At 46.3% G+C, this 53394-nt stretch overlaps 1 protein-coding gene and 1 long non-coding RNA gene across 3 annotated transcripts; one reads left to right on the forward strand and one right to left on the reverse strand.

Annotated features, from left to right (window-relative positions):
* Nucleotides 1-1060: 1060 nt before the first annotated feature.
* On the reverse strand, nt 1061-18377 carry LOC111091342. Of its 2 annotated transcripts, XR_005374975.1 has the most exons (4): nt 14281-18377; nt 11560-11684; nt 7307-7425; nt 1061-5853 (listed from the first exon to the last, which is right to left on the reverse strand). It is a non-coding gene; the product is annotated as an uncharacterized LOC111091342 (long non-coding RNA). The 2 variants fall into 2 exon arrangements; XR_005374974.1 differs by lacking the exon at nt 14281-18377 and having other exon boundaries at nt 11560-11969.
* A 24-nt stretch (nt 18378-18401) lies between these two features.
* Nucleotides 18402-33104, forward strand: LZTFL1 (leucine zipper transcription factor like 1). The gene is made up of 10 exons (XM_038566675.1): nt 18402-18560; nt 20906-21030; nt 23416-23610; nt 24923-24983; nt 26157-26228; nt 27458-27523; nt 27610-27687; nt 30375-30551; nt 31342-31445; nt 32638-33104. Exons 1-10 carry the CDS (start codon nt 18558-18560, stop codon nt 32654-32656), a joined length of 900 nt encoding a protein of 299 aa, XP_038422603.1. The 5' UTR covers nt 18402-18557; the 3' UTR covers nt 32657-33104.
* The last annotated feature ends 20290 nt before the right edge of the window (nt 33105-53394 follow it).

Raw genomic sequence — 53394 nt, forward strand, 5'->3', positions numbered from 1 at the left:
AGTCTGCTTCTCCCTCTGCCTGTGTCTCTGCGTCTCTCATGAATAAATAAATAAAATCTTTTTTTAAAAAGGTTCTAAGGAGATCATATGCAATAGAGTAGGCTATTTGCCTGCTTATTTATTTATTCAAAATATTTGTCAAACACTTGTTTTTCCAGCACGGTGCTGGGATTACAGCTGGTGAATCGGGAGGGCTTGTCCTCGTGGGGCTTACAGTCTGGTCGGTATGGAAAAGCCCCACCTGTCAGCCACTGTCTTCCCAGTGGAGTAAAGGTGCTATTTTTTTCCCTCCTTCATTCGTAGGTTATTTCCAAATTTCCTATATTAAATATGTACATTTTTTTTTACAGATTCATTGAGCTATAGTAGGCAATCAACTGCACCTATTTAAAGTGTGCAGTTGGATAAATGTTGGTGAAGCCTACACCACAGAGACCATCAGCCCAGCGCAGGGTGCGAGCCTCCCCAGCACTCCCAAAAGTTTCACTGTGCTCTTTTGTAATGAATTCCTTCCTCTCACCCCGCACCACCCCCACTCCCCATTCAACCACCCATCTGCTTTGTGTCACCAGAGTCTGGTTTGCATTTCTAGAATTTTCTATAAATGGAAATCCATGACATGGACTCTTTCTCGCCTGGCTTCTTACAGCATCATTATTTTGAGATCCATCCAAGTTGCAATGTGTGTCCATGGTTGTTCCATATCATTGTTGGATTCAGTTGACACCATAACCAGTGTGCTATCCCTTCGGCAGTTGGTGGACGTTTGGGTTGCCTCCAGTTTCTCGCTGTGACAAACATGCTTCAATCCACATGCATGTCTCTCTGCCTACATAGATTTCTTTTTCTCTCGGGTAAACACCTCAGGGTAGAATGGCTGGGTCACATGGTAGCTCTATGTTTCATTTTTGAGGAACTGCCAAACCGTTTTCAAGCGGCTGTACCATTTTTACATTTCTGCCAGGGGCATGCGAACTCGTCTCTGCTTCTTTGGAAAAAGTATAAAAGAAAGAAGTAAATACTGGCTGCTATAAAAAAAAAAAGAAAAGAAAAGAAAAGAAAAGGAGAAAAAGAATTTTAATCCAGAAATATAGAGAGTAAGAAAGGGTGAAGGTCCCTTTTGTTCCACTCCGGTCCTAGTTCCTCATACATACGTGCGTGTGGGTGTGTAGGTGAGATTCTGTGAGATCTGTTGCTCTGGCTCTGGCTCTGGCTCTGGCTCTGGCTCCCCTGGATGCACACCGAAGCCTAGAGGTCTTCTGTCGTCAGCGCCCGTGGCCCTACCTCCACCTCGTGAGTTGTTGGGGAGAATCCTACTTCAATCATTGGGACTGGTGGGGTTTGCTTCCCATTGTCAGACTTTTATTTCCCCATCCCATGGAAGGGCAGGTCTCCTCAAAATCGTAAAGGCATGTAACACTTTTTCTTCTCCCGAGCAGAGGGCAGGAAGGCTGCCCATGACAAAGGAGTCCATTTCTCGCGGTTGACCCGATCTCCTGGCAGCACCACAGGCTTGGCCGCCCTCCTGGAGAGTGAGAGAATGTTCGGGAACAATGTAATGGTTGACCGTACATTTAAACACCTCTGCCTTGTGTCGTGTGCATGCTTCTCCTGTGTTTGCCTGGGCAACACTGGCTTTTCCTAGTCCGCCATCTGGGCCTGTGCCTGGCAGCAACGAGGCTCTCTTGAGTTTAATTGTACTGAAGGGCAAAAGGGCTTCAACTCTTCAACTTTCAGTTTTGGAGATGAGTAAAATTAGGGGGTTCTTTTTCTCATGACAGAAAATTCACCACATCTGCCCCATGTGGTGAGACACCTCACTTTTGCTTAAAACAGACAACAATGCTCACAGACAATCCATGCCGTGTGAGCGCAACAGGTTTTTTTTTGTTTTTTTTTTTTGTTTTTTTTACGGTCTCCTCTGTGGGTGTTTTTTTCCTCTTATTTTCTTGTGACAATCACGGTGTTACTACAACTACACGAGATGCCACCTCTTTACCCCCTTTCAGCAATTACAGAAATTGGGGGCTGAATCATTACCCCTGCATAAAATTGTGACCGTTTTGGAATATAGTGGTATCTCCTGCACTTCCCATTGTACTGTAAGCGTGTGTTCATGTTATTAAATATCATTCCAAGCGTTAAATTGAATCTGAATCTTAATTGTTAAGGACTTCACAATATTTCCAATACGGGCATGCTATAATTTATCCAAACATTCCCTTACCACTGATCAACTCTCACTAGTAGATGAAGATTTTGAGTAGCACTAAGTGAATACAAGTTATAAAAATCATTAATTGCACCCAGTGGAAATTAGGTTCTGGAGAAGTACTAATAATTTAGTTATCAGTTCTTAAATGTTTTTTCTTACTTATCTGCTTATGATAATGCCTTCCTCATTTTTTTTTAAAGATTTTATTTATTTGTTTATGAGAGACACACAGAGAGAGGCTTCCTCATTATTTTGAACAAATAATCATGGTAGTCTTTTTTTGTGTTACCCACTTTAAAGACTTCGATCTTTAGAAAATGTGACATTTTTTACTCACTTTTTGATAGCAACTTACACATTACTTGCCAGACTTTGACAAGTATGGTTGGTTCAGAGTCTGTGTATGTGTAGGACAGTGTGTGTGTAAAGAATAAATTAGGGACATCATGACATGACCTCCTAAATATTTCAAAATGCATTTCTAATCAATTAGTAACGCTTGCTTATGTAAAAAAAAAAAACACTATCACCCCTAAAATTAATAATCATACTCTAATAGTCTATAAATTCAAATTCCCCCAAATATCCCCCTAAATGTCTTTCATAGCCTTTTTGTTCATGCCAGGAACCAGTCTCAAACCACGCATTCCACCTGCTTGCTACATGTCCTCAGCGTCCTTTAATCTAGACACTAGTATCTTTGTGGAATCTTCTTACTGTAGCCAGTGGGCCGGCCTAGAAGTCCCCCACCCCCACTTGCTTAACCCATGGTGTCATTTAGCTTCTTCCTCTCTCCTTTGTATCTCCCAGAAATTACATTTACAGGATGATTAGACCCCAAGTGAATATCGTTGGCTAGATTGCATCCCAAGGGTTCTGTGACCTCAGAATGCACGATACCAGGAGAACATGTACTATCGGGTTGTCCCACCATTTCTGATGCTAGATCTACCATTAGTTAGGGTGATGGCAATCTGAGCCATCCGTTGTATGATTACTTTTTCTCCTGATGACCAGAACCTCATCACTGTGGTGTTGCTTTGGATCAACGTAAATGGTGCAGGTCCCATCCACTATCTACCAAATGTCCCTCCACAAGCTGATAGTCCTTTCTTGGATCTACATTCTCATTGGAATGGCAAGATTATGATTTTTCTACGCCTATCCTTCTACATCTAGCTGGCATTCTTCTGTAAAATAGTTGTATCTTGTCAACTGGAGCTGTTTGGTTACCCTGACATAGAGTTCCTATTGGAAAGACATTAAACCTATTTCCCCTTCAATTACATAGCTTCCAAATAAGGAGTCAGTACTAGCTACCTCAAATGAGTTTCTTCTGGCTCTCTCCTGAGTATCATTACGGACTCATGAATTTTCATGTATTTACTGAGGGTTTTTTATGGAACTATTCTTGGCTCTTGTGATAAGACTATTCTCATCAGAACCCAACCCAGCCCAAACTAAGCTTAATTTAAAACAAAGTTTCAAAACAAGGGTGGTTCCAAATATAACCTTCACATATTCTGGAAAGAGGAAGCGCTACTTTCTAAGAGAAGAGTGGCAAGATAATCTAATAAATTATTGTTATCATTTTAATTCACATTTATGTTCTCTCCTCCTCCTCAAGATCTGGGAAAATCCCAAATGTGTACCTGAAGGAGGGCTGCAAGCCTGTACCTATTATGTTCACTTAGACATATGTTGTTAATAATTCAGCTCAGAGATATATTCAAGAACTAGTTGACTGACCATACTTTAAGATATGTCCAAGCCACAATAGTCACTAAATTTTTTCTTAGCTGCACCCACTCTAGGCTGTTTCTTTCTCACCTAACAGATGGTAGAAACAAGAGGATGAGAGCCCATCCTCACCAAGTTATGGTTTCCCCACCACAGTTTGCACAAGAAACAGGGCACCAAGTGTTGTTGTTGTTATTGTTGTTAAAATAACTGTTGGGAGGGTGTATTGTGGAACCCTCTCTTCTCGATGGCCAGCATGGTCTGCCTTTTCATTTTGTCCTGGGTCCCTCCTGGGGAGCAGAGCCACCTGAAAAGAAGTCAAGCATCCCAGAGCCTCACCGTGTGCATGGCCATGCTTTATTACCCTTCAGCAGCGACTGAGACGATCTCCCGGGCTGTTGCTCATGTCCTAGCCTCTCCGAATGGAGGCCGCAGAGCTTGCAATTAACCTGCAAGTTTCTCCAGCAGAGGAGCAAAATTTTCGCACCAAGTCACACAGTGCTAAGACCCACTTTACTGCCCAAGAGCAGAGACCGTATCTATTTTCCTTATGTGACCTCAGAGCCTAAGGTTTGCCTGATGTATATATTGAGTCTCAAAATACATATGATGAACAGATAAATGAAGTTGGCGTCCAAAAGCCCCTAGCTAGCTGGCCATATATAATTTTTATATTTTCCCTGGATATGAGCTTCACAAAACAACGATGATCATAATAACCACCAGCTGGGAGATGAAATGCTTTGGCAGTGGCAGGTCGTGTCGCTGTTTTAGCCAGCAGCTGTCCCTGAGACAGGCTCATAATAAATGACGTGAATGTCCCTTACTCCTTTCAGCTTCTGCAAAATGTCTTTCCTAGATAAGGGGTGGGTAAATCCTTCCGGTTAGAGAGAGATAATCGGGGAAGCCTCAGAAAGTGGTGGGCCTAAAATCGGCTGTAGGCTTTAGCTTATAATAAAATGCCACTAGTGCTCACCACCCAAGGTCCTACGCATCTATGATTCTGTTCCTTGTATCTACAAAGAACCAGGCATCACATGCACACATGCACATGCACGCTTCTGAGGCTGCAGTATATGGCTTTTACCTGAGACTAGCAGCCAGTTAGAAAAACCTTTGAGGAATCGGGCAGATCTGCCTGACTAGCTTCTGGCTCGGGCGAAACAAACACTTAGCAAACCAAACGGCACTTCTGGGCTTTCTGAGCTTTCACGTTTTTATCAGTGCTCTCGATTTCACTCACCATCCATCTTCCCTTTGAACATTAAAATAAATCCTCCCTTGAACTTTTGCCCTCTGAGGGTCTGATCTCTGAAGGGTGTTTTTTTCTTTTTTCTTTTTTCTTTTTTCTTTTTTTTCCCCTTTTTTTGCTTCTTTGCATTCTTTCAAAATAACTGTAATACCCACAAGCGGTATCTGTACTGAGATTAAGTGGTTTGGAATAAATGCTCCCCTCGGGTCCTCTCTAGTTTCCCAGAAGTGGCGTCTGCCTCTCCAGCCTTGGCACACTCCTGCCAGGCCAGCGTGCTTGGGCCCTGTGCTAAATAGAGTTCCTTTTCTTTCTAATAACAGTGCCCAGTAAAAAGACCCAGAAGAAATCCGCCTAAAGGAGAGACAAACAGAGCTGTGAATCTGTCTCAGCAGCAGAATAAAAGGTGATTTTTAACATTAAGGTGGGAAAAGAATGAAACCGGTTTGCATGTGGTTAACTAGCTCCGCTACTTCAGATTTAGTAGGTAAACCCCTTGAGCCGAGTCTCTAGGTCTCCATGCTGTGCTGGCATTTATGAGACCAGATGAGAACCTGGCCTTCCCTGCGCCACACAGACCCCTCATCCCCGGAGAACTCCATCTGGCTCTGTGGTCCATTTCCAAAATCGCTCATGTGTTCCACTTGCACTGCAAAAAAACAGAGTGGTTTTTGTTTTTGTTTTTGTTTTTGTTTTTTTTTACAGACTAGGAGCCTGGCCTGAGCATGTTGCCAAAATCTAAACTAATAAAAGACTAATTTCAGGTAAAGAAAACCTTTGCCTGCCAGAGAGACCTCCACAACTCTCTTACCAGAAAAGTAGATTATTTACATTTGCAGATGCTACTGTGTTCATTGCCCACAAAAAGCATGTATGAGGATAAGCTTGTGACAAATGCTCATCCACCATCTGATTTATTTTAGGGTTCCAAAGTCCTTTACTTTTCCCTTCTGCTCTTCTCCATTAACACACACACACACACACACACACACACACACACACACAGTATATATATATATATATATATATATATATATATATATAATATGCCTTTCCATGTGAAGTTTCTCAAATTCTTTTTTTTTTTTTTCAAGTTTTTACTTAGATTCCAGTTAGTCAACATACAGTATGATACTAGTTTCAGGTGCAAAATCTAGTGACTCATCACTTTCTCACATAACACCCAGTGCTCATCACAATTGCCCTCCTTACACTGGGTATTATACTAACTGTTGGCAAATTGAATTTAAATAAAATTATTTTTAATTAAATTAAGTTAAAAAAAAAACAAGTACCCTCATTAATACCCGTCACCCATTTAAGCCATCCTCCCACCTCCTCACCTCCATCAATCCTCAGTTTGTTCTCTATGGTAAAGACTATGTTTTACGGTTTGCATCTCTTCACCACCGACCCCATCCCCCCAGCCATATTCATCTGTTTCGTTTCTTAAATTCCACATATGAAAAAAATTCCACATATGAGTGAAATCATATGGCATGTCTTTCTCTGGCTGACTTATTTCACTTAGCCTATTACTCTCTAGCACCATCCACATTGTTGCAAATGGCAAGATGTCATTATTTCCCAAATTCTTATGTATCAAAAAGGAAGTGAATTTATTTCAGTCCTGTACATTACTGAATAAGTATTCCATGTAATGTTCTGCAAAAGATCCACATTCATTCATTTATTACCTTTTGCCATTTGGGAATGAGAACTTAGTCCCATCAGTGTCTTTGATCAGTGCTAGATAAAAGCATCTGCATCAACTGGGGGCCCTTGGTCACACGTCCTTCTGATAGGTGTGAGCAGAGTAAAAAAAAAACGTAGACCCAAGTTACAAGTTAGTTACAAAATGAGAAATTCTTTCTGCACAGCAATTGCTTCTGAAATACAGGAAGGAAGACACCTGAAGCTACTATTACACTGTATGTTAACTAACTGGAATTTAAATTAAAACTTTAGAAAAATAACATACAGGAAGAGATCGGCTCCCACTTCTGTCCTGCACGTTGAATCATCAACTTTGCACTGTCCAAAGAAGCATGACTCTGCATTTTATCTTTTGGTTCAACTATTAGAATGCTGTTTATGCTTACCTGGAAATTGTCTTTACAAGGAACAATATTTCCACCTGCATCCCTACTTCTCAGAGAGCTTCCTGGAGGCTCATAGTCAGTGGGTTCATCTCAATGATGACAAAGTAAATCAACCTCCTCTGAAAACCACAATTTACAAGTTTAGGTGAACAAGTGTCGATTTCTATAGTAAACATCCCATAAAAAACATATTCAACCTCAAGGTTCAAATCAACAATTCTTAGAATTATTTTTTTAATGATAGCATTACAAGAAAACTCTTTGCCTTTTAGCAAAGACTGACTCAACCTTTTGAGAATGAGAATAAATAGGAGTCCAGATTTAACAAAGTTCCCTATCCTTTTCCCTTGGATCTAAACAAAAGCTCTATCAAAGAAGTAGTGTCTGTACCTCTTCAAGATTTCGATTTCTTTTTAATTGAGGTGGTGGTTTTTTTTTTTTTTAAGTTTTTGTTTCTATGGTATCTATCACATACAGGTAGAGCCTACAAAATGTGGCATGTGATGGTAGCTTTAACACAGGATAGAAAAGATATTAGGGATATTGGAAAGTTATCTCCGTGATGTGAGGTGAAAATGTAAGCAAGGATATCATCATGTTGTTCACCTGTCACTTCGAAGGCTGGCAGCTCCTCGAACTATGAGTTGAGCATACAGGGGAGAAGTGTGGCCTGAAGGTAGAGATTTGATGGTCCTCTGCACATAGATGATGGATGAAACCTGGGAGTTAGTGCAGTGGCCCAGACAAGGAAGGAATGGTGGGCAGAGAGAGCCCCTGAGGACAGATTTCCAAGGGTCACCACTAGGCAGAGGTGAGCCGAGGAGGAGTCAACCCTGAGAGTGAGGAGGAACAGAAGGGAGAAAGCAGAGGAAGCCAAGGGAAGTGTAAGGGAAGAGGGGGTGGTTTCACTCTGAAGTGCTGCGAAGCTGCCAGACAAGGCATCAGTTTTAGTAAGGAGGAGATCCTTTGAGGGTTTGGAGGAAATCGTGTCAGGAAGGAGAAGAGGGGGAAAGCCAGACTCAGGGGTGACTGAGTGACAGGTGAGGTGAAAACAGTCAACAGGGAGGCCCCTCTCCAGGAGCTCAGCCAACGGAAGGAATATGCTAGGGCAGCCAATGATAGGAAGAGTTTGAACAATGGAAGGGTCGGTTTGGAGTAATGTTTATCATTATTTGGGGTTGTTTTTAATTTGGAGGAGACAGGAGCCTGATTTTAAACTGAGGAAAGGTCAAAGAGACAGGGGGAAGAGAATGAAAGTATAGGAGCTTCCACAAAAAACATATTAAGGGATAATGGATGGACCTGGGTCCCCGCGGAAGTAGAAGGGGTGGCGTGGGCCACAAGAAGTGGATCATAGTTAGCCTTGGACAGGAGGCCCTCTGAAAATCAGGGAGGCCAGGGGAAGAAGTACATGAGTGTTCTAGAAGACATGATGAAAGCTTAGATTCTCTGTGTGGTCCCTGCAGTACTTGCCATACATCTAAGTTTATCTTCTATTTCTGGAAAAAGACTGACAATAATAAACCATAACTGATAATCGTTCTCAAGGTAAGCCACGCAAAACTGAAATACACCTTTCCTATAAAGGATATTCCCTGTAAGGCAGTAAAAAAAAAAAAAAAGACCCTAATGCTTACAATATTCCCATAGGGTAAATCTTTGTATCCAGAGACATATGCCAGCTCCCTGTTTAGTTTTGCTATAAAATATCTGAATGGGACCTGCCCGGTGAACCTAATTCAAATAAAAAATTTGATATTCCCCCTCAGAGAGGTCATGAACAAGGTCATGCAACAATCAATCCTGAGCAAGTAGAGTCCTCCCGTTGGCTCCACTCATCCCACCTCCAGTGTGAGAGGCCAAGGGCCTGCTAGGCCATCAGCCAACATCAGAGAAAAAGGAAGAAAGCTCACTCATAGGGCCCCAACCAAAGTGAAAACACCTACACATGAGGAATAGCGTTTGGTGCAAAGAATAAAAATGAAAGGGCGTGCATGTTCCTTTGGATGGTCTCTATCCAGGTCTCTCCGTGACCTGAAATTTCTGATCTGAAATTGCTTACTTAAAGGGAACAGAAACGAGGCCTGGCCCTTTGAAGGAAGGTGCCTTGGTTGTGGTGAGCACTAAGACGTTGGCGAATGTGGCAAAGGCTGTGTCTGTGCGGGCTGTGATTTTTATTTTCTCTTTATATCAGTGAATGATAAAAGTAATGCCCACATAGTAACAAAATTCAAATTACAGGCGTGAATAAAGCAGAGGTTGACCACCTCTTGACACCGATCACCCTGCCCAAACTGGAGCATAAAGAGTTTATCACTTTACCTTTCTAAATTGGTCTGTATGTGCATTTCCAAGCAAGCATCCCCTCGCCCCCCAACTAATTACCATTCTGCAACTTGATTTCTTCACTTTATTGTGTATCGTGGGTATCTTTCCATGTCAGCGTGCTTGGTTTTTTCCTCCTACTTTGTGACAGCTATAGAAAATTGCCCTTCACTACAGCACAATTTATTTGGTCATTTTGCCAAAAGAGAAACATTCACATCAAAACCACAGTAAACATCTCTGTACACACGTCTTGGCGCTCTTGTTTTTTCTTAAATACTTAGAAGTGAAGGCAAATCATTGGGTCAGAGGGCGTGTGCATTTTCAGTTTTGATACTAATTTCCAGTACGCCTTTAAAAAAAAAAAAAAGTCATACTACTTTATCCTCCTACCAAAGTTTTTTAAGATGTTCTTTTCCCTTATGCCGTAGGCAATATCGAGTGTTAATAGTCCTGAAGTAGGTCCTCACTTATCGATGAAGGAACTCACTTGGAACAGAAATGCAGAGACATCAAGGGAGCTTACCGTTCTAGAAAAACAGGAGGGAAATCATCCTTTGGGACTAAACAGGGAGAGAGGAAGAATGTTTGGGGACCAGGAAAACTTTAAGGGATGGCCCCTTGGGTGAAGAGGGACGGGAGCGGACCCTAAATGTCTCAGCAGGTGTATTGCCCAGGGGATATTGTGTATGGAGGGAGGGGAGTGAAAAGGTTTTTATGAAGCCAATACAGTTAGTTATGTGACTCGATGAATTTAAAGTTGGAATCACTTGGGTTGGTGTTAATGGTGAGTCACTGGTGAGAAACAGAAACTTCTCATGCTCGAGTGACGACATGGAGCTTCTGAGCTGGGACTGATGCAAAGGGGTCAAGGACAAGGGATGACAGGACAAAAGAAAACCGACGGTTGGAAAGATCACAGGTCACACTCGGGTCTGAGGCGAGGTTGGAGGACAGTGACGGAACAGGAGCAGCGCTCGGTTGGCTGGTGATGGTCACAGAAGGATGTCTGTGAGCTCAGGGCTCCTGGGCGGCTGCCGGCTCTCAGAGGGTGTGGGAGCAGAGCAGGTGCTAAGGCGACACAGAGCTGAAGGCTGCCGGCCCGCAGCTCGCAGAGCCGGGGACGGCAAGACAGGCTGGAGCCAGACGTCACAGGTCTCAAGGAGTGTGTGTGAGTGAATGAATGACCCAGAGGTTGGAGGAAGGTGGCTGATAGAAGACAGGTGGCTGTGGGGTCCTTGGAGACAAAAGCTGGTTGGGGGAAGCTTAGCTCAAGGGTCAGTCAGTAGGTGACCATGAAGGAGGCACAGACTGCCTGTCCTACCATGGGTGTGAGTAGAGGGGAAGGGCGGTGGGAAGGAGGAAGCTCCCTCTTGGATGAGGAGTGCTCAAGGAAAACTCTGAGGCTCTAGGGCATCAAGTAACAGCACGGGTATTCTACAAGGCACAGAGGAAGGCGGGGGGAGATAGCTAATGAGCTCTTTAGGGCCCCTGGAATGGTTGATTCAATGTGGGCCAACAGGTTTAGGAATCAGGGCATCAGAATATAAGATGGAAGGAAGGAACCATCCATGTGGAGCTTCCAGGGGAAGGCCCCGCTGTAGCCCTGCTGCCAGGAGGTGAGACAGTGAGGCTGTTCTGGAGGGGCTGGGAGACCATGCTCCCGGCTGCTGGACTCCACATAGTCATTCATGCCCCAGCCCCACCATCAACTACCCCACGACCTTCCAAAAGTTACCCACACTCACCAAGCCTTTATTTTGTCCCTTCAAGAATGAGAGTAATCATTGTATTTATCTCATGGGGTTATTTTGAGGAGTAAATTAAATATTGCATTTTAAACAGGAAGCATTTGTTACTGAAACACAGCAAGTATGCAACAAACGACGGCTATAATGACTCATACCACAGATGGCTTAAATACATACATCCATTTTAAAGAAGCAGATCTTCACAATATTGTAAATTCTAAGTCTTTGCAAGACATGTTGAGCATATGGACAGTCTCTCAACACACAGACAGAGCCTTCTTATGTAGATACAAGCAGAGATCCTAGTTTAAAAAAAAAACACACAACTAACTCCATGCTATTCATGGTTTCTCTCACACAAAATCAAATACAGAAATTCATACCTTGAATTTCTTAAAAGGCAAACTTGTTTCTGACCTCTACAGGGAGATAAAGTTGGTATTGTCTTTGGGTTTATGCTTATGTCTTTTTTTTTTTAAGATTTTATTTATTTATTTATTTATTTATTTATTTATTTATTTATTTATTTATTCATGAGAGAGACAGAGAGAGAGAGAGCTGCAGAGACATAGGCAGAGGGAGAGGTAGGCTTCCCACAGGGAGCCCGATGTGGGACTCGATCCCGGAACTCAGGGATCACACCTTGAGCCGAAGGCAGATGTTCAACCACTGAGCCACGCAGGTGTTCCACGTCTTACTTTTAAAACAAGATTCAACTTTATCAGATAAGAACAATTAAGGACCATTTATCTCCAGTCTAATCATAAAGGTATTGAGCCTACGTCTATTAGATATTCAAAGTTACCCTCTACCCCCCCCCCACAGGTTTGTTTGTGGACTATTTCATAAAGCTGCCCCTACCTCCACATTTCTTCCCCACTTGTACTTAAAAGGTACAAACCCCACCTTGCTCACTGTTCCCTTCTCCACAGTATATCCTCCCATTTTGCAGGAAGAATCACTGGAGACGAGGCCTGCGCGTGTAGATCTAATGCAAACAGATCTATGTACATGTGAGGATGTGGGGTAAGGATTCGGGGCATATCCCCATATTCATTTTTCTCATGCTTCATAAGAAGGCCTTCCCTACCATTGATTTCCCAACATTTTTCTTATATAGACTTCACTTTTTGATGGTTCAGGTGTTTGTTTCCTTTGGGGGGTTTTAATATATGGAGATAATCACGGAAACAAAGCTATCATTTGGGCTAAGAAATTGCTGTCATCTACATAATCTTAAAGGGAGTTGTAGTATTTTATGGTGAACCACTTCCTTGCCTGACCTCTTTTACTGCCTGTGATAGTAATTTCACTGAGCGAATTTGTGATAGTCTGCTGGTCACTGGAGCATTTTGAAACCAAGCGACTGAGGCAGTAAACAACAGAGGAACTGAAAGTAATCTCTTGCCCACTAGAGACCCACTCGGCTGCCATAGCTCCTGTAGAGACTCTTTCAATCCTGGCTTCTTCCCATCTTTAAAGTCTTGGCTACTGGGGCACCTGGGTGGCTCAGTGGTTGAGCATCTGCCTTCGGCTCAGGTCGTGATCCCGGGGTCCTGGGATCGAGTCCCGCATCAGGCTCTCTGCATGGAGCCTGCTTCTCTCTCTGCCTATGTCTCTGCCTCTCTGTGTCTTTCATGAATAAATAAATACAATCTTAAAAAAAAAGTCTTGGCTACCTTCTCAGTTGTAACTGGGTAGGGCTTGGGGAATTGGAGAGAACCCTGGTGGTACTACCTGCAAGAAGCTATACTCCAAAGACTCAGGAGAATCCCCTGATTTTCCCCTAACCATTTCCCACCAGTTCAGTATTTCTCCAACTTTCCTCTTCCCCACATCACCTTCAAGATTTGTACCTTTTCTGTGTACCAGCTATACCATTTTTTACGAAATCTCTTTCTCTGTTATTTGTGCCCCCCTCCCGGCCCAACCTTAACCAAAGATCTGCAGGGTAGGGAAAGCTGGGATCTCCTGAGTCCCCCATATCTCTCCTCAGATTCTATCACAGCCACAGAAACTCGCACACACAAGGGGAGGGCTCTGTAAATAGTGGCAGATTGAGACACGCATAATGACCTTCCCCTTCCTCCTTTTACCTGGTGTTAGTTGCAAATGCCCTGACATGGCGGGGGGGGGGGGGGGGGGGGTTGCTGGTGTTAGGACTGGTAATCTATGAACTCACAGGAGTCTCATTTCTTGATAATCTGAAAAGATAGTTGATCTTCGATTTATTTATGTTGAACTATGCTAAGAAGTGTATAATGGCCTCGTTTGGGTGCCTCCCATCTACTCCTTCCAAATTTACACATACATACGACACACACACACACACACACACACACAACTTTTTAAATGGTCACAGCAATTTTTCTTTTTAAGATGTGAGACTGGGACACCTGGGTGGCTCAGTGGTTGAGCATCTGCCTTTGGCTCAGGTCATGATCGGGGGTCCTAGGATTGAGATCTGCATCAGGCTCCCTGCATGGAGCCTGCTTCTCCATCTGCTATGTCTCTGCTCTCTCTCTCTCTCTCTCTCTCTCTCTCTCTCTGTGTGTGTGTCTCTTGCGAATAAATAAATAAAAACTTGGGGAAAAAAAAGTGTGAGATTAAGAAGCTTGCTATTAAGACAGGGTGGAGCTGTTCTCCCCCACAGCTCAAACTGTTTGCCTTGGTAATCAACCCAACCTAGTAAACAACCCGAAGCACAAGTTCAGCCTCTTTGTGAGCCAAATTCATCAATTTCAGGCCAAAAATACATGTTCATATTTGCTGACACTATTTAGATAGCTTATGTAACAATCATTGACTCAGCTGGGTAGATGGGCTAACCGTAATTATTATAGCACCTTGGTAGAAAAGATTTTACAATAAGATGGAATTTTAAATTAATACAACTACCTGATGCAGCTTTGCAGAACAACTCGAAAAATCCCCAAGCCACAAACATACTCATGAATGACAGATTTGCATTCTCTACCCACACTCTTTGTCCCCCGGCATTAATAACACTTAGCAAGCCCAGACAGGAGTTTGCCTGTGGGGAAAAGAGACTTAAGTTTCCTTAGCTATGCACACTGATGAACAACTTTACCTAAATGTCATAGAAGTGGTTATGAAACTTATTCTTTATCTCGCAAACACGGCACCCAGTAAAGTGACCTCCCCTCTGCGTGAACTCATGAATGTCCACTGTACTAAGAGCCCAAGACTGTGAAGATTAACTACTGCACTGGAGTATGACTAGCCCAGAGTAGGCACCAAGCAATGGCAACCGTTATCAAACTCAACACACCCAATAGAAAGATGACAATGATAAAGTGGACATTTGCCTGAGCTTGGAGGGGGTCAGGTTGCGGGGAGTGGGCATTGAGAACCTGACCTATGGGCCTTGCAGGGAGACAGAAATTCTGCCCAGGTGCCACTGGGAGACAATGGTGAAAACAGCAGCCAAGCCAGTGCCTCCAGAACATTCTTCTATGCCTTGGGGGTGCTCAAGGAGCACCCTGCCTACTGTTCTTCTTGTCCCTCAGGCTCAAGGTCCTTCCATGGGCAACTGCATGCATAATATCATCCCTTGATCATTTAAGTGAAGGATTCCTCACTGTGTCCCCAAGACTTTGCCAAGCCTCAGGTAAACGGGAAATCTACACCTTTTCCCCACACTTTTCAACAGCCATGGGACATTCATAAACTCCCCTAAGCAGAAGGCAAGGGGCCTTACATTCACAGAAGTGGGGATAAAATTGAAAGAGAAAGCCCTGGCACCTATATTTGGGTAGGATTAAATGGTTGAGAAACTCTTACCAGCGATCATGAGCTTTGGATTCCAGACCTGGCTCTGCTGCCTCTGTTACTAGGCAAGACCCTTTACTTTTCTGAACTGTCTTTCCTCATCTGAAAATACTGTTTCCTCCTAGCTCTTATTTTGTCTGAATTAAAACTTACTTAGATTATTTTCATTTTACCATATTGGCCATTTAACTTAACAAACGTGTGTTCATCGCTGTGCCTCTTTTTCTAAAGCCATCATCCCTTCATAAATTGTACAGGATGTATCTGCTACCACCTTGTTCTAGCAATGGAAGTTTCACGTTTACTTTTTAAAGCACTGAGCTCACTTCTTGGGACAACTCCTAAGCCAGGAACATAATGTGGTATATGCTTTATGTTGAATTAAAATGAATGTGACAAGAAATGAAAAGAAAAATGAAATTCTCAAAACCAGAATAGGATTTACCGCCCCCTGTACCAGAAGAGTTCACACCTGCTTTCTGGTTTTTCTCCTGAAAACATATTTGTGCTAGTTTCATCATGGACTCCAACTTCAGATGCCTCCACCCAGTCCTCTGAGGATCCGGACACCTGACCTTGGCTCCCAATCTCCCCATCCATAAATGAAGCAGGTAGAACCTGGACCATAAAACCCTTTCTAGAAATTTAGGTCCCAATTGGGACCCATTTTAAGTTGCACTGTGTAGTGACCAAAATCAACACAATCCCCAAAAGCATGATCTAAGTTGGCTTATGTATTCATGAGTCAGGACTAAGTAATGCCAAATAGTCTCTCCCGAGTTTTCAGTCTCCCAGAACCTCAGGAAGCTCCCCCACTCTGTGGTCCTTCTTATCGTGCCAAACTCACTTTTTAGCTTATTCATTCCCTTGTCAGTGTGTCTGGCTTATGCTTCTGTGTTCTGAGCCTGCTGAAACGCCCCCTCTACGGCTTTCCCCCACCCAGCCCCAAGTCCCTGGTACTTGCAATAATCTGTTTCATCCTCTTCTAGGACAGTCTCTTTCTTTCCTTTCTCTTTCTTTCCTTCTTCCTTCCTTTCTTTCTGCTTTTTTTGGACAGAAGATTGACAAAGAAAATTCTAATATATTTAGTATGCAACATGATAATTGGATATATATGTGTTGTAAAAGGATTCTCCTCAGGGTGCCTGAGTGGCTCAGTTGGTTAAGCCTCTGCCTTCAGCTCAGGTCATGACTTCTGCTGCTCCCCCTGCTTGTCCTCCCTCTCTCTCTGTTGTGCTCTCTCAAATAAATAAAATCTTTTTTTTTTTTTTTCAAAAAAGCCCTTGTCTTAAAAAAAAAAAAAAAACTCCCTCTTTGTGTTCATTAACACAGCCATCCCCATCATCACCTCACATATTTACTTTTCCTTTTTAAATTTCCTTTTTTTAATGATGAGAACACATAAGCTCTACTCCTAAATTTTAATTATCCAATACAGTGTTATCAACTACAGTCACATGTTATACACGAGATCATCGGAACTTATTCATTTTGTAAATCAAAGTTTGTACCTTTTTGCCAGCGTCTTATTTCCCCCACCTCAAAGCCCCTGGCAATCACTTTTCTATTCTGTTTCTATGAGTTTGACTTTTTTTTTTTCCTAATTCCACACATGAGCGATACCATGCCATATTTGTCTTTCTCTTGTGGCTTATTTTGCTTAGCATACATGATACCCTCTGGCTCCATCCATGTTGTCCCAAATGGCAAGAATCTTATTTTTATGGTTGCATGATATTCCACAGTGTGTATGTGTGTGTATACACACACTCTACCTTCTTTATGACTTAGTGACAGATAAGGCTAGGCAGGGAAAGATAAGGGAAAGGCCCCAGGGTTGGGCTCCCATAAATCCCAAGGACACTGAGATGCAACACAGATAAGGCAATAAAAACAGATAAGGAAGTACATCTGGCCCCTGCCTCCAAAATACTAGGAAGTATCTTCCCATCACGTAATCACCAAGACTCAAACCAAAATCTCAAGGCCATCAACTCCTTACTCAGGTTTTCTATAAAAGGCCAGCCAAAAAAGCCCTCAGCAGCAACCCTGTCCGGACCCCTCTCACTTCTGACAGCCTTCTCTATATCTTTACTTAATAAACTCCTGCAGCTTTACACACTCTCCTTTGTCCACGAGATTCATTCTTCGACTGGACGAGGCAAGGACCAAGCTCTCCGGCTCCATTTGTCCATTCATCTGTTGGTGGACACTTGAGTTGCTTCTAGATCTTGGCTGTTATGAATAATGCTGCAGTGAGCATAGGAGTGCATATGTCTTTTCGAATTAGTGTTTTCATTTCCTTTGGTTAAAATACCCAGTAGTGGAATTACTGGCTCCTAGAGTTCCGTTTTTAGCTTTTTGAGTAACCTCCATACTGTTTTCCACTGTACCAGTTTACGTCCCCACCGACAGTGAAGGAGGGCTCTTTTTCTCCACATCTTCTCCACGTTTGTTGTTTCTGAGTTTAGCCACTCCGATAGGTGTAGGTGGTGGTGCGGTTTTGATTTGCATTTCCACCATGATTCAGGACAATGTTTCTTCAAGAGGGGTCCCCGACTGGTGTGTGATAAAAACTGTAGATTCCAAGCACCCAAGGTACACTCCCTGATTCAGAATTCAGAATGGGGGGGGGGGGGTTGAGGCCCCCCCAAGCTTCCCTGATGATTCTAAGCATAATAGTTTGAAATTCACTGCTCCTTCACCAATTCCTTTTGGGTTTAATTTTTAAGGCTACAGGTAGCCTTAAAGACTTTTGCCAGGAGTATAAGAGGAAAAAAGGAAAAAAACGGGGCAGAGGGAGGACACTCAAAACTCTACCGCGGCACGTGGCAGCGCGGGAGATGCGGCCCATCACGCGGGTCCCTATCTCCAGGCACCGCTGGAGAGAGGAGCAGTCCCCGCCGCCCACGCCCAGGTCCCCCGAAACCACTGGAAAGTCGGGGAGCCAGTCGTCCAGGCCACAACCGTGGGGGTCACCAAACCCGGGAAGGGACGGACACCCCTTCCGAGCAACGCAGACACCGAAGCTCCAGAGCGCGCCCCAACGCGGGGGGTCCAGGCGGCCTCCCGTTACCATTGGCAACGGCGGCCGGCTCCCTAGTCGGCGTGGCGCGGGTAGGCGGGACTTCCGGCCTCTGGAAGCCAGTGCGCATGCGGCGGTCGGCAGGTCACACGGAGCTTCCTGTCGCGTGATCTTGAGGACCAATAAAAATGCATCATTTCGGATCACGTGCCTCCGTTCCCATTAGCAACCGGAGGCTTCTAAACAAGCTGCCCTCCCGCCGCATCTTCTGCGGCCCAACCGCCCTCGGCGACCCCGGGCTCGGTGGATCTCCGCCTGGCCTCTCCCGCTCCCCTGGGCTGCGACTCCCGCCGCCGCCATGGTAAGTAGCGGGCCGGGCGCCGCCGCGCGCGGAGGAGGCTCCGACCTGGGGCCGTGGGAGGGCGTGGCTGCAGCCGGGCGGAGCCCGTCCTGGGCCGTCCTGGCCGGCCGCAGCCCCTCCGGCTCCTAGCAGCCTCTCCCCGCCGCGTCGTGTCGTTCCTCGCTCCTGCCTGGGCCGGCCGGCCCGAGTCTCACCTCGAAGATGGCTGGTGGAGGGAGCTGGAGGGAACGGCCACCGGCAGAAGGCGCAGGGCGGAATTCTCATTCCGTTCCGAAAACTCCCAAGTTTTTACACACACACACACACACACACACACACACACACACACCCTTTGGCAGCATGAACAGTTACGTATCATAACGGATTGAGGAGGGAGAACGTGATGGAATCCGGCTGTCAGATGCGAGGGCGACTATAAAAATCCACGCCAGCCGCTTTACAGCCCAAGAAACTTGGGCGATCCTTCTTTTGTTTTGACCTGTTCCGAAAAGGCCAGTTGTCCCATATGCTAAAACGTCTCCGTTCATCTTTCCAGCAGATGTAGAATGGCAGCTTAAATAGCAGCCCCACTTAACCAGTGCATAGTGTTCAGAAGAAGGACTGAAGCCAGAGTTGGGGGCACCACTGACATGGGCCACTGAAATACATCGGCAATGAAACGAATGGAACATTGTGGGTCACCTGTATTAAAAAATGTATATATTTTTTAAATAAATAAAAGCTCTCAGGTGATCATTTTTTTAAAAAGGAAAGAAAGAAAAGGCGCAGTTGGTTGAGCATCTGCCTTCAGCTCGGGTCATGATCTTGGGGTCCTGGGATTGAACCCCACATTAGGCTCCCTGCTCAGTGGGGAGCCTTCTTCTCTTCTCCCTCTGCTGCTCTCCCCCCTCCCCCTGCTTGTGCTTTCTTTCTCTGTCAAATGAATCAATAAAATATTTTTTAAAAAAGAAAAAAGTTACTGGGGAGCTTTGCAAAAGCAATTTGAGTTGCATATGGGTTTAAGGAGTAGGAGATAGCATGAGGATAGGAAAGGTGGAAGGGGCCTGGAGAAACACTGGGGTAGCTAGAGGGATTCTCAGGTTTGAGGTGGTTTTTGTTTTGTTTTGTTTTGTTTTGTTTTGTTTGCAAGAATGAGGTTTATATATATGGTCTTCCCTATAGTCTGAAGGAAGAAGAAACTTGTAGAATGTTGAGAGGGGAGAATAATTGGTTAGTCAAGTCCTCCCGGAGTTTGGAAGAGAACCCATTAAGGCCCAATGAAGAAGAAGTGACCTTCGAAAGGAGGTCTTTAAGTTCATTTGTTGGCAGGTGTCTGTTGCTTGTGAGGCACTGTGCTTAGTACTGGGAACAGGGTACCTCAGGGAACCAGGTGGGCAAGGTCCTGGCCTTTAGAGACATATGTCCTAAGGAAATTGAGACTGCAGGGAGGAAGTGTGTGGATGCAGAAAAGCCCCCAAGAACATTTTGGGAGCTGAAGGAGATCAGGCCCGGTGGCCTTACTGTTGGTAGTTGTGTTAGTGTTGGTGTTGAGACAACCCAACCCCGTGCACCCATAGTGACAAGCCTGAAAAAAAGAGGCTCGGAAGCTAGACCTAGTCTCCCATTGGAAGCCCATAAGATATGATAGATCATTATTCTTAAAATAAAGATCATTCCTGACTCATTTAGTCCCTGCATTACGTGTTCAGTTGTATAACATCCTTTTCAGCATAGCTATAAGATGAAAACTTCATTAATCTCTAGCTCGTAGTTGTCAAGCTCTCATCTGGTTTAAAATAAAGACCCAATTAATAACTATTTCAAAACCAAATATATTTTTTAAAGCTGTATCAGCTAGGATAAGGTTAAGTTGGTGTAGTAGATATCCAAAAAACAGTGGCTTAAAGAATACAGAAGGGTATTTCTCTCAGTTAACGGCCATCTCTCTACTCATCTGAAGTCTGTAGGTCAATGCTGCTCCACAGAATCAGTCAGGGATATAGATCCCTTTCATCCTGCTGTCGAACCCTTAGGGAATTATCCTCTTCAAGGTTCAGCAAAGTTACCACCCCTCCAGGTAACAGAGAAATAGGTGTGACAAAGACATGGCCACATCCTAAGGCTCAGGCTTTGGAGATGGCCCACATCTCTTCTGCTCACATCCATTACTGATCAGTAGTCATGTGGCCACACCTAGCTGCAGGAAGGGCTGGGAAGTATGGTTGGGCAGCCATATAACTGGGAAGAAGGGAAGAACAGAATCTGGTGAACATCTAGCAGTCACTACCACTGGACATCTTGTATATTTTCATTGTTAGTTGCTTCATCACATCTTAAAGACTAACGATTATTTCTCTCTCTTTTAGGCAGAGTTGGGCCTAAATGAGCACCATCAAAATGAAGTTATCAATTACATGCGATTTGCTCGTTCAAAAAGAGGCCTGAGACTCAAAACTGTAGATTCCTGCTTCCAAGACCTCAAGGAGAGCAGGTATCAGAGGAGTCTAAGGACACCCAAGGGGAAACATGCATCCTTTCTGGGAGCTGTAATGGGGATGCTGTAGCAGAGCCCATACAAACTGTTGCTGGGATTATCCTGATCAGTTACTCACTGAGAGTAGCCACATCACACCTCATGAATAGGTGAAATTCAAGAAATTGGATTATTGTGGTGGGAGCAATCTATTACCAAACATACACATATGAGAATTATGAGATTGCAGAGTTTCAGAAGAGCTGTCCAGAAGTAGTGAAGTACATGTACGTTAATGATTGGCTTGATGTATTAAAGATCCTAGAACTTTAATTACCTGAGTTATTAGTTAAAGGATTAGAGCCATAAGGCATGGCTTTTAGTGAGAGAATCCCTACAGTTCATATTGAAGAAATCATAGCGGTGGGGGGGGGGGGACAGTAGAAAACCATGAAAATCCATAACTAACAAATTGTTAGTAGATAACTAGTTTGGTTGAACCAGTCATAGAGTATAATTAAAGTCTGTAGAAAACGCAAAATACATGTTTAATCTAGAGAAAAATAGGGGAAACAAGAAAAGAAAATGACTAATCAAGAGACATCAGATTATTTGGGGATCAGACTTTGGCACAGTTAAATGCACAAGGCCTCCAGGTGAGCTACAAGTGTCATAAAGCCATCCATGGCACTCAGTAGCAGACACTGTCAGCTGTCCACTGTTATCTGTTCAACCCACTAATGTAATTTGGTCAGCTGGTTTCACCAGATGAAAGCAGCAGGTTCACTGGCCCAACTGTAAATCAGAGAAGGTACTTCAGTGCTTACTTTATACACTGAGTACCTTAAATGTTCATAAACTTGTGTTGCAAAAAAAAAAAGTTCTAAGGAGATTTGGTATGTTCTATTAAAGAATATAGGAAGATTGGGCAGCCTGGGTGGCTCAGCAGTTTAGCGCCGCCTTTAGCCCAGGGCGTGATCCTGGAGACCCAGGATCGAGTTCCACGTCGGGCTCCCTGCATGGAGCCTGCTTCTCCCTCTGCCTGTGTCTCTCCCCCCGCCCCCCTCTATCTGTGTGTGTGTGTGTCTCTAATGAATAAATAAAATCTTAAAAAACATACAAGAAGATTGTTAATATATCGAATAAGGATTTTCATAAAAAATAGTTAAGTTTTGATTTTTTTTTTAGACTGGTTAAAATCTAGTTAAATGAAACTCTGAAGAGTAGTAAATCAAATACTATCTACTTGAGACTAACTCTGATAAGACTTTGTTGCCCTTCTCTTCATCATCGTCCTTTTGGAAGAAGAGAAGCCAGGGCTGGGGCCCATTGGTCCTCACCCCCTGAGCAGCTGGGGGCAGGTGGGGCGAGGAGAGGCTTTCTCCCTGTCAAACTGCCCTTGAAAGTAGATGCCGTGCACAGACGCTTTCCCAGGATTCAGCAGTTGGGCCTGTTGCTGAGATTGCTGGAAATGATTGTGGGGCTGAGTCACGCCCTGCGGGATGAGAGATGTGTCACCTCCCCACTCTGAGCCTACATTCCCAATTGTCACATGAGAGGGTGGAAGAAGATGACTCTGAAGTTCCCACCCGACTCAAATGTTCTGTGGGAGACTGGGTTTTAATGCTATTGTTGATGATGATGAGTTGACAGTGCTCAGAGGAACTTGAACTAAGTCCATTTCTTTTTCATTTGGGCCTTAGTGCTAACATCTAATTACCACTGATTTTCTTATAGCCACTTGACTCTCACATGAATAGTTCATACAATTATTGAAATGCTAAACAAATAAAAGAAAGAAAGGAGAAATAATACCTTCCAGGTAACTTTTGAAACTACTAAATATGGTAAGAGTAATTGTAGTAGAAATTCAAGTAAAAAAAAAAATTAAACTGAAAAACTTAAGAAAAAAGTCAAAAGTTTGGAAGTTTGGGAGGACTATTTCTGAGCATGTACCTGTTTTTAGAGAATGTGCACTCCCACCATTTGCTCATTTCACTAGACATCAAAAATCACCTGAGCTTCAACAAATATTAGCTGAGCTTAAATTATTTTTGGTATATTTTATTAATAAAGAAGATAATTCCCCGAGATATTTTTTTTAATATTTTATTTATTTATTCATGAGAGACACAGAGAGAGAGGCAGAGACACAGGCCGAAGGAGAAGCAGGCTCCATGCAGCGAGCCCGACATGGGACTCAATCCTGGGTCTCCAGGATCAGGCTCTGGGCTGAAGGCAGCGCTAAACCGCTGAGCCACCCAGGCTGCCCCCAGAGAGATTTTTCACTCTAAACCCTTAAGCCCTCAGATGACGTGAATGTGGGTTTTCTTAGTTTTGTTTTTATTTTGTCAATGGTCGGGGTTGTTTATCCAGAAGTCTGGGACTGTGGTTGTTTTTCAGGCTAGTGGAGGAGACCTTCACCGTAGATGAGGTCTCCGAGGTCCTGAGTGGGCTGCAGGCTGTGGTCTACAGTGAGGTGGAGTCTGAACTCATCAACACGGCCCACACCAACGTGCTACTTCTGCGGCAGCTTTTCTCACAGGCCGAGAAGTGGTACCTCAAGCTACAGACAGATATCTCTGAACTCGAAAACAGGTACTCACATTCGTACCTGCAGTTAGGACGAGAGAGGCCCAGGCATGATCTCAAAAGTTAGTGAGTGTCTCTGCCGCTTCTTTTCCTACAACTGGGGTATGAGAAGGTTTGGGGAGGTCGGTAGCAAAGCATCTGATCACTGAATGAGCTCTTAGGTGCTACTCAGCGACCTCTTCAAAATTCTGTTTTCTCCCGTTGTCAGGTGTTATAGATGCATTTGAGATCCATGAAATTCCTCATAGGCTCTTATTATTCCTGCCCATTTCTTGGTCAGCCTGATTATATTATAATGAATCTTTAGAGATACAGGTCAACAAAGAATGAAGAGTAGGAAGCAAATGAAAATTTAATTCAAATGCCATCGATTCAGACCAGGAGGATAGGAATTTTATTTCTCAATAATTACATTTTAAATTATACACTTACCTTTAAAATAAGAAATGTAAAAAACGATTATAATCTAGACAGTATCAAAGAGCTCATTAATTTAAAAAAAAAAGTAAAATGAAATTAAAACTTAGTCTAAGAGAAACCGGGCCAGAAACCAGGGAAGCTTGACATAGCCTTGAAATAGAGCGCAGCATGCTGGCCCAGGCAGAGGGAGCTGAACAGCACAAGGTGGCAGGAAAACCAGTTTACTCCACCCGCTGCCCAGAAAACTTTGAGAAACAGACCCAGGAAGCTTAGGAGAGTGGTTACTGCCACTCCCTCTACGGGCTTTTGTGTAGTCAGTTCCCATGGACCTTTGCAGGGAAAAGGGACTATAATCGGGTGGTTGGGTCCCCGCATTTCTTCCTTCAAAGTAGATCATATTCTTTTTCAGCAGCCATGATACTCTTTTTCATAGATAACCTGAACAAATTCAATTTTCTGAGGCTACTCTATTAAAACCAGTTTGCCTCTCTTGAACATCCACTAGCTAATGATGGATGTATATTATGTCATAGAGCAATCTGTCTCTTACACTTCAAAAATACAGAGTTGATGACAAATTTCAGACATATTTCTATGGACACCGTAGTTTAGCTCTAACAATTATATTGCATTCAGTAGGTGCAAGGTACTAGGTGCTGTAGAATATTTAAATTTGGTCCCTGTGGTCAGGATTCCAGGCCATCAGTAACTAAGTACCATTTCTGAGATGGTGAGGTTTCCTTCCTTGTGCTCTGTCCTCCCTGCCATGTTGTAGTAGATCACTACCAGTGACCTTATTCTTGAGAGAGAGAGTGTGTGTGTGTGTGTGTGTGTGTGTGTGTGTGTGTGGTGTGTGGTACAGATCTGTTCTAATGAATTTTTTTTCATATTTTTCAAGAGAATTATTAGAACAAGTTGCAGAATTTGAAAAAGCAGAATTTACATCTTCAAATAAAAAGGTAAATTTTGGTCATTCTAAGTCCATATCTTAATAGCCAGTATTTAAAATCCTCAAGTTGCCAAGAGGATTCAGAGGTAAAATGAAAAGAGGTAAAGTCAAGGAAAGACATTCAATTCAAGAGCAGAATTCAGTAATTACCTCATATTTTCAGGCAAAAAAGAAAAACTGTGGAAGGAACTGAAAAAATGCTTCTGTCTCCTCACTTGCTCATGCACACGTGCTCTCTCACTCTTCTCTCTTTCTCTCTCTCTCTCTCTCTTTCTCTCTCTCTCTCTCTCTCTCTCACACACACACACACACACACACACACACACAGAATCCCCATAGTTCATCCCACTCCCTGCCATATAAACTCTTTACTCAGATGATGCACAGCATGGGCATCCATCCTGGCCTGGTCTCTCCCACTCTGTGACCTTGAGCGGGTTGCCAGAGACAGCCAAGCCTTGTTTGCCTCATCTGTCAAATGGAGACAATCCTAGTGGTGACTAGTGACCTGCTTCTCTTTTTAATCATTCTCCTTATTTGTGGTCACCACTTAACATGGCATCATGTAGACGCACCACAAACGCTCCCTGGTGTCAGAGAGAAAAATGATGCTGAGTCCACATACACATACAAAACATTTTTCCAGTTATTCCTTTGGAATGTATTTCTAGCTAAGAAGTGTCTGGGTCAGAGGGCATGGATTCACCTGTTTTAACACATATCACTGAACTGCTAGAGTATTTTGCCTAGCCAAGCTCCTCTTCACCTGCAGTGTAGCCTCACTGGCAGCTTTCCCTGGCTCAGGTTCATGAGGAAGTCTGTTTCACACCCCATACATTAAAATTCCTGTCCCTAGAGGCTGGGATCTAGATCTGCTCTGGCTTCGAGCACCTTGCCTCCTGCCTCTGTTCCCTCCTTTCCCTTCCATCTGAATTTATTTAAAAAGACATGGGAGGATGGATTCACTTGCATCTCTAATTTGTTTGGAGGTACTATGGGCCAGGCACTGTCCTAGTCCCTGGGGCATTGCAGAGAACCCAACGCCAGAAGTGCCCCCATGGAGCTGGCATCCCAGTGGATATGCTTTCACACAGTGTTTTCTACTTAGAAAGTACAAGTGTTGAGTGATAATGTGTGTTTTCTTCTGTGGTGAATTTGGTTTGGTTTCTTTATTTTGTGTCAGCCCATCATAGATACCATGAAGCCAAAACTTGTTCCACTTAACGACGGTGGAACCACGGAACTCCTGAACAAGGTAAACGTTGTGCTTGTTGTGAGAAAGGCAGACCCTCTAACTTAGCCCTCTCATGGCCTGCACAGCCGGAGGGTGGAGAAATTGAGGTAGGAGGTGGCCGATTCAGGCTTTGGCCCGCCAAGGCTAATCAGTCCACGGTAGTCCTTTTACTCTGTGGTTCCCATGGACCAAAAAGAGGGCACCCACCTTCCAGAAAGTCTGAAGCCAGTCTTAATTGCATTGTTTCATGGTGACAGGAAGGGCATGGTGTTTTGGACAGTGTTTATTGCTGGCTATTTGAAGTTTATGATCTAAGATAGCAGTGATAGAGTTTTTTATTAGATTTATAAAGATTAACTACCCATATGCACATATTTTTCATGACTCCTGTATTCTCAACATTGTGCTAGATGTTACTAGATTAAAAAAAAAAAAAGCAGTGTAATGCTTAGCTTTTTGTCTCAAAAGCCTTATAGTCTCGTTGAGAAGGGAGAATTAATATTCTGGAAACAGGGGAATTCCAACCCGTGTGCCCCAGGGGGGCAGAGAAGACACCCTTCCGCATGGATATGAGTGACTGAGGACAGACTTTGAGGGAAGGTGGTCCCTGAGCTGGGCTGAAGGCTAAAGACATTTAATTGTCAGAGGAAAGAAGAGGGGCATGGCAGACAGGGGAATGGCATGGGCAGCAGTGAGAGGCAGAAGGCTGGTGTGATTTGGCATGGAGTGCAGTGCTGTCTGACTGGGCTGATATGTGTGTTGGAGCCATAGAGAGGAAGAGGACTGGGCTCAAAGCTGACTCTTATTAAGGAGCTGCTTGGAGCAAAGGCCTTTGGCCTCAGCTCAGACAGAAGCATCTAGGGGCTCGGGCATAGAGTGTGGCACTGATAAAGACCCATGTTGGGGATAAGTACAGGTGGTATGTTGTGTCAGCCCAGAAAAGACCCAAGAGTTGCAAGACCAGCTAGATGAGAGGTGGCAGGGGAGGGAGACTGAGAAGAAGGCTGAGGAAAGAGGCCTGAAGGGAGCCTGAGAGACCAGAGAAGAGGCTTAGAGTCACAGGTGACTCATAGGTGTGGGGGCAGTGGGCTGGACGGGACCAGGACAGCACCGGCCACTAGGGAATGCAGGTGTCTGAGCTGTTGTTATGTCATTTAAATTTAATTTTACAATTAAATTTTTGAGTGAAACACTTCCAAGTATTAAAAACACTGTAGTTAAAATAATAAACCTCGAATTTACTCACAAAGGAAATTTCAAGACTTCAGGAAGAGAACGAGAAATTGAAGTCAAGGCTGAAGACCATTGAAATACAGGTAACTGAGAAATACTTTAACAAAATTATTGAAAGAGTTGCTTACAGACTGAATACTGAATGTATTTTGTTTAAATCTGTTTATAGGCAACGCAAGCATTAGATGAGAAGTCAAAGCTAGAAAGAGCACTACAGGATTTACAGCTTGACCAAGGAAATACAAAGGTGAAAGAAGTTTTGAATGTAGTCGATAATACTGTAAGAATTTTGTGATGGTGGGTAACTGCACTCATCACAGGGATCCCTTTGTATGGCACAGAAATACAGTCACTATGATGGACACCTGAAAATGATAGGGTGTGGCATGTCAATTATATTTCAAGTTTTTTTAAAAAGTGGAATAAGTTTTAGCTATCTTTTTCATGTTTTTCAAGTAAAATAAAGGTATAAACTTGAAGTGTTGGGGCACCTGGGTGTCTCAGACGGTTGGGTGTCCAACTCTTGATCTCGCTCAGGTCTTGATCTCAGGGTCATGAGTTCAAGGCCTGCATTGGGCTCTGCGTTGGAGAGCCCTCGTGGAGCTACTTTAAAAAAAAAGAAAAAGGAGAAGAAGTCTTAATTACTGTTCATTATGCCCCTCGTCTTTGCCCCTCCCTGAGAGGGATGCCACTGTTGGCCATCTAATCCCCCTCCAGGAAAGGCCAGGGAGGGGGGCGGCTACAGGGGCAGGTAGACAGCTCACATGCTTCACCTGTCCCAAGAGACCACTAGCACATAAGATGTTCTGAAGTTTAACTGTTTTCAAGTTCTTACCCCTTTGGTTTTGACATTCCAATTACAATGGGGGAAAGGAAACGAAGAAAGAAAGAGTTTTTAGCTAATTGGATTTGTGTTCAGTTTTATTATACAGAATTTATTATTAAGTTGGCTTTCAGTGAGTATGACAAAATAGAATGAACTTACCGGCTATGCATCTTCAAATCCACGTACGTCTGGTGGTATTCGTGTAATGCGCTGAAATCCAGGGCTGGGTCGCCAGGCCTGTCTGAGCAGTTGACTGAGTAGCCCTCCACCTGTGGGAAGTTATCATGTCTACAATTCTGTTCCTTGTGGCCTTTCCACTGATGCTAGATACTATGACAGATTTCACATCAGCCAGACTGGAAGAGTGAATTTTCAATGCAGCATTGGCTTTTCTAGTGGTTGTACTGTCATTGCAAATGTCTGTTAAACAGTCCCCAGACTTACTTCATTAGACTTTTATTGTTACATGTTTTTATGGAAAAATTGTATGGAAAATTTTAATATACAAGAGGAGAGGGAATAGTGTAACGCCGCACCCCTGGTACTCATCACTCAGCTTTGCTGATCAGCAAGGCTTAGCCAATCTGGTTTCCTGTTTACCTCTACTTCTCCCTTTCTATCATGTTGGGTTGTTTTTTTTTTTTTTTTTTTTTTTTTTTTTTTAGGTTTTATTTATTTATTCATGAGAGAGAGAGAGAGGGAGAGGCAGAGACATAGGCAGAGGGAGAAGCAGGCTCCATGCAGGGAGCCTGATGTGGAACTTGATCCCAGGACCCCAGGATCACACATTAAGTCAAAGGCAGATGCTCAACCCCTGAGCTACCCAGGCATCCCCCATCTTGTTTTTTGAAGTAAATCGCAGACATTACATCATTTCATCTATAGGTATTTTTTAAATAGGAGGATAATTCTTAGATGGCTAAAAAAAAAAAAGGAAAATAAATATGATTTTCATTCATACATAAAGGACCATAGATTTATAAAACACAGAGTTACACACTCCAGAAAACAGCTTTATAATTTCTCAAAAGTTAAACAGTTGCAAACATTTTTGGATGACGAATTTGATTTAAAAGCCATTTTGGTCTTTGTTCCAATTTTACTTTTCAGATTTTGGCAAAAGTAAAATGTATACATGCTTTCACTAGCTGCAATGAAGTAAAATCTTTTTAAAAGACCAGATTTTAAAAATAAGTGACGGGCAGCCCTGGTGGCTCAGCGGTTTAGCGCCGCCTTCAGCCCAAGGCCTGATCCTGGGGCCCTGGGATCGACTCCTGCGTCGGGCTCCCTCCATGGAGCCTGCTCCTCCCTCTGCCTGTTTCTTTGCCTCAATCTCTCTTTCTCTCTCTCTCTCTCTCATGAAAAAATAAATCTTTAAAAATAAAAAATAAGGAATTTTGTCAGTAGAACTGCTTCATCTTCGTATTTAGCAATTTGACCATTTTCCTATTTAGTATGTATTACTTTTTTCTATTACATATTATCTAGTTAAAAATATGATCTGGCTGTTTTTATTATGCTGACAGTGTGTGCAAACATGCATACCACATTAATACAAAAAAAAAAAACTTAAAGTCTTAAAAAATTACCAAACCATATAATCAGTAAGCAATGATTTGGCTCTCTTAATGTAAATAGTGACTAAGACTAGGTCTATTAAATTTTTTATAACAAATTATATCAGGTTTATTATATTTCCGTCTACATCATTCAGAATTCTTCACTAGAATTTTTTTTTAACCGACTTCAAAAACAAAACTTGTTTGCCGTCCCTACTCTGGGACACACAACCTTGTAAATTTAGGATCTCACCTTTCTCCTATTCCTCTTTGGAATTCCAGCAATTCATAAATGATACCTTACATATTTGGAGATCAATGACCACTGAGCGTCTGCCGCATGCAGCACACCATGCAGGACGGCCAGGGGAGAGCGGGGGACGCCAACCCCCTCCCCTCTAGGAGCAGGAGCTTCCCCCAGCTGGCAGGGGAAACCGGGGCGCACAGCGGAACACTTGCTTTCATGTCCCGATTTTGAACCACTGTTGTAAAACAGCTCCTAGCCAGGATGCCAACAAGAAATTATGTCAGTGCATGTATCTTTCATAGGATTTTATAAAAGCTCAAGACTTGAATGACTTGGAAAACACAGTTGCTGCTTTGAAGAGTGAGTTTCAGAAGACACTAAACGACAAGACAGAAAGTCAGAAGTCCCTGGAGGAGAATCTGGCGACAGCCAAGCATGACCTACTCAGGGTTCAGGAACAGCTGAGCATGGCTGAAAAGGTCAGATCTGTGTGTGTGTGTCCACCCAGGTGAGGAACAAGTGTAATTCAGGGACATGTTGGAGGCCAGCTACAGATTTGCCTTATTTTTTTCTCAGGGTATTAGCCAGTACGTGTTCAAGATATATCATTTCTAGCCATTGAGATTCTTCCGTTTTGGGCGAGATCTAGGATAATAAAAATCCCCACTCCTTCCTATGAATGGTAAAAGCCTCCTCCACGGATAGCTTCCATGAGCTGCCTCGCACCCCCCATGTTGCCCATCCCCCTTACAGCCTGGCACAGGGATGGGTGACTTCTCTTTTTCTATCCCTTGTTCTTAATTTCTATGAAATAACGTTAGAAAACTGTGTTCTGCAGTTTAGGGATTAAATTCTCAAGCATATTGGAGCTAAAATGTAACTGAATGAAAAAATCCTCCTCCTAGAGTACTGGCACCACTGGGATATGGGGGAAAGATCATGTTTATTTCACCTAAGAAGTAGTTTACTGTTTCAAACAGATTTCTCATGTCTAGGGCATAATATGTTCCGGTCATATGCTAATGTTGTATTTATATACTGACAGTGTTGCTGTTTTATTGACTTCTCCTTTGAAGGAATGTATTTTTAAAATTTGCATAGCCTTAATTTTGTATAAGTAAATTTTAAAAAGAAATCAGAAAATAATAATAGAAATGAGAAAATAATATAAAATATTAGCAAAATTAGAGCAAAAATGTACACGCTTATGAGATGTGCTACTTCTCTGCACTGTTCCGTAGTAACTGACTGACACTTTTCACTGTGCAGGAATTAGAAAAGAAATTCCAACAAACAGCAGCTTTTCGAAACATGAAAGAGATTCTCACCAGGAAGAATGACCAAATCAAAGACCTGAGGAGAAGACTGGCCAAGTAAGCCTTGCTGACTGTTGGATTTGCCTTGCTGCCAGGTTGACGTGTGTTCTTCATTAAATCTCAGTATGTGTCCGGGGAGATCAGGCCAGTGGGTACTTGCTGTCATTTAGTCTAGAAGCCTGCATTTGAGGAGAACGGAAGAGCTTTGGCCAGGCCTTTTCCATCCTGCCCACGAGGGTTTCAGTTGGGTTCAGCTAGGACTTAGGCACACACAGCTACACTAGGCTCCTCTTAGCAACAGATCCTTTTAAGCAGGATATCAGGAGGGAAGCCCAGCAAACTTATAGTGCATCCCTGGGTATTCTTCCTCAGGAGTGTCCTTGTAGGAGCCTAAGACCTGGTCATCTGGTGCCTGCCCTCAGTGACAATTTAGGTGCTAGAGAATGCGGTCCTTGTGGCTGGGTACCGTAGCCAGCGTGGCTTAGCAGCCCGTGCTCTACATAGAACCAGGTCCCTAGCTGCCTGCTGCCCAGGGAGGGACATGTCCAGTTACAGGAACTCGGCGCACAGTTGAAAGCCTGTAGCAGTGGGCCCACATAGTCACCACTCGGCCAGTCTTCCCAGCCCGCATGGACTCTGCTGCTCAGCCTCATTTCTGACCTCCACGATTTGGTCTGGAAACCCAGCTGCCATTTTACCTTTATGAGGGCTCCAGGGAAACCACAAGGAAGGAAATCTCAGATCCAGTTCATCTTTAGAGAAGGGGCTTTGTTGACCCAGTCCTCACATAGGCCTTTCAGCACTTCGCATCTGACAACTTGGTTGATGACCGAGTTTCTATTGTCCTGAGCTGTCATGGGTCTAAGTGCCAGATCCAGAGATGTGGAGCCCAAAGGTGTCCTTTGTCCACCCTGCAGCAGGAGTCCCCTTATATGGTCGTGACCGTCTCTAACTTCCCCACAGGTTTCAAGGAAACTCATTGGGTAACAATGACAGCATCAAAAAAATATCATGATATCATTTATGTTCTTTTTTTTAAGATTTTATTTATTTATTCATGAGAGACACAGAGAGAGAGAGAGGCAGAGACACAGGCAGAGGGAGAAGCAGGTTCCCTGTGAGGAGCCTGATGCGGGACTCGATCCCCAGGCCCCAGGATCACACCTTGAGCTGAAAGCAGACACTCAACCGCTGACCCACCCAGGTGCCCCTGTTTACAGTCTTAACTGAAGTATTAATCTCTTTCCAGGTACGAACCTGAAGATTAAAACTCAAAGAAGATTTCTTCTGGAAGCTGCCACAACGTGAAAGTACAAGCTGTTTCACACCTCAGGCATGTATTTTGAAGCAGTTTGTTAATCTTCCCTCTCTTTATTTTTCTAATATATAGACTTTGCTTCTAATATTTAGAACTAGACTTCCTATTTCAGTTATGTAATTGAGAAGAGGGGACCTTCTGACTGATTCTGGCCAGCCGTCCTCTGCCGAGCGCTCCAGAGTTTTAGTTTCAATGCAATGAGAATTCTTTATAGTAAAAAAAGATGTTTAGAGTGGGAAGAAGAGCCTTGGCCTTTTACATTAGTAGAAAGAGTGTACACCGTTTCATTAAATGTTAAAGCTAGCATCATCTATTCTTGTGCATTCCCCCAGTGTAAAAATAAAAACAGTTATTAAAAGATAGTTATTACAAAATAAACCTTATTTTTCAAAACCAGATTCATTTTCTCTGTTTCCTCATAAAAACATATGAATGCACTGAAAGTGTGCATACCAACTTTTATAGGCAGCATTTATATCCATTATAAGGAAAATTAATAGCAAACACGAGGATTTGATTAACTTCCGTCTCTCTAGCTAAATGCTGTAATTACCAGAGGATGGGGGGACATTTTTTGCAGCCAACTTATCATGAATCTGGATCACGGATGAAGAAGTCAGATCCATCCTGTACTTTACAGTTGAGAAAGTACCCAGAGTGAGAATAAATATAATCTTTATACTTCCATGTTCCAGAATATTCTCTTAAATTACATGTTAAGGGGCAGCCTGGGTGGCTCAGTGGTTTAGCACCGCCTTCAGCCCAGGGCATGATCCTGGAGACCCGGGATCGAGTCCTACGTTGGGCTCCCTGCGTGGAGCCTGCTTCTCCCTCTGCCTGTGTCTCTGCCTCTCTCTCTCTCTGTCTGTCTGTCTCTCATGAATAAATAAAATCTTTTTTAAAAAAATTACATGTTAAATAACACTTTGGGGTGCTTGGGTCTTTCAGTCGGTTAAGTATATGCCTTCAGCTCAGGTCATGATCCTGGGGTCCTAGGATCGAGCCTCACATTGGGCTCCCTGCTCTGGGGGAGCCTGCCTTTCCTCCCCCCACCCCCCGCCCCACTCATGCTATCTCTCACTATCTTTCTCTCTCTTAAATAACTAAAATTTTTTTTAAAAAAATAACACTTTAAGATGACTTATATTCAACATAAAATCAGTTATCAGACCTAAGATTCAGTTGGTGCAGGTGCATATAAATAAATAAACATAAACGTAAAATGTACCCCATTTTCAAGGGGTACTGATTATATTTCTATTGGTTCTGCTTTTTCTTGAGTGATTTTGGATAAGTCATTAGAAATGAGGCCTCAATCTCTACAGCCATGTAATGCATCGGTATGCCGTAAGGATGAATAAGGTCCACAAAACAGTAATGCATCAGAAAGGACTGACTTTTATCACATCGCTTAGTAACTGTTCGCATTTCCAGAAGCAGAGTGTCACACCCTGAGTGCTGCCTGCTTAGAGAGTTGATCCCACTTGCACAAATGAAGATTTTGTTCACCAGGAAGTGTTTACTGATCAGATGATAAGGCTCATTATTATTTTTGTTCAAGCTTTTAATACTAGCCTTGAATTTGTTGTCTTTCTTAGAGGCTTTATGTTACAATATCAGAGGAACAAGTGATAAAGGGTAAAACAGACAACGTCCCCCCAAAAGGACACAGAAGACAGTCTGAAAAAGATGAAAAGAGTCTGAGGAGGGAGGGGAGATCAAACTAGCCAGCATTTATCCTCTCCCAAATCCCTCTCACTGCTCAGGTCACTCATTCTCTGTTCCTTCTAGAGCTGTCACCCGCCTAGTTCTTTAGCCCCAGATGGATATTCTCTCCAAAAATCTCTTCCATTACTTAAGGACCAGGTATTGTACACAATTCAGAAATAGAATATGCTGGTATATCCATCAGAGACTATCCCCTCATTCCCGCCCTGAAGCTTTCTGAACTTGATGCCCACAGGGAAGGAGGAAGTGTTGGGAAACCTGTATCGCTAAATAGAATTTCAACTTGTTTTTTGGTAGCAACTTTGAAATATTTGGTAGAGTGTGTTCCAGTTCAATAAAAAAATTGGAAGTGTTTCTGGAACCTTAAAACTTAACTATGCCCCATGTGAAGATAAATATGCTATCCTTTGACATAAATCAACATGATTTATCAATATCTGAATACTTTGTTCTCTGCTTTTGCCCCTGTTTCTGTGTGTGTAACTCATGACTCTAGCAAAATGAAGTTTTAAATGTTTATTTTTTGCATATTTTCCTAGTTTTAAGATTTATCTCATTTGAATAAGAAAGCAAGCCTCTTTGGTCTGTATATTTTGGATTCCTAAGAGTATTGGCTCAAGTCTTGATTGAACTTTCACTGTACCATTCCTGGCTGTCATGATGCACCTTTGGTTGAACTTAAAAGTTCAAGGCTCCTGCTAACTTATGACTCAGACCTTTTGCTGACAAAAATAAATATAAAGGGTTTTTGTTATTAATTTCTTCTCTTCCACATTTAAGCATGTGTTTTTTCCTCATTATGTGGTACATTCTGAGTCTCTTAACTAAGTGGTGATCATCTGCTTGTGTCTTATAGGATTCTTTATTAGGAAAATACTGCTCCACATTGAATTGAATGTGTAATCCTGTTTCATAAAACCTTTGCTATTATTTCTGTTCTGATGAGTGAAATGGTCTGTGGAGGTGCTTACATTTTTTTTTTAATTTTTATTTATTTATGATAGTCACATAGAGAGAGAGAGAGAGGCAGAGACACAGGCAGAGGGAGAAGCAGGCTCCATGCACCGGGAGCCCGATGTGGGATTCGATCCCGGGTCTCCAGGATCGCGCCCCGGGCCAAAGGCAGGCGCTAAACCTCTGCGCCACCCAGGGATCCCAAGTGCTTACATTTTTTAAATGCTAGGTGCTTTTAGATAGAGTGGATCGCACACATTTGGCATTAATGATTTCCTTGGCTCATGTGTAAATGCTTATTATACTAAGGCTTTGCCATTAGAAGTTCAAGACCTGATCGGTCTCATGTAAGCAAGTCTTTTAAAATTAAAAGGCAAAATAGTAGTATTTAGACAATACTTTTTTTTTTAAGATTTTATTTATTCATGAGAGAGACACAGAGAGGCAGAGACATAGGCAGACAGAGAAGCAGGCTCCCTGCGGGGACCCCGATGCAGGACTCGATCCTGGGATCCTGGGATCACACCCTGAGCCAAAAGCAGATGCTCAACCACTGAGCCACCCAGGCCTCCCTAGACAATACTTTTTTTTTTTTTTAAGATTTTATTTATTTACTCATAGAGGCACACAAAGAGAGAGAGGCAGAAACACAGGCAAAGGGAGAAGCCGGCTCCATGCAGGGAGCCCGATGTGGGGCTCGATCCCAGGTCTCCAGGATCACACCCCAGACTGCAGGCAGCGCTAAACCACTGCACCACTGGGACTACCCGACAATACTATTTGAATAACAATTTTCAACACCATGCAGAAAAAAAAGATTGCAATATTTTACAGATTAAAAAACAATGCAAAATTGGAATTTGAAAATCCTTCATAATTTTTTCAAAGTAACAGTAGGATGTGAGATGGGTACAGTGTACCAGAAATCAGATGGAGGTTCCCCAACTGCCTTGCTGGGAACTGAGGAAGGGCCATGTGCTGCGGACAGACTCTTGGTCTGGAATCCTGTCCATTGGAGAATCAGAAGTCCTAGGGAGCCCAGTTGTGTAGCAGCATCCCTTACTGTGTGCTGTGGCCCACGGAGGACAGCCCCCACTGAGCTGCTCATCAGCACTAATGTTACCTCTCTCCTTGCTTCAGCAAAGGGAGGGTTCTCCGCCCATGGGCTGGCTCTCCCATCTGGTATCCACTCCGGTGGGCCATCCCTCTGAGTCTTCTGGCTCCATCCCCACTATGCCATGGTCTCCAACCTCCCAGGAGGCATTGCAGCAGTGTGTTAGGACCAGCTTTGTGTGTCCTTGCCAAGGTGCCAACTCCTGAGTCACAGAGGAGAACCCACACACTGATAAACTCTTCTTAGCCGCTTCTGTTCCATCATCCACTGGACCAGCATCCTCAAGATCCGTGCCCACACATGCTCTTCCAGCTCATGCCAGTCCATGTCAGCTCATGCCAGTCATGTTCACTTCCTTTCCTAGCAGGACAGTCTCTCTCTACGCAGGCCATACTTGTACTCCTCCATGTTGTCTGATTTAGGAATAATGAGCGCGAGTGGGGGCAGATCTTGGGGAAGACAGAGGTTATCTTGCCAGCGTTCTCTGTCAAGAGAGGCCTTACGTGATCTCCAGGTGAGGGGAGGCTGCTCACTAGCCCGGGCATGAGCTGCTTGCTAGACCCAAGCATTCAGGGAGGTCTGGGGTGTCAAGGCTCTTGAAGGCATCTGTTCACATGGGCCCATCACACATCTCAGAGTCCTCGTCCTTCCTAATCAGAGCCTGCCTTGAGCCAAGGGGACTTGCCAGGCCTGTGAATTTGGTCCACTTCGTGGTCACACCACTCATGATACCATCCTGGCCTGATCCTCAGCACATTCCATCCTCTGCATGTAGGAGACGTGGGTCTCTTTCAGTGTGCCATGGGGCATTCCAATTGTCCTGGCATCTCCTGTGGTGACAGTTGGTTGACCAGAGCCTGATGCTCTCTTCCTCACCCCAGTCGTTCCCAGGTTGGAATTTGGTAGCTGGCCCAGCAGCATGCCAGCGTCTGACGGGATCCTGTTGTCTGGCTGGCATCCAAGTCCAGGACCTGGGCTCCCCTGAAAGCAGACCCTGAGACAAGGGTTTTGGTTTAAGTAGTTTACTTGGGAGGGGACCCCAGGAAGCATGGTAAGGGCATGGGGGCATGAGGCAGGAAAGGGAAGAAAGCCGAGAAAGGGTGCAGGTTACCACTGTGGCCCACCGAGCTCCATCCCACTCAGGAGTGAGAAGACCAGGGCATCATCCACCTTGTTTATCGGGTTGAGTGTTGCTCCTGGAATGTTAACCTCCCAGCACTTCTTGTGCCTGGGCTGAGCATGCTCTCATGTCCCAGAAAGGCCTCCAGGTGAAGAGACACAACGACCCTTCTGCAGAGTCCTCCAGGCGAGGATAAGTGGCTTGTGGGGGCGGTGGGCATTGATAGCATGTGGTCCCATGATGAACTGAGATGACGGAAGGTAAATGCAGCGGCCACATTCTGCACGTGCTATCCATACCTCTCAAAGGGTGAACTCAGGAGAAATCACAAAACCCGCTCACCTTTTTCAGCCCAGTGTGCTCACGGGGCCAGGCTACAGCTGCCTTTAAGTAGTAGTGGCTCTGAGACAAATAATATTCCTGGACTGAGCCCTCAGGCCAGACAACCCCCCCACCCCCTCCACCCCCGCTTGGTGACTCAAGTATGAGGGCCCATTTTAAAAACTTAGTTCAAAAGTTTGCAAAATGATACCTCTGCTTCCTGTACAAGCCCTGCTTAGGCCATGAAAAACCTTGCGTAGGTTGTTCAGCACTGGACATTACCTATAAGTTAGTTGTTTTTGTTTTTGTTTTTTAAGATTTTATTCATGAGAGACACAGAGAGAGAGAGGCAGAGAGAGACACAGGCAGAGGGAGAAGCAGGCTCAGTGCAGGAGCCTGACACGGGACTCGGTCCTGGGTCTCCAGGATCACACCCTGGGCCGAAGGCAGGCACCCAACTGCTGAGCCACCTGGGCATCCCAAGTTAGTTTTCTAATACTAAAATTCCCCCATACCAATGACAAAAAATTTAAGAACCCGGCCATTAGAGAAAACTTTCATACAGAACATAATTCGTGTCCTTTTAAGTGGTGAGTCACAAACATAATTTTATCTTTTCCTGATGCCTGGAAGTCACTGTTAGGCGTATCAATGACTGTTCTATACTGCAGTGGCCTCGGGCAGCTGAGGTGTGACGTGCTGTGCCCCAATAGTAAGTGTTTTGCAAATACTGTGGTTTGTTTTTTTAAAAAGATTTATTTATTTGAGAGCGAGTGTTTGTGTGAGCAGGGGTGAGGGGCAGAGGGAGAGAATCTTCAAGCAGACTCCCCAGTGAGTGCAGAGCCCCCTGCAGGACTTGAGCCCATGAGCCATGAGATCACGACCTGACCCAAAACCAAGAGCTGGACACTCAACCAACGGAGCCACCCAGGTGCCTGCCCCAAGCACTGTGTTTTTTGAACCGTTGCATCTTTTCTCATGGTTTGCCCATGTCCGCTGATGTCCTTTCCTATCAGGCTGGTAGCTCACACTCTAATTTTTGCCAGTGGGACAATCTCTGTTGCTGCTTCTAAGTGTTATGGGCTTGGAAAAGAAAATGAAAAAGCTTACCAGCATTATATCCCCAGAGTGAGGGTTTAAGGGACTCCTATGAGCGAAGTGCATAGACTTTGTTGTATCTTGGCAGCTCCAAGGCATTTTTTAGATGCTTAATAAGAGAATGTTAACCTGCCAGATTATCAGCTTTGTTTCAAATAATTGCAGTTTGCAGGTAAATAATTCTGGATTGCCCAAGGTGTCCCAAGGGAACACTTTAAACACCTGACAAATAATACATATGCAAGGGGTGCCGGAGTGGGTCAGTTAAGCGTCTGACTCTTGATTTCGGCTCAGGCCATGATCCTGGGTTGTGAGACCAAGTCCTGTGTTGGGCTCCGTGCTAGGAGCCTGCTTAAGATTCTCTCTCTCCTTCTCCCTCTGCCCTTTCCCCACCTCTCATAAAAAGTAATAATTTTTGCGGTCTTCTGTATTAGATTAAGGATTCTATTCCCAGTTTGCTAAGAGCATTTATAAAAATTATAAATGGGTATTGAATTTTGCCAGATGCCTTTTCTGTATCTATTGAGATGATAGACTTTCTCCCCCCCTTTTTTTTTCTGTTAATGTTGCAAAGCTCAATACAATTTTCTGATGTTCAACTATCCTCAGAGTCCTAAAACACTCCCTGGCACCCCACCACAGCTAATCTGAGTCCTGGCAGATGGTCCCACGATTCTCCCAGTTGATGAGGGGGCGGGGGTGGGAGGCTGGTGAGGAGCTACCCCAAAGCCACCCCCCACGTGCTTGCCCACACCCCCCACCCCCAGGAGGGTTCTGATGAGCTCAGGATAGGCACGCAGAATATCAACTGCTTCCGTGAAGTCTAGACCTGACTTCTCAGCAGCAGAGTCCCCCAGCTCTTGTGGCAGCCATCCTGCCCCTTCTGGCATGTGGGAGAAGGATCCAGGGAGCCGCCATCCTCCATTCATTGTCTATATAAGTAACAAACTGCCTAAATCTAAAAGTGGCTCCTTGTATCTTCACCACCTGACTCCGTCCCATGTTGACTGCTGCTGCTGTGTGCGTGGCAATCCCTTCAGGAGAAGGGACTGTGGCCACTGAGACTGTGACTGTGAGTTGGTCCTCAGCTGCCTGTCCTTTGCAAACGTCCCAGCTAAAGAGAACCCTGTTGGCCTAGTTTACACACCCCTCAAGGTGACAGCATCCGACAAGGGTCAGTACAGAGGTGTAAAGACCAGGCCCTCCCGCCCCCTGCAGAGCCCCCCACAGGGTGAGAGCCTTTCCATGGGGCCTACCCAGCCCTGCCTCCTTCCCCCTCCCCAAAGTGGGATCCTGCACACCAATCTCTGTGTCGGGGTCTGCTTCCCGGGGGGCCTGGTCTGCAGCAGTTGTGATGCACCTATCTCCTATCTTGCTGGTTCCTATTAGTCGACAAATTATTTGGGGGTTTTGCATCAGCCTTCATGTTGGAGTTTGGTCTGGGAGTTCCCTTCCTTGTAAAACAGCTGTTATTTGAAAGGCATCAGTCATGCTTCTGAATCAATCACCAGCTCGCATTCACCTTTGAACCCTTGAACCAGTGTCCGTCTCACTTAGGAACTAAAATCAGTGATTCGTGGTCAGAACCCAGCCCATCCTGAAGGACAGAAGAAATAGACGGGGGAAGCCTGAGGGAGGTAGGCGGGGATAGCTAGCAACCCCTCGTGTCCCCCGGGGCCGCTGCCCGGTTAACTCGGTCAGGGGCTCCTCGCCTGGCTGAGGTTGCTGGTGGGGTCCAGAGCCCCAAAGCGGCAGGTGTGCAGCTGGAGCTGTGAGGTCTGAGACGGGGACTCTGTCCACAGCGCCATCTCGTACGTGCGACCTCGGTCAGGCTCCAAATGGTCAGCATCGTCTGCTCTCTGTCCATTTGGCTTTACACTTTCTGCTTCTTTGTACTGTCCATCCTTGCCACATATATTCTTGGACTCTAAAAATCACATCTTCAGCCCTGCTCCGGGGCCCATAAGGGGGGATTTGCTTTAGATCATTATTACCCTAGTCTAGACAAATAAACCACCCGATTATATCACCTTTTTGAGATATAACTTACCTACAGTAACATGCACCCATATTAGGGATCCAGTGTGATGAGTTTGGACAAGTGTGGATACCCAAGTGAGGACAACCAGGACAGGACATTTTTACCACCCCCAAAAGCTGCTCATCCTCCTGTTCAGTGAACCTCCTGGGCCCTGGGCCCTGGGCCACCGCTGGTCTGCTTTCTCTCGGGAGAGCTCAGCTGGCGTCGTACAGGATGCTATCTTTTATGTCTGGCTCCTTCCGTTCAGCAGAATGCACTTGAGCTTCATCCGATCGCCGTGTGTCGCATCCATTCCTGCTGGCGCTGGCCGGCCCTCCAAGGTGCCATGTGTCACCCTTTGTTCATTCAGCTACATTTTAGAAGACTTCAACTGGGACCTACCACACTTAACCCAATCAATCAGTTCCTTTTCCGGCTCGAGTGCCCACTGTGTGCCAGGCACTGGTATTTGAAACCCATCAGGAACAAAATAGGGATTTGTGCCCTCATAGAGCGAATGGTGAGAGAATACAGAAAGTAATAGTAATAAAGAAATGATATGGTATCTAAAGGAGTTCCCTAGAGTTGCTGTAGCAAATTACCTGGGACTCAGTGGCTTAGACCAACAGAGATGACTTGTTGCACACATTTGGAGGCTGGGCATCCAAAATTAAGGCCTTGGTGGCGCTGGTCCTTCTGGATGGAGACTCCACTCCCTGCCGCTCCCATCGCTTCCAGTGGCGGCCAGCAATCCTTGCTGGTGGACTCATCGCCTCCATCTCTGTGCCTGTCTTCACATCCCCTTCTCTTCTGTGACACTTGCCAAGGGACTTAGTGCCCTTCCTAACCAGGACGCTCTCATTTCCAGACCCTTAATTATGTCCACAAAGGCCCTTTTCCAAATGAGGTCACATCCATAGGCTTTGGGTGGACATTTTTGGGGAGCTACTATCCAAGCCATGCAGAAGAAGGTGCTGGAGTAAAGTAACAACAGTAAAGTAGAATAAGCAGGAACAGGAGTGCTGGGGGCTGCTGAGTGCAAGGTCACTAGGCCAGTCAGAACAGGCCTCCTTGGGGAGTGGGCCCTGGGAGACGGGCACCCCAGGCCAAGGGACAGCAGGCAGATGCCTCGGACGGGAGCGGTTGGCATGTGGGAAGGCAGTGAGGAGCCACGGGGCCGGATTATGCTGGTTGTGGGGGTGACCGGAAAGAATCCAGATTCTGCTCAGAAGGAGACATTGCACAGGTGAGCCTGGGAATGATAAAAACCCAACCACTCTGGGGCTGTGCTGAGACCAGACATCCTCGGGCAAGACTGGGAGCGGGGGCAGCTCAGGAGTCATCCGGGAGGAGCCCGGGGCTCAGATCCAGGAGGGAGCGGTGGAGGTGGGAAGAGTGGTTGAGTCTGGGCATCTTGAATCGAAGGAAGACTTACAGCAAAGTACGCAGATCCTGGGGGTACAGCTCACAGCACTCTTGCAAGGGAAGTACTCTGTTTAGCACCCAGAGGAAGACTCGCCCATTATCTGCCCCTGGAGGCCTCGAGTGCTCCCCCCGCGGCGCCCCGTCTCTGCCCGGAGGCACCCACTCTCCTGCTCTCCAGCACCCGAGGCTCCTCGTGGCTGTGTTTGAACTTCACACACGTGGAGTCACACCGTGCATACCGTGTGCGTGGGTGATGCCTGCCACACCGCAGTCCTTCTCACCCTGCCTCATGTCTGCTCACGAGAACATTCCATGGTTTACTTACCATCTAGCCACGGGGGGACACTAGTGGTTGTTCCGGGCTACACCCCCCTGCCGTGGAACTCCTGGCGGGGACCCGTGCTCCTGGGAGCGACCCCCCCCCCCGGATGGTGGCACGCACCAGCATCGCACGTGAGGGGACGCTGCCGCAGACTCGCCCACCGTCCACCGTGCCAGCGTACACTCCTGCTGGCTGCGTGGGAGAGCCTGACCCCGGACCTGTGTTGAGGGAGACACAAACAGGACATCGAGCAGACTAGAAGTGGGGCCTCTCATTCCAGTGCCCAGAGTGACTCCAGAGGGTCGGGCCCGAGCAACAACCGCTCAGCAACACCTCCATCAGTGGAGATGAGGAGCAGGTGCAGGAGGTGGGGGTCAGGAGGTGTGTGCAGGTGCAAGGGGGTGGGGGTCAGGAGGTGTGTGCAGGTGCAAGGGGGTGGGGGTCAGGAGGTGTGTGCAGGTGCAAGGGGGTGGGGGTCAGGAGGTGTGTGCAGGGACGGGAGGTGGGGGTCAGGAGGTGTGTGCAGGTGCTGGAGGTGGGGGTCAGGAGGTGTGTCTGTGGCTCGCAGACATCCCAGCCCTGACGCACAAGGGAGCCGTGTGCACCGCCCCACTGGGGAAGAAGGCGACCAAAGAGGGGAGTGTGGGCGGGAAGCAGGGGCTGTAAAATCCCGGGAGCAGGGGGCAGGCGGTCCCCGGGGAGACACAGCCACAGCCCCACAGACGGGGATGGAGAAAGGACCTTGGCCTGAGCTGCATGGGGTCGTTGGTGACCTTGACCAGTTTCCTTAAACGAGGGGGGGGTGCTGGTGCAGGTGACTAAGTAACGGGAGGAGAGAGACTCGGAGTCAGGACAGACGCCCCTCGACGAGTTTTGCTCTAAATGAGTGAACAGAGACAAAACCCAAAGGCAGCGGGGCAGAAGCCAGAGGGCAAGTGGCGGCAGCAGAGAGACCGCTTCCCTGAGACGGCGAAGCCCAGCGCGCCCCCGCCCCAGACATGCTCAGGCCGAGGTTATTTTGCTAGCCCTGTATTCTCAGGAAAGCTGGAAAGGTGGGAGAAAGCGGCAGAAAAAGCCACAAGGGGCAGCCCGGGTGGCTCAGCGGTATAGCGACGCCTTCGGCCCAGGGCCTGATCCTGGGGTCCCGGGATCGAGTCCCACGTCTGGCTCCTGCATGGAGCCTGCCTCTCCCTCTGCCTGTGTCTCTGTCTCTCTGTCTCTCTGTCTCTCTGTCTCTCTCTCTCTCTCTCTCTCTCTGTCTCTCATAAACAAATAAAATAAAATCTTGAAAAAGAAAAAGCCACCAGGAGCCCCGGAAACAGTGGGAGATGGAAAATGTGTCCTAAGGCTGCCGGGTGGTCTTGAGCGCAGCCGGGGCTCAGAACCCAGCGTGCTCTGCAGACCTGAACGTGTCTGCAAGCCAGCACCCCCCGCCCCCCGCCCCCGGGGACCTCGCCTGCTAAAGCCTGGGCTTTGGCTTCAGAGGCCCCGGGGAGGGGCCCGCGTGCGTCTGCATTTCTCGCAGGCCCCCCAGTGGGTGCCCACGCTCGGCCACCCACCACTTTTTGAGGATCGTCCGGCGAAAGGAATCCAGCGTAGCCCGAACTGCTGAGCTTGCGGAGGGAAGCCCACGTGCTTCCTGGCACGGCGAGCTGCACCAGGCTCCTCCTGTTTCGAAGTAGAAGAAAAGCACAGGACACAGTGGAAGTCCTTAGGGGGTCGCCGATGGGGGCAGCGCGGCCCCAGTTACCCTCCGAACCTTGAAAATATTTTCGCAGCGCCCCGTCTGTTCTTCCGCAGCAGATCGCGCCTTCTAGCTGGTCTCGATTGTTTGTTCCCAGCACAAATCCGCGAGGAGAGGCGTCCGCTGAGCCAACAGCCACAGAGAGCCCGAGGGATGCTCGAGGGATGCTCGGCTGCCCGCTGGGCCCAGTGTTTGCAGAGCACGGGCGGGGGCTCCCCGCCGGCGATCAGCTGAGTGGCCGTGGGGAGCGGCCGTGCTCCTTTCCCAATGAACTCCTTCTGCCTCTGTTCCCTGGGGCCTGACAGTGCCTGTTTGTTCCACCCGGGCCTCTCTAAAGGACGCCCCCGCCCGGGAGGGTGTTCATGCCAATTAGCTGCTCCAGACAGTGCCCACAGCAATTTGCAGAAACTCGTGTCTGGTTACTTTGTGGAAGGTTGAAGGGGATCGCCCTCTGGAAGTGGTCCCCACGGGGGAGAGGACCCGGGATGTCACACTGATGGCTTCCCCTAACCTTGTCCCGAGGCTCTCAAGGTCCCGAATTTTCAGCCGTGTATACTCTAAAGTATACAGATTCAAACCTTCACCCCAGCATTTCCCATTGACCCTCTTTGCTCACAAGCCTTAGACTTCTTTCATTTTCTTTTCTCTCGTTTCTAAGGTTGCCATTGGGCTGCCTGGGTGGCTCGGCGGTTTGGCGCCTGCCTTCGGCCCATGGCATGACCCTGGAGGCCCGGGATCGAGTCCCACGTTGGGCTCCCTGCATGGAGCCTGCTTCTCCCTCTGCCTGTGTCTCTGCCTCTCTCTCTCTCTCTCTCTCTCTCTCTCTGTGTGTGTCTCCCATGAATAAATAAATGAAATCTTAAAATATATATATATTTTTTTAAAAGGTTGCCATTAACGTCACCCGTGTCCATTACTTCATCATGTCCCACAGCAAAGGGAGGGCCAGAAACAGCCATAGCGGGCAGCCGCGCCACCCCAGGCCCCATCCTGTGCGGCCTCCCCGCCTTCAGTCCTGGCTGGCCATCCTCCACCTCCTGGCCATCCTCCACCTCCTGGCCATCCTCCACCATCCTGGGGCTCGCCACCACCGCACCAGGGTCAGCTGGGCAGTGCTCAAGGAGGGAGGCCAGCGGTCTCTCCCATTCTGCAAATGTAAAATGCAAATTCATAAAGGCTACACTCTCATCCCCCCCCCACCAACGTCCATCAATAACCATACTGCCAATTGCCCACACGCACATGCAACGATATCTGTCACAGGTGCCACAAAGAGATTAAGTTGAACACATTTTCTACAAGGTCCAGGGAGAAAAAAAAAAAAAAAAAACAATGTTAAATGAGCCCCAGTGAAACCATCAGGCCTGAATGTAGGCCATTCTGCAATTAAAACAATCAGCCTGGTCTCTCCAGAAAGTTCATGCCACGAAAATAAAAAAGTGGGGAAACCATCTTAAGAGCAGCTCTATTTGCAACAGGCAAAGACAAGGTATGAGCCCTGATTAGCCCCTGGAGAGCCATAAGGTACCGGGGGCAACTGCCTGAAATGTTCACTTTGCACATCTTGACAAAGCCTAAAGTTACCTCCTTAGAACATTTTTTAAAATATTTTATTTATTTATTCATGAGAGACACACAGAGAGAGGCAGAGACACAGGCAGAGGGAGAAGCAGGCTCCATGCAGGGAGCCCGACGTGGGACTCGATCCTGGGACCCCAGGATCACACCCTGAGCCGAAGGCAGATGCTCAACCACTGAGCCACCCAGACATCTCTCCTTAGAACATTTTACCCCTGTCACACTTCCAAGTTACATACCCAAGATTTAAGTTCTACCTTTTTTTCTTTCCCCCAAAATCCCACGAAGTAAATATTCCTCTGCACTGAGACCTCTGCCAGGGATGAAGGGCTCACCACGACGTCCTGGGGCATCTTCATGATGTATCTTGATATATATTTTTCTTTTTTTTTTTTCAATCCTATTTGGGATTCATTGGGCTGCATGAATCTATAGTGGGAAATGCTGAGCTGAGCGTTCTTGAAATATTGCTCCGCCTCAGTTTCTCCCTCTCTTCCTCCTAGAATTCTAAAGAAACATATGTTACTTTACAAAGTTCTAGATAGCTTAGCCTTTTCCATCTTTTTAAAACCTCTTTGTCTCTCTGTGCAGTATTTCAGAAAATTCCTTCTGACAGATCCCTGAGTTCATTCACCGCCCCCCGCCCCCCGCCCCAGGTGTGTCTAATCCACTTTTAATTTTTTTATTTTTTTAAAGATTTATTTATTTATTTATGATAGAGAGAGAGAGAGAGAGAGAGAGAGAGAGGCACAGACACAACACAGGAGGAGGGAGAAGCAGGCTCCATGCCAGGAGCCCGACGTGGGACTCGATCCTGGGACTCCAGGATCGAGCCCTGGGCCAAAGACAGGCGCTAAACCGCTGAGCCACCCAGGGATCCCCTAATCCACTTTTAAACCCATCTGCTGAGATTCCGATTTCAGTTAACTGCATCGTTTCATTTCTAAGAAGTTCCACCGGGTTCTTATTCTAAGGATCTGTATCATTTTCCATTCTCTGCTCTTTTTGTTTTCTGCTTTGTCTGTCAGTCATGGACAGATGAGCATAGAAGTCTCTATCGTGATGGCAGCTAGGTCAGTGTCCACTTGTGGTCCTATCAATTTTTGCTTTCTGTTTTTTCAAGCTATGTTATTCATCATATTCGACTTTGAAAATGTCACATCTTTCTGGTGATAGACGTCCCTTCTGTCACTAATAACGCTTTTTGGCGTCAAGTCCATTTTGTCTGGTGTAATACAACTCTTCATGGCTTTCTTTTGGATAATATTTTCCGGTTATTTCCTTTTCATCAATTTACCATAAAATTTTCTGTGATGTTACATTTAGTATGTGTCTTATAAATGAATTTTTATTCCAGGCTTCCCCTGGTCCATTACTGGCACACTGGGATTTACTTCCCCATCTTACTTTTTGCTTTCTATTTATTCTGAATTCTTACTAACAGTTCCCCCTACCCACCGCCCCACCTCTTTTTTGCTTTCATCAGACCATGCAAGAAAATAAAGCAACTAGAACTGCAGGCTGCCGTAGAGTATTGATGCATATGCATAAATCAATATAACCACCAAAGAGATCATCTACCAAAGTTGAAAATACACATACATGTGGTTCAGCAAGAGCACCCATAGAAATGCTTGCACACATGCACCAGGACACGCATACTTGCATGCCCTGCACCGTTCTTCATGATAGTGGAACCTAAAAATAACCCAAATGTCCACGGAGAGTGATGTGGATAAACAATCTGTGATTATAATCATAAAGAAAATGCAAAAGAGTGGCAAAAAGGAGAATTAACTACAGCTACGAGTACCAACTTGGAGGAAACTTAAAAAATAATAATGTGACATGAACAAAATCAAACATCAAAGAATAACCACTCTATTTTTCTGCAATATAAAGTTCAAACACAGATAAGATGAAAGTGTAGTGTTCAGGGATTCCTGCCTGGAGGTGGGTGGGACCATACCAAAAAGCAAGGCGCCATCAGCACCGCAGGCCCTGCTGCAGGGAGGGCGGGAGTCCGAGGCGCAGGATGGGTGAAGGGGCCACTGGGGGGTGGCAATCCCATTCTCGACCTGGGCGAGACGATCATTTCTGAGCTGTAGATCTTCTGTGCAGTTGTCTGCATGGCTGTTATATTTCGCCAGGAATAGAGTTCGTAAGTATCTCTTTTTCTCCTTATTACCATCTTTTGCCAAACTTCCTGTCATGACAATGTTAACATCCTCACACTGAGTTGTCCAGTCTTCAAAGTTGCTGTACACTTGGCGTCAGCTGTGTGAGGTCACAGGGAAGCTCATTATAACGTAGGTCTAGGTGTCACATTACTGCCCCATCAGAGGTAGGGGAGTGAATGGCAGGCCCAGGAATGGAGACGGAGAACGTGGCACGCACTCGCACATGCACACACGGAAAAGCTATCTGCCATGTCACGGAGAGCAGGGTGGCCAGTGGGATAGATGCCAGTCCCAGGAGGTAGTGGGACCCCACCCTCAGGGAGGCTGGCCAGGAAGGAGCACCCTCAGCTGGCCAAGGGAGCTCAGGACCAGTGTTAAGTCATCCGTGGGCTGACGGGGATGGAAAAAGAGGTTGGAGAGGCACACAGAGAAGATCTGGGACCCCAGCCCACGCCATGAGAGGGGACCCGGATCTCAGAGCAGCAAGCAGCAGCAAGGCCCTGCTCACGGCCCAAGGCTGCAGCAGACCCAATCACAACTCTGCTAGATCTTTCCAGAAGCACCTACCAGCAGTCAGAGAACCCAGAGAAGCTCAAGTTTGAGTGGCACAAGGCTGAGAGACAGCAAAAGGACTGGGGGCTAGGAGGGTTGGGAGGGCAAGACATGGAATTGGCTGACTGTGAGGTCTAGGCCAGAGACTGGGCCTGGGTCCCCAGAGGCAGAAAGGCAGTGGGAGGGGTGGGGGTTGGGGTTTGCCACCTTGTAGCAGGAGTGGCTTCAAGGGATAGAGCCACCTAGGACATATCCAGCCTCCCAACGGGAGGCCGAGAGGTTGCATTCGGCATCCTGAGAGGTGAAGGAGCAGAGCAAAGGAAGGTCCCACCTTTTCTGAGGACGGGACAGCATTCGGACATTGCTGTGTCCCCCACCCCATTGCTCACAGTCCAGGCCCAGAAGGTGGAAAGCTCCGTGGCAGGAATTCAAGCAGAAACTCCCCCTCAGGCCTCCTGCTGTGCAGCACGGTGGCCACCAGCCACAGGTGCTCCTGTGCTCTTGAAGTGTGGCTAGTAGTTATTTCCTTTTAAAGTTAAGTAACAGCATGTGGCCAGTGGCTGGCGTGTTAGACAGGCCAGCTCCAGGTCCCCTCCTTTAAAACAAAGGCATGGGCTTGGCCGTGGGGCTCCAGTGCATTTTGGGACCTTAACTCCTGTCAAAGTTCTCCACGGAAACCCAATATATAAAGACCTCCTGGGATCCCTGGGTGGCTCAGCGGTTTAGCGCCTGCCTTTGGCCCAGGGCATGATCCTGGAGTCCCAGGATCGAGTCCCACGTCGGGCTCCCTGCATGGCGTCTGCTTCTCCCTCCTCCTGTGTCTCTGCCTCTCTTTCAATCTCTGTGTCTATCATGAATAAATGAATAAATACATCTTTTTTAATAAATAAATAATAAATAAAGACCTTCTGGTGGGGCTGCTCTACTTGGCCCCGACCACTGCCTTCCAAGCCCCGGGCACATCCTCGGGATTCCGGAATTCCAGTCTGTGGGCAAGGTGTGTGGCACCCGCACAGCACATGTAGCCCCTGGAGGACATGGGGTGGTTCACAGCACACCACAGACACACAGTTTGCAACTTGAGTATTTATCAGCTTACCTTACATTGCATTGGGAAAACACTAGCTTTACATGTATGGTAATGATATAAAGACTTCCTTTCAAAATTTAAGTATTTAAGTGAGAAAGTGACTAATTTAAAGGAAAATGATAAATAAATAAAAGTCACATGGTTCACCAATGTGGCAAGAGGGTGGTATGAAAACCCGGCAGACGTGGCCAGAGCACAGAAAGCATTGAAGGGTCTGATTTGGGGATCCAGGGATTTGGACCAGTGGCAGTGGCACGTGCTGGCAGCTTGTTGGAAATGCACGCTGGGAGGCCCCATCCTGGACCTACTGAAGCAGGACCCCGGGGCATCTGTGGGCACGCCGATGATGCTTGAGGAGCACACTTGCTCAAAAGGGCTGACAGTGCTGAGTTCAGGGGTGGAGCCCAGGAGCTGTACTTGCAGCCTGGAGAGGCTCAGGTCTCACAGGAGCTCCTGTCCCCTCAGCACCACACACACACACACACACACACAAACACGTGTGCACACATGTACACATATACACATACACACATCTACACAATGCACACATACACACGCACATGTGCACCATGACACACACACGCCCATGTTGCATGCATACACTCAGCCTTGATGCGGCGCGCCCTGCCCCCAGCTCTCAGGAGGACCCTCCTCTTCACCCCACAACTGCACAGTGCCTGTCCTGTGCTCTCATACATAGAGCAAGCAGGCATTTGGGCAGCGGGGGCAGGGGGGGGCACCCTCCTTTCCAGAGGTGTCCCTCCAAGCCCCGGAGCCGAGCAGGATCCTGGCACCGGGTAGATGGGCAGCAAAAACTCAAAAGTCTGAAGAAGGGACACCTGGGTGGCTCAGCAGTTGAATGTCTGCCTTCTGCACAGGGTGTGATCCCGGGGTCCTGGGATCAAGTCCCACATCTGGGTCTTTGCAGGGAGCCTGTTTCTCCCTCTGCCTGTGTCTCTGGCTTTCTCTGTGTGTCTTTCATGAAGAAATAAATAAAATCTGTTAAAAAAAAAAGAGTCTTAAGAAAACTTATGAAATGTGGTTGTCGATGCTGTGGAGCAACAAGGATGAATCGACACTGCAGCGCTCATTTCTCAGCTAGCCTTTACTGATCCTCGACCATGGAGGAGGGAGGAAAAGACAAATAAGACGGGACAGCAGCCACAGAGCAGAGGGGACACATATCATATCATGCACCCCTTGTGAGAAGGCCCCACAGACAGCGTTAGAAGCCAGATATGCACCCCCAGCCTGGGATGGGGGGGAAGAGGGAGGAATGTAGTCTGGCTGAGGGGATGCTGCGGGGCGGGGGTGGGGTGGGGGGGTGGGGGGCTGGGCTTCCCAGAAAGGGTAGCATTTCTCATCCAGGTCAAGGAGAACAGAGAGGCTTTTCCCAGGTCAAAAAGGGGGAAAGTGTTTCTGGCTGAGGGAACTGCCCGGGAGGATAAGAAGGCACAGCGTATTCTGGAAGGTGAAAAGTCTAGTTTCTCCTGGAGCCTAGGTAAGCAAGGGTCACATTCCTCTGGGCCCAACTAAAAAATAAATTCCTCAGGGACTGTACAGACCAGGCTCAGGAGTTTGGACTTTATCTCGCGGGGAGCTAGGGGCTGCTGAGGGTTAAGTAACAGCAGTATTGCCAGGGTGAGCACATTAATTATTGAAAGCTGCGTGGCTGGAATTGGTAGGGAAGAGTCTGGAATCCTGGCACCGGGCTGTGACCACACCTGTGCAACTGAATCAGGAGCGCCCATTTTCTCTCCACCCTCTTCCCCAAATCAGATAACCGGGGCAGGCTGACCTTCTATCCTCTGGGATTAGTGTCCTGATTGACATGTGGCGACTAGGACCAGACAGGTGGATCAGTGGGGTGGAGGGGAAGGTGAAAGGCCCCCAGGGAGCACTCAGGGTGAGGCTTCATGGAGCTGGGAGCCCTGCTGTCCTTGGGCACCCGACCTCTGAGACCTGAACTTGTCCCACTGGCCCCTGCCACACAGAAGTTGTCCCCCCACCCCACCCCAAGGCCCCCGTGGAGTGCTGGATCCAGCTCCCATAGGCTTGTGCGTGCCGGCTGGTAACTTTTCTTTTCTTTTCTTTTCTTTTTTTTAAGATTTTATTTATTTATTTATTCAGAGAGAGAGAGAGAGAGGCAGAGACACAGGCAGAGGGAGAAGCAGGCTCCATGCAGGGAGCCCGACGTGGGACTCGATCCCGGGTCTCCAGGATCACACCCCGGGCTGCAGGCGGCGCTAAACCACTGCGCCACCGGGGCTGCCCTGGCTGGTACATTTTCCAGAATTTTGTGAGCTGATTGTTAAAGGCAGCCAGGATTAAAGCTTCTGTTATAGAAACTAACAGATAAATGATGTAAAACAGAGGTCCCAAATGCACTCAAACCCCACCACCTCCTAATCGTTCACTACACCTTCATCAGGCTCCCGAGGCTCGCCCACTACGTGTATAGAATGGAGATTTGTGCAACGTTGTGCTTCAGAGCGTCTCTGCCCAGTGTTCAGTTGGAACTTGGCCTTGGCCGCGGTGGGGGTATTTAGACCAGCGACATTGGTGAGTGCCACAAAGCAGAGGTCCGTGGAGAGCCGGCTTGGCCAGTTGCATTTGACACCAGTAACCTCCACCCCTGCTCTGCTGGCTCCCTGAGGAAACACCATCACCCCTCCCCAGTTTGTTCTTTGGGCTTCTAGCAGCACAACCAGTCTTGTCAGATTAGACAGAGCCGTTGGGTGTGTGTCAGGAAGGCGTGAGGACCTTACCAGGAGCCTGAGCATCGCCCCTGAGGATTTACTTAGTCCTAGTCTGGGGTGTCTCTGTGTACTTCCCACAGCCCGCAGGCTGGCCCCCCCACCCTGGACAGGCTCTTGGGGCGGCTGGCGGTGTGACCGCAGGGGCGTGCTGGCCTGATTCCTGGTGGTGAGGAATGGAAGAGGGGCCTCGCCTTTGTCACACCAATGACCAGCCAGCAGCCTCCTGTTCCAGGTGGCAGGCAACTGCTCTGGGCATCTGTCTGGGGTGCCCAGTTCCCGAATGCCGCCGTGTGGCCGGGCACCTTCTGGAGAAAACTCACTCACGAGAAAAGAACAGGCCAAGCAAATAGCTGGAGGTGGCAACCTGCCTCTGTCCTAAACTACTCAACGACGTTAAAAAGGCAGCCCTGTCTATGCGGATGGCTGAGCCTTCTTTCGCCACAAATTTAAATTCTCAGGGATCCCTTCATGACTCCAGAGTCAATAAGAGAGACGTCTCTTAAATAGGATGTCTTAAAAAAAAAAAAAAAAAAACTAACGGAGACCACCAAAGAAAAAGATGGGCCAACTGGACTTGGTTAAAATCAAGAGCATCTGGAGGCCCCTGGAGGCACCTGGCTCAGTGCTTGAGCGTCTGCTCAGGTCGTGATCCCGGGGTCCTGGGATCGAGTTCTGCATCGGGT

This window comes from Canis lupus, chromosome 20 (assembly GCF_011100685.1).
Source record: "Canis lupus familiaris isolate Mischka breed German Shepherd chromosome 20, alternate assembly UU_Cfam_GSD_1.0, whole genome shotgun sequence".
Taxonomy (NCBI): Eukaryota; Metazoa; Chordata; class Mammalia; order Carnivora; family Canidae; genus Canis; species Canis lupus.

Excerpts from the sequence above, each read along its gene's own strand:
- LZTFL1 (XM_038566675.1), top strand. Across the intron at positions 24,984-26,156 it reads TTACATCTTCAAATAAAAAG|CCCATCATAGATACCATGAA; the intron begins GTAAATTTTGGT and ends ATTTTGTGTCAG. Across the intron at positions 27,688-30,374 it reads TTGACCAAGGAAATACAAAG|GATTTTATAAAAGCTCAAGA; the intron begins GTGAAAGAAGTT and ends TATCTTTCATAG.